This window comes from Lissotriton helveticus, chromosome 10 (assembly GCF_964261635.1).
Source record: "Lissotriton helveticus chromosome 10, aLisHel1.1, whole genome shotgun sequence".
Lineage (NCBI taxonomy): Eukaryota > Metazoa > Chordata > Amphibia > Caudata > Salamandridae > Lissotriton > Lissotriton helveticus.
This window is the reverse complement of record NC_136071.1, coordinates 492936471-493008559: the sequence shown is the minus strand read 5'-3', so window position 1 is coordinate 493008559 and position 72089 is coordinate 492936471. Positions and strand designations below refer to the sequence as shown.

The 72089-nt window shown below is 47.4% G+C and overlaps 1 protein-coding gene across 1 annotated transcript; it reads left to right on the top strand.

Moving 5' to 3' along the window:
- The first annotated feature begins 18909 nt into the window (after positions 1-18909).
- Positions 18910-53278, top strand: METRN (meteorin, glial cell differentiation regulator). The gene is made up of 4 exons (XM_078662997.1): positions 18910-19126; positions 33559-33986; positions 45954-46013; positions 48131-53278. Exons 1-4 carry the CDS (start codon positions 19038-19040, stop codon positions 48445-48447), a joined length of 894 nt encoding a protein of 297 aa, XP_078519123.1. The 5' UTR covers positions 18910-19037; the 3' UTR covers positions 48448-53278.
- Positions 53279-72089: the final 18811 nt, after the last annotated feature.

The following is a 72089-nucleotide window of genomic DNA, read 5'->3' as shown; positions in this document are numbered from 1 at the left end:
GGGCACATAGGGTCCCGGCCCGCCCACCCATGCAGGGCCGCCCTCCCAGACCAATGGTGGCCAGACTCCTGCATTTTAAAGACCGTGACTTATTGATACAAAAGGCGCGCTCAACGGGCCCTTTCCAGGTGGACAATCTCTCGGTCACGGTTTTCCCGGACTACACGCAGGAGGTCCAGAGGAATAGGGCGTCTTTCCTGGAGGTGAAAAAGGAACTGAGAGATGAGGGCATACAATACTCCCTACTCTTTCCGGCTAAACTACGAGTGATCTTAGATGGAACGACCCAATTCTTCCAGACCCCTGACGAGGCGTGGTCATGGCTTGAGTTATACCGAGCTGGTACGGATCGCCAGAACAAAGGGGGTAAGGAGAGACAATGACCAGTCCAGGTCCGTAAGTCCCAACGCATCCGCAAGCGTAATAAACTTAAAAGGGCACTGAGGGCTGACCTGATGGCGGCGGACAGGAAGGGAGCGCTGGCTGCAACGGCGATCATCACGGGGTCACAGCAGGAGAAGTTGTCGGAAGATTCAGACTCGGCGGAGGGGGATGGAAAATCTGGAGGAGAACTTTCGGAAGCTGGTAGCTCGGCGGGGCCGACGGTCACACCACAGACGGCGGATGGACTATTTAACGAATAGTATTTGGAGTGGGAGGCATAATGGCAGCTCCTTGTTGGAGCAGCTTATTCCTGATGCTTGGCGAACTAGCAGGTACTCTGAGGTGACTATTATATGGGATCATGGGCTTGGGGCAAGGGCTTTGCCTGCTCTGGGTTGGCTCTGAAGTACCCCCTCACTGCCCTTAAGGCTATCTGTGGTGGCGACTACAGAGTAGTGGACTGTGTGTGTTGTTACAGGTTTGGATGGGGGCTGAAATTGTGTTATTAGGTCCTGTCCTGGGGAGAGGGGTTGGGGTAGTTTATTGGGGTGTTTTGAAGGGGGGGAACTGCTGCAAGGATGTGGGGGGTCATCTGACACTGTCAAACTGGTGGGGTGTTGACTGCAATGGGGACGTTACCTGATTTGAAATGCCTCACATGGAATGTCCGTGGACTCAGAACTATGTCAAAGAGATACAAGGTGCACGCCTATTTGGTGAGAAGAGGCGTCCAAATCGCACTGTTGCAAGAAACTCATTTAACCAAGCCAGAGTGTAATGCATTGCAGAAGAGATGGCGTGGCCAAGTGTTTGGCACCTCGTATTCGGCGTTTGCCAGGGGGGTGCTGATATGGGTAAGGGCGGGGGTCCCGTTCCAGGCCACGAATCAGTTGGTGGACCCTGAGGGTCGGTTTGTGGCGGTGGAGGGGAGGCTTTATGGCCGTGAGGTGGTCCTGTGTAGTGTATACGCCCCCAATGTAGACCAAGCCCGATATTTTGATAGTCTCACAGGCTCACTGGCCCACTTCCTGGCGGGCCCCATTATACTGGGTGGAGACTTTAACTCAATCATTGACGTGGCGTGGGATAGATCACACCCGCCATTGGCCAACTCCCCGGTGCGTAGACTAGCATCACTCAGGAAGGATTGGCAAGTGAGGTGGGGCCTTGTAGACGTGTGGAGGGAACAGCATCCTGATGTTAGGGACTACTCCTTCTTCTCGGCACTACATGCACTACATGTCAGAATAGACTCCATCCTGTGTAGTGGCCCCCTAGCTGCCATGGTAACGCACACGGAGTACCTTGCCAGAACCATCTCAGACCACAATCCCTTACTGGTGGCAGTGCGATGGCAGAGGGCGAGGTCTGCGGTCCCGACATGGAGGCTACGGCCTGATACACTAGAGGACTCGGTGTTTAGTGACACGGTCCAACAGGGAATAGAGCATTACTTTGGAGAGAATGAGGGTTCAGCCGCCACGAGATCGATTGAATGGGATGCGATGAAGGTGGTGGTGAGAGGTATCTGTATGGGCAGCTTTTTGAATGCAAGGACGACTGTCTTGGCCGATTTGGGAAAGGCGGAATGTGTGTTGAGAGAACTCGAGCAGCGTAGGCCTGAACGACCGGACCTGCAGGGCCGGCTACTAGAGGCGAAAGAACTGGTGGCGAAGGAAACAGAGAGATTGCGATGCTATGATTACAAGCTATACCTCACTAAGGTGCATGCGGAAAGAGATAAGGTGGGCACACTACTTGCGAAACTTGCTAACCCGGAGCCTAGATTATGAGCATTAGAACGGAATCAGGGGGAATGGTCTACTCACAAGCTGCAGTATTGACGCGCTTTCAGACGTATTATACGAGCCTTTATGAGACTCAGTTGGAAGCGGAAACCTCTGCAATAGGCGACTACCTACACACTGTTCGGCTCCCAGCACTAGATGATGAAACGGCGAAGGTCCTGGGCGGCCCCATAACGTTATCGGAGATTCGGGTGGCCATTAAGCAGATGGCTAGAAACAAGACGCCAGGGGTGGATGGCCTACCAATTGAATTTTAAGTGAAGTACATTGATGTTTTAGCGCCCAAACTATTAGTGGTGTACTCCGAAGCCATGACCCTAGGGCACTTGCCCAGCTCAATGAGGGAAGCGCTAGTGGTGCCGCTGCTGAAACCTGGTAGGGATGCCTTAGATGTGATGTCGTATAGGCCCCTCTCTATGCTGACGGTGGACTACAAGATCTTGAGCCGTATTCTGGCCACTAGACTATTGCCACACATGACCACGCTGGTACACGAAGACCAGGCAGGGTTCATTCCTACTAGGAACACATCCATTAACACCCGTCGGCTGATCCGTATACTACACGGCACCTTAGGCTCGGACCATACATCAGCAGTACTATCGGTGGATATTGAGAAGGCTTTTGACAGCCTTGAGTGGCATTATCTAGATGAGGTTCTAGAGAAGTTCGGCCTGGGCGGAGGCTTTACGATGGACAAGGGTTCTCTATTCCTCTGCCACTGCCAGGGTGCGATTGGGGGTCTGTTATCTCATCCGATTACCCGGTGCGTAGAGGGACGAGGCAGGGATGCTCGCTCTCTCCCCTTCTGTTCGCTCTCGCGATGGAACCACTGGTGGCGGAGGCGAGAACAGGAGAACTGTATAATGGAGTTGGATGTGGTGGAGATACTCGTTATATCTCACTGTATGCGGATGATCTGTTGCTGTATTTGGAGGATACGGAAGTGGCTCTTAGGGGGGCCGTAGAGATGCTATCAAGCTTTGGTAAATTGTCAGGACTTAAGGTAAACTGGAATAAAACTTGTGTCTTTCCATTGCGGACGGATACACCGTATCCTCCTCTTACAGTGGACGTGGTCTGGGAAGACAAGTGCTTCACATATCTGGGAGTTCGAGTTTACCACGACGCTGCAAGCCTGCTAGAAGGTAATATAGGTCGCTGCGTAAGGGGGCTGTGGGGTTGTATGTCCTTCTGGGCCTCCCTTCCTCTATCGGTGCAGGGCCGAGTGGCATTGTTAAAAATGGTAGCTCTACCACGGCTGCTATACTATTTCCGAACTTTGCCATTATGGATCCCTCAGCGGATCTTCAAAGACTTGAGGTCGATGATTATTGGTTTCCTTTGGGGAAGTGGCAGACGCAGAGTAGCGTTACACACCATGACCAGACCCAAACTCGAGGGAGGGATGGCGGTTCCTGATTTTGAATTGTATTACCTGGCGGCCCAGCTCCAGGTTTTGACACAGAACATCGCAAGAGAATTTAGAGGCCCAGACCAGGTACGCGGGAAGGGTGTCCAGAGGCATGTCCTATCCTACATGATTATGCAACAGGAATTGGAATTGAGTGAGCTCACCCCTGAAGAGAGAACCCTCCGGTTGTGCTGGCACAGGAGCCTGAAGAGAGCACGGGCCACACGACCGTATGCGCCGGAGATCCCTCTTGGGATGTTGACGGCGCTGCCGCACGGAGGCGACTGGTCTCCGTTGCTGGAATGGGAGGAGTTGGGCCTGCAAGTGGTAGGGGATCTGTATGTGGATGGGTTGTTGACTCCATTTGGGGTGCTGCAAAACCAATTTGGTCTCCCAGACGGGGGCTACCTCATGCATGCGGCGGTCTCCGCGGCAATACAAAAACACTGGAGGATAGGACTGGCGGAGCCGGACACGACCATGGCATGCCAATATGTGATGATGGCCGCGGGCACGGTCAAGGCGGTGACTTGTCTCCACTCGAGAATGTTGAATGAGGGGTTAGAACCGCTCACTGCGCTGAAGATAAAGTGGGAGGAAAGTGTAGGCAAACCTATTCCGGATACGGTTTGGGGCCACATATTGAAACGGACGTGGAAGGGTAGTAGGAACGCCCAGTTCCAGCAGGTGCATTTTTTCATACTGCACAGAGCTTATCTGACCCCGGGGAAACTCCGACGGCACTTTCGGGTACAGGATGCGGCGTGCCCGAGGTGCTTGGCACTCGAGGTTGAGCTGGATCATATGCTCTGGGGTTGCCCAAGGCTGGGAACATACTGGCCCGAGGTGGGCAAGCTCCTGAACGCGATTACGGATAGAGAGATGGAGTTCGACATGGCGGCGTGCCTACTGCTTTGGTTCCCCCACACAGCGAAAACTAAAATTACGAGTACGTTTATTGATCTGGGACTCATGCTGGCCCAGAGAGAGATTACGCGGCGCTGGAAATCCAAGGAGGGCCCCTCAGTTGGGAGATGGACAAATGAGTTGCTGAAATGGTCTAGATGTGAGAGTGTGCTACGAATGCGGCAGGCCACCAGAATGGGTAATGAGAAGAGCCTGGAGATGGCTAGGGCTTGGTGGATGATTGTGCAGGCTTTGTGTGACTATTTGGCAGACGATGAGGAAGAGGGGCATCTAGAGAATGAGGTTCCATGAGGCTTAGAGCACCGAAGGCATAATTTCCATTGATAGCGAGCCATTCTGTCCAAAACCCACAGTCACAACCCACATCAGCAGCAGTCGGGGGGAGGGTGGGGAGCAGGGGCGTTACTAGGTCACCCGCTAGGAATAAGAGGGATGCCGGCGACGGGTTCTATAGCTGGTAATTACAGGAGAGGGGCGCAGGGCACTAAACGTGGGCTCCCGGGGTGTAGATGTTGTTAAGCACTAACAGATGGTCGACATAGGAGAGTACTAGCGGAGACCTGATAACATAGATCCTGTAGGGCCTAGCGTTTCCCGCACGGAGGGAATGATTTCACCGGGAGGTGACAGGGGGGGGGGAGTTGGGGGGGATAAAAGCAGATACTTAATTGTGTTGTTGGCCAGAAACCCCTCTGGGGCGCACATGGCGGCCTTTTGCTGGAACTTGTTGTTGCGCCGCCCGGCCTCCGGGATGTGGGCTGAAGGGCTCTGTGCTACTTTGAGAACGCATAGTGCCTCGTAAGGTGGTGGATATGTTGGCTGATTTATCCCGATGTTCTGTTAGTGATTCTGCAATAAAAACATATTTAAAAAAAAAAAAAGGACACATTCAGGCACGGGGAGATTAAGGGCCCGATGTAGGTAATCCTCATTTACCGACTCTAAAATACCGAATTTTACCGATTCGGTATTCTAGATTCTGTAAATGAGATGTAGCTAAAAATTCGGTATTTTTTACCGAATCGGTACGATTCGGTAATTACCGAATCGGTATTTACCGATTCGGTAATTGCCATTGATTCCTATGAGCCTTGAGGCCCATAGGAATCAATGTCAATTACCGAATCGGTAAATAGAGATTCGGTAAAAATACCGAATTGTCAAGGGGAACAGGGTGTCACTTTGACACCCTGTTGCACCCCTGATTTTGGCTTGTGTGCCATGTGACACACATACATGCCCTTAGGGCATGTATGTGTGCCACATGGCACAGGTGTACATGCACAGATGTGCATGCACACAGGTATTCGTTATTTACCACCAAATAGTATTTGGTGGTAAATAACGAATCGGTAATGGCCTGTGGCACTGTTTAAAGTGCCACCTACATCTGGATTTACCGATTCAGTAACTTTACCGATTTGGTATTTGGCAACCTACATCTGGCCCTAAGTGATTTACCCAGAATCACAGGATGTGGACGCGACCCCGAGGCTCGAACCTTGGTTTCCAGCACCAAAGTCGGTGATCTAGTTGTCAGACCACATCCTCTCCCCAATCTTTTTGGGGAGGCTGATATACAGCGCATTTCCCAAATCCAGCCATGACAAAATTATTGCCGCCACCACCGTTTGCATGGTTGAGAATGCAAGAATTGGAATCAGTTTCTGGAGCTGTCTCAGGAGACCTGTTCAACTCCCACACACTGTCGCCACTTGCTTGGCAATAGACAGGTTACAAGCAGCTTAATGCCAAGGCTTTTCACTGCTCCTGTGGTGCGTGGGGGGGCCTATCTGTAGGGGCCAACACTGTCCTTCCAGGGATTGCCCATTGTGGTGATTTCCAGCACGACTCTCTTTTCTGGGCTGATTTTCAGAGAGCTAGCTGTCTTCCAGTTCACAGTGAACCACAGAATACTCTCTCGTTCAACTGCGACTGTGTAGAACTTTCGACATGCAAGACCAGCAGGGTGTCATCTGCATTGTTCAACCGTTGACAGTCCAACTGTGTTAGTGCTGTAGTCAACTGCTGTATTTAGATGTTGAACAGCAATGGGGATATTGCGGATCCCTGAGGGACCCCGTAAGTTAGCGCCCTTTCCCTAAAGACTAGGCCACCCATCAACACCCTCCGTGAACGGTCATTCAAGAATGACGAGATCCACAGAAGCGTCAATATTTATCAAGGACCCCCTGAGTGCATGGAAATAGAGTTCCTAGACCAGGGAAAAGCAAATAATTTGATATGTATCAATCTAGGCAACAGAGCGTAACGAGAGGTCGAAATGAACTGAGCTAAAACATTGGTTTTTTGTAAAAAAGGGGGAGTTCAATTTTATTCACAAATTATTAAAACACATTGAAATAATAATACACATTTACAATTTACATTAAACACATGTAACTCAATGAATTGAGAATACACAACAATACTGTTAAAAAGAAGCAAATAATTCAACAAGGTAAAAGTTACATAAAATGAACACAATTTTTAAGAGAAAAATGTGGCTAAATTAATCTCTACGCGCGTTTCGGCGAACCAGCGCCTTCTTCTGGAGCAGCCACGATAGTATCTACAAAAAGGAAAATATCATATAAAGAAACATTATGTACAATATTACTCTTGTTGTGTAACATAAAAACACTTCAGAACAATCCAATGTTATTGTAGTAGTCTCAGACTTTCCATTTTGTTTTGACCAAACGTTTTTATATTATAACATTACTATTAAGGATTTCATTTCCTTGCCTTGAAGGTAATCATACATGCGTAACTGTGGTAGATCATTGAACCCATAATCTTTTATCTGCACTAGTGGTCACAGAAAGAAGACAGTGTCTTATAGTCATAGATTGACTATTCCCAATGTTGTAGGTTTAAAGGGTTTTTACATTGGATGGTTGATAAAGGGATTCTGATATTTGTATCTCTCTAGTTGAACCACTAACTAGTGTGAACGATGAAGTAGATAACACTAGAGATGGTCGCAGTTATCAGGAAGTTATTCTAGCAGGACCTAAATAATAATATGCAATGCATCTATATCATAAATAAGTTCACTTACTTTAAAAAAACGAAATATATTGCTGTAATTCGATGACGCAATCTGGTCTGTACGTCCAACGAGTACCCTTTCTTTTGTTTATGTTATGTAGATATTCTAAACCATAAAGAAACAGTAAATGAACATTTGAGCCCTTATTATTAAAGCCTAGTCTTATGATTTCTTCATGGCCAATACTTAATAGACGAACAAGATTGGTGTATTACCTATTTTAATTGGAGGTTTGCAGATGGATATTCCATAAACATTGATGTGATTCGTTGGTCTCGAATGTTGATTTAAATTTCTACATTTCCTAAAGAAATTATAGGATCTTTCAATATATTCGATCTTTAAACTTTTGATTTTTTAATTTTAACTAGACAATTAGTAAGGATATCCTTACTAATTGTCTAGTTAAAATTAAAAAATCAAAAGTTTAAAGATCGAATATATTGAAAGATCCTATAATTTCTTTAGGAAATGTAGAAATTTAAATCAACATTCGAGACCAATGAATCACATCAATGTTTATGGAATATCCATCTGCAAACCTCCAATTAAAATAGGTAATACACCAATCTTGTTCGTCTATTAAGTATTGGCCATGAAGAAATCATAAGACTAGGCTTTAATAATAAGGGCTCAAATGTTCATTTACTGTTTCTTTATGGTTTAGAATATCTACATAACATAAACAAAAGAAAGGGTACTCGTTGGACGTACAGACCAGATTGCGTCATCGAATTACAGCAATATATTTCGTTTTTTTAAAGTAAGTGAACTTATTTATGATATAGATGCATTGCATATTATTATTTAGGTCCTGCTAGAATAACTTCCTGATAACTGCGACCATCTCTAGTGTTATCTACTTCATCGTTCACACTAGTTAGTGGTTCAACTAGAGAGATACAAATATCAGAATCCCTTTATCAACCATCCAATGTAAAAACCCTTTAAACCTACAACATTGGGAATAGTCAATCTATGACTATAAGACACTGTCTTCTTTCTGTGACCACTAGTGCAGATAAAAGATTATGGGTTCAATGATCTACCACAGTTACGCATGTATGATTACCTTCAAGGCAAGGAAATGAAATCCTTAATAGTAATGTTATAATATAAAAACGTTTGGTCAAAACAAAATGGAAAGTCTGAGACTACTACAATAACATTGGATTGTTCTGAAGTGTTTTTATGTTACACAACAAGAGTAATATTGTACATAATGTTTCTTTATATGATATTTTCCTTTTTGTAGATACTATCGTGGCTGCTCCAGAAGAAGGCGCTGGTTCGCCGAAACGCGCGTAGAGATTAATTTAGCCACATTTTTCTCTTAAAAATTGTGTTCATTTTATGTAACTTTTACCTTGTTGAATTATTTGCTTCTTTTTAACAGTATTGTTGTGTATTCTCAATTCATTGAGTTACATGTGTTTAATGTAAATTGTAAATGTGTATTATTATTTCAATGTGTTTTAATAATTTGTGAATAAAATTGAACTCCCCCTTTTTTACAAAAAACCAATGTTTTAGCTCAGTTCATTTCGACCTCTCGTTACGCTCTGTTGCCTAGATTGATACATATCAAATTATGAGATCCACAGAAGTACAGACCATGTGATCCTGCGTGTCAGAAACTGATGCATGAGCAATTCATGGTCCACTGTAACAAATGCTGCCGTGAGGTCGAGCAAAATCAACGCAGAGGACCTGTTCTTATCTGCCGCCAACTTAAGTCCGTCCAGTAAAGAGAGCATCACCAACTCAGGACTATGATGGGCCCGGAAGCCTGATTGGCAAGGATGAAGCAGTTGCTTGTCATTGACAAATTTTATACAGATCTTATTTACAAGCCGTTCCAGGTTTTGTGGGTCTGCCCCCACCTTCTTAGACAGAGGGCTAACCATAGCCCTTTAAAATCTCAATGGCAGTTTACCCAATGCCAATGGGGCATTTAGGAGAGACAGAAGCTCGTCCCCCATAACTGGGAAGGCCACTTTGTACATCTCTGGTGCACAAAGGTCCTCCAGCAAGCCTGATTTAACGGCTGCCAGGAAAGAGACCAGAGTCTCCAGGTCCAATAATGGGAATGCTGATAACTGCCTGCCCCGATAAAGGGACACAACAGCCGTCCCCAATCGTATTCATAAAAAAGTCCTGCATCCTGTTACAATCCTCAGAATCTACCACTGGGGGCCTGATCTTTGGTCCGGCTTAGCTCTTGAAGCACCATAAGGATCTCCTTTTGTAGGTCACTAGCTTTAGTAATCCTTGCATCAGAAAAAGCTGTTTTAGTATCCACAAGTGCTCCTTTATAGGAATGAAACTCAACTTCATAATTACTCAAAGCATCCAGCTCATAGTGCTTACGCCACATCCTTTCACACCGATGAAGCCTCTGCTTCCCTTCTCGGAGTGAGGGAGTGTACCAGGGCGCATGCATAACTCTGTCTCTTACTCTTTCCTTAGGACAGGCTGCAGTCCCTACCTTGTCACACGAGTTGTATGGGGTCAGAGAGACTGTTGTCCCCACCCACTCTGTGAGGCGGTATCAGTGATAGACACTCGGCCCTGGGGACTTAAGAGCTTAAAATTGAAGCCCCTATGTACGAGGCTATCACTAACGTTCCCCCTCATCACAAGGGGGAGGGCCCGAGGACCTTTGCCGAGCCGAGGGGGTCACACCCATAGGAGCTGTGACATTCTCGGCCCAGGTCAGGCAGGTGCTTGCACATTTAGCACATGTCTAGCTCCTGGCTGCCTGACCTAAAAATATGGAGTGTCTGTCAGGCTGTATTTGCTCAGCCAGACAGACACTTATGGATAGCCACTGCTGCTCTATGCCCCTCCACTCTACGTCAATCTAGTACGCTCTGCACCACTCTACACTACAACACTCTACTGCACTCTATGCAACACCCTCCACACCACTCCATTTTGCTCTACACCATTCTACAACACTCCATGTCACTACACTCTGCGACAGTCTACTCTACTCTGGCACTCTACACCACTCACCTTTACTCCACTTGACGCCCTTCTACTCTGTGTCACTCTACTCTCTCCATGACATTCCACAACACTTTAGTCCATGACACTCCACTCCAGGCCACTCAACTCTACTCTACTCCAATTTACGACACTCCAATCCACACCGCTCTCCTTTACCCCACTAACTTTGCTGAACAGCAGACACGCTGGCTAAAACATATTGGCAAGCCAATAGCTCTCACATAGACGAGACTAATTGGCTTTGCCAATGCTTGTTTGAAAAAAGAAATCGTCATTTGCCTTTGAATTCACAAGAGTAATACTCAAAATTATTCATGGCTTTGTAAAAAAAAATCTTTTTATTTGAAGGTATAAAAGTTGATCCAGTAGGAAGGATCATGGGATACCGGGCTCCATGTACAAGAGTAAAGGTTGATTTAGCTGACACATGTTTCGCTCTGACTTTAAAAGCCAGATAGCTTTTTCAAGACATGCAATTTCAGTCCTAACGAGGACTCCAGTAAAAATGAATACAAAAGCAAAAGCAGTTTACACCCCAAAAGAAAACTCCACTAAACTTTCATGGAGACAGATTCATGGACCGCAACCTTGTTTAAAGTGACTTTTTTTAAACTGAATGTAATGGACCACAAGTTGACAAGTCTAGGCAGGGAGTCAAATAGATTAATTGAGGGAGTGATGCAATTGTGTTTATTTTGTACATGAATGGGGAACAGCAAGGAATGTTCACTGATGTGCTTGTTTTCTAATTTACAGCCCTGATGATGTCCAGTTTGGACGTAACACGTTGGCTGGATTGTATGGTATGATGTTTTCTGGTTGAAATAAACAACGAGTTGGAAATGTATAAAGACTACCTGTGGACTTTCTTTGAATTGGACTACTATATAACTATTATCAAGCATCTAGCTTGTACATATTGTTGATAGAGGCACTCCTTTTTACATAGGTTGTATTTTGATTATAGGTGACCCAGTGGTGGTGGGACCACTAAAAGTAGAGCATGGTTGAAGTAGAGTGATCAATTACCAGTCTTATACACCAGTGCACAGGTTTCTAAGCCCACGCCGCCTCTTGAGTTGTATGAATAAGTTGACGAGTCTGTTGAAAACACGTCTCTCTCTTTTTCCCTTTAAAATAAGGCAGCAGAGAAAAATGGCAAAGCAAAGAAAGCATAGCATACCATAACGTAGTGACAGATTGTGACCTGTAGTTAAAGTGTTACTCGTCAACAGAATAATGCTTTCAGACAAATGACACACTAGCTGCCAGCTTTACCTGGCTTTCTTCTAGTCAAGGCATCAGAGGCCCGAAGCAATACCTAAGTGGATTTTTTGTTTTTTTTTCACAAACTGACTTCGTGCTGCCCTGGCGCCTGCCTGCACCCCTGCAGCACATGAACTTTCAACCTCCACACACTTGTAAAACTCGTTTTGAAAGGAAATCAGCGCACTCCAGACGTGCAGTCTCTTAAAAAGCCCTGTCTTTAAAACCTCTTTAAATATTAACAGAGCGCTGCGAAACGCCTCATAAAAAATAAGAAGTTAAAAAAAAACACCAAAGTATTTCCACGAAGCGTTTTCCTGTTGTACACGAGCATCAAGCTATCTGTGAAAAAATTGGATGAAAACAACAGTATTCATAATTTCTGTTTATTGTAGCACTTGCTGCCTCTAAGAAGGGTCACATTAGGTGTCGCTGAGTGTGGGGTTAAAAATACAACTGTGCTTATGACAGAACAATTATTTAATTATACTGGCAGGGTGCTTTCAAGGTTGGGTAATGGCAGCCCACCTGACCCGAAAAGCACCCCCCCCCCCCCCCGGGTTGGTGTCAGAATGCCCAGGGGTCAGTCCAACTCCACAATTTGGTAACTGTGATTGTATTTGTAATTTATATAGCGCTTCCTACCTCTTCCGATTCTCTAGCGCTTTCTTATTAAGCCCTGGAGTTTCCATGGGGATTGATTGGGCTGCTCTTAGGCGCTACAATTTCTGGGAAAACACGAGAGGTCTAGGGTAACTCCCTACACGTATTGCTCTGTTTGGGTATTCAACTGGTACTGATGTGAAAACCAAACCCAGGCAGATAAGAGGGTAAACATGTCAAAACAATGAAGTAATACGAATACAAAATGTGCAGCAATGCGGCGCATAAATTCCTTTCCTTGCCGCATAGTTCAGCATACCCTGGAGAATAATTTGGTCCTCCCCGGACGCATAATTGCACTGACTCTCATTATAATCAGTGCTTAGCTTCAAATGGGAAAAATTAGTGCAGGAACTCATTAGAATAGAGGCGTGGCAAGTGGGCGGGGCTAGGCGCGGGGCAAAGAGCAATATATGATTGTACCTAATCACTTCTGTACCAGTTGCAGCACGTCAAAACACACGCACATATGTTGCATTAAAATGTAAACAAACCTCCTACAACTAAAAACTCACACTCTAATTACTAATTATCAAGTCCAACAAGTCGTGGTGAACTCCACAACATTTCTAATCTATCACGCGACTGCACACAACACGGATCCTGAAAACAGTGATCACAAGCGAACCATGATGCTGCCGCCCAGTGACAAGGACCACAGGAAAGAACATCATTTACCTGAAGCTGGTAATGATGCTCCTCGGAAGCAGAGCGAAATCTGCCCTGGAGGAGAAACCTAACCTGCGCCTGCCGTGGATCACGGTACCGGTACTCTCCCAAGGCTGTAGAGAACTGCCGGTACTCAGTACCGGTGAGTACCGGCCCATTTAAAGCACTGATTTATAATGCATTAGAAGGCCTGACCAACGTACTGGAAACAATGGGGCTTATTCACAAGCCCCTTGCGCCACAAGTGCATCACTTTTAATACGGGGAAAAAGTGACGCACTTGTGGCGCAAGGGGCTTGTAAATAAGCCCCAATGTGTTCTACCTTGTGCCAATCAACGCAGGTCTGGTTTGCCTGGTGTTTTCAAACAGTTTCCCTATACAGCGCTCTAAAACCCGATTGGGTATGGTTTCCACCTTATAAGGCGACAAAGACACCAATAACATTGGATCTTACCACCATCTCTGCCCAGTGGCGTAGCAAGGTCAGGTGGTACCGGGTGCAGAAAATGTCTTGTCAACTCCTCCCCTCATTGAAAGTATTAAAATAAGGAAAAAAAGATAGTTACATATATTTTTGCCATTTTGTCACCCCCCTCAGTGACATTTTGTCACCCCCCTCAGTGATGACCCCCGGGGCGGCCAGCACCTTCCCAACCCATTGTCTCAGCATATCACAATAAGTCTGGAAATGGGCAAGCTGTCCTGGTTGGCATGACCTTGCCCTCTGCATATGACAAGTCAAATAACCTTGCCCTATGCAGCGTGCAGGGCCAGAGTAGAGAAATATGAAGAAAAAATCCAAATTAATTTTCACAACCTCTTCCTTGAACTCTGCCAAGCAAACTATTTTTAAAAAAAAAGACCCGTGAAGACACCTGGCTGATTTTTGCACTATATGCAACATTTCATTGCAAACTTAGGTGACGCACAAAAATCAAGAATAAGGGTGTTTTTTAGTTTTATTTTCTTTCATGAGGTGCTCACAATCCTCTCTATGGCCCGGCTTGGGAGTAGACAGTAGGTGGGCAGCTGCCTATACCTGCCAAATATTGTCTTTCTCCTTATTAAAAACTTAGTCCACAGTGCTTCGAAGCAATAGCGCTCTGGAGGCTCTGCAAACAAGCATTGGAAATGCAATAGGTCTCGCAGCATTAGAGTTAGTGCTTTTAGAATTGTTTATGGGTTTTTTGTAAATCTTTAGCATTTTTGTTTCCTGTAGCCAATGCTAAAGAATTTTAAAAAAAAGCCATAAACATTTCTAAAAGCTCTAACTCAAATGCTCCGAGACCTATTGTACTGTGTGAGGGTGAGGGGTTGAGGGTGAGTGAGGGTGAGGGTGAGTGTGAGTTAGGGTGAGGGGTTGAGGGTGGGTGAGGGTGAGGGGTTGAGGGTGAGTGAGGGTGAGGGGTTGAGGGTGAGTGAGAGTGAGGGTGAGTGAGGGTAGGTGAGGGTGAGTGAGGGTGAGTGAGGGTGAGGGGTTGAGGGTGAGTGAGGGTGAGGGCGAGTGAGGTGTTGAGGGTGAGTGAGGGTGAGGGGTTGAGGGTGAGGGTAGGTGAGGGGTTGAGGGTGAGTGAGGGTGAGTGAGGGTGATGCTGAGGGGTTGAGGGTGAGTGAGGGTGAGGGATTGAGGGTGGGTGAGGGATTGAGGGTGAGTGAGGGTGAGGGGTTGAGGGTGAGTGAGGGTGAGGGATTGAGGATGAGTGAGGGTGAGGGGTTGAGGGTGAGTGAGGGTGAGGGGTTGAGGGTGAGTGAGGGTGAGGGGTTGAGGGTGAGTGAGGGTGAGGGGTTGAGGGTGAGTGAGTGAGTGAGGGTGAGTGAGGGTGAGGGGTTGAGGGTGAGTGAGGGTGAGTGAGGGTGAGGGGTTGAGGGTGAGTGAGTGAGGGTGAGTGAGGGTGAGGGGTTGAGGGTGAGTGAGGGTGAGTGAGGGTGAGGGGTTGAGGGTGAGTGAGTGAGGGTGAGTGAGGGTGAGTGAGTGAGGGTGAGGGGTTGAGGGTGAGTGAGGGTGAGGGTGAGTGTGGGTGAGGGTGAGTGAGGGTGAGGGTGAGTGAGGGTGAGGATGAGTGAGGGTGAGTGATGGTGAGGGTGAGTGAGGGTGAGGGGTTGAGGGTGAGGGTGAGTGAGGGTGAGTGAGGGTGAGTGAGGGTGAGGATGAGTGAGGGTGAGTGATGGTGAGGGTGAGTGAGGGTGAGGGTGAGTGAGGGTGGAGGGTGAGGGGGTGAGGGTGAGTGAGAGTGAGGGTGAGTGAGGGTGAGGGGTTGAGGGTGAGTGAGGGTGAGGGATTGAGGGTGAGGGATTGAGGGTGAGTGAGGGTGAGGGATTGAGGGTGAGTGTGGGTGAGGGATTGAGGGTGAGTGAGGGTGAGGGGTTGAGGGTGAGTGAGGGATTGAGGGTGAGTGAGGGTGAGTGAGGGTGAGGGATTGAGGGTGAGTGAGGGTGAGGGGTTGAGGGTGAGTGAGGGATTGAGGGTGAGTGAGGGTGAGTGAGGGTGAGTGAGGGTGAGGGGTTGAGGGTGAGTGAGGGTGAGGGGTTGAGGGTGAGGGGTTGAGGGTGAGTGAGTGAGGGTGAGTGAGGGTGGGTGAGTGAGGGTGAGGGAGGGGGTGAGGGTGAGTGAGGGTGAGTGAGGGTGAGTGAGAAAAAAATAAGAGCAGACAGTGCTGGGGCTTGACTGGCTATTAGCAGAGAGCGCCCGAGGGTCAGATACAGTGCCTGGAAGCGAGGACATCACAGCCTGCTCGACTTCAAACCCAAACGCAGCGGCAGGCTTAGCATTAGACTCCCACTGCTATATGGTGACCAAAAGAGGAAACTGTATGTTCCTGGAAGCGGATGTCCGAAGAGATGGGAAACCTGTGGAAGAGAGCGACGGTGGGGCGACAACGATTATGGCTTCGTTTGCTTTTGGTATCCGACTGGCTGCTGCGTTCCGGTTCTGAGCCGTGGAAGTTAAAGGGGTTCTCGCAGAGTCAACGAGGCAAAACGCGAAGGAAAGAACCATGGCTGAAGACGGGTAACATTATATTAAATCTACATCCGTTTGCAAGCGCTAAACGAAGCCTGACATGGGCGAGCAATAATTCAGTGCAAATACTGTAGCGGGGCAGCCAGGATTGGATATAGTATAATTGAGCACGTGTTTTTTTATCAACAATGACGCGAGATTTGCTACGTAAATTCAAGAGGCTGTAAAAGTTACAACTATTTGCGTGTGTGCGCGTGAGTGAGCTCTTCTTTGCTTTTAATCTTTTGGCGCGATATATTTAAGTTGGAACGCAAACGACGACAGCGCGTTCGCCTCTTTTAACTCTGCGCCAGTCAGACAAGGATTTTACTTCAGGAAGGTCTGGAGTTGTGTTTGAGTAAGTTTGCTCTCGTTTGCATGTACCTGACAAAGCCCCAGCATATACTTAGTTTCCAGGTAACTTCGCAAACCGTGTGAAATCCCGAATGTGAACTGTAAATCAATTGGTCAGAATAAACTGTTAAACAAACACAAGAAACAGTCGGACAGGAAGCAATCGCAGGAGCAGGCTCATGTGTGCAGCAGTTACAGAGCGCACACACAGAACTGGAGACCAGTTACAGTCAACGAACAATCGCAGGCAGGAGCAGTCACAGGCGGAGAGAAACGATGCGGTCACAGACATGGAGCAGTAACATGTAAGGGAGGGGTCGCCTGCAGGAGGCAGTCGAATTCGGAGAGCTGCTGCAGGCACGCGGTACTCACAGGCAGGGCTGGCGCAGGCAGGGGCTTCACTCGAGGAGGCTGCGGGGACCAGTGGAGGGGGGAGGAGAAATGCGACACGGCGGGAAGGGGAGGGACAACCAAAGAAGACGGAGACCCCAAAGACAGGCAGGAAGCAGGGACAGGCAGCGTGGGAACCGGGAACAGAGGAGAGAGGCAAGAGGAAGGAAGGACGAGGAGAGGAAGGCCATTGAAGGGGGCGACTGAACCTCAAGGCAGAAAATTGAGGAGCATAATTGAAAAGGAGGCCGAAGGAAAATGTTTAAATTGAGGGACAAAGGTAGAAGGTGGGGGCACTTGGGAGAAATATTGTAAAGCTCGAGGAAAAAGAATACAGGAAGGGAATACCTGAAAGGAGAGAGACAAACGGAAACAAGCCTTTCACCGTAACACGGCGGGCAGGGGAGGGGGCGGGCAGGGGAGGGGGCGGAGAGGGGAGAGGTGCGACACGGCAGGCAGGCAGGGGAGGAGAGTAGGAGGAGGAGGGGGGAGGAGAGTAGGGGAGGCACGGCCTAGCGGCAGGCAGGCAGGGGAGGAAAGGAGGAGGGGGGAGGAGAGTAGGGGAGGCACGGCCTAGCGGCCGTGCAATCAAGTAGTGAGGGGCGGAGCTGGGGGAGGCTGTGAGAGAGAGTAGGCGGCTGGGGGCATGTGCACGCGCATTTAAGCTCAATGCGCATGCGCATTGAGCTTAAATTTCTCGTGCACTGCAAGGAATCGCCACGATTCCTTGCAGTGTGGATAAAGAGCGGATAAGTGCCAATACTCTCGCCTTGCTCGATGCGCATGCGCATCGACAGGCGAGACCTAACAACTAGATAAATAAATCAGCTCTTCAGATGGGATCAGCTTCGCTGTTAAAGGAGGAGCGAGGAAGGTCCATGCCCCTCCCACTAAAGCTGCCGCCCCGCCTCCCGGACTCATGAAATATTGATGAGTAAGCAAGTTCTCTGCTCCAGGCGCCATGAAACCACCTGCAGCCACACGCAGCGCTGACCGTGCAGAACTGAACAACAACAACATCAAAAGAAATAACCGAAGGGAAGTGCATGGAAAAGAATAATAGGCGAAAGCATAAATAGATTAACTTTATATAGAATTATAGGTACATGCATAGCTGATTAGTAACAATACGTAATCGATGTAATCGTTACTGGATAAATACACGGCTCGAAAAAGGACACAAAGATAAAAGACTAAACAAATAGATACGTACAGAACAATTAAAATTGTAATATAACACTTTCAACTATTCTCTGTACGTGTGTATTTGTTTAGTCACGCACAAACGCGCACATATATATACAGTAAAATAATTGTGAACATATATAAATGATCATATATTTGTCAATGCATAAAAAATAAACAAATATATCGAAAAATACATGCAGCCAGGAGCACACATAGAACATCATACATTAACACATAAAGTAATATACCCATACATCAATCAGACGCATAAATGGATATTTACATAAATATACAGGTATATAAGAACATAATGAAATATATATGCTTGTTTATTTCTCTGCGTTCTCATCTAAATATGCGCCTACATTTATTTGTCCGTGTATATATCTGTTTTACCATGTTAGCATTCATGGACATATTTACATTTATTCCTTTACTTTTTATATGTTTAAACATCTGCATCTCTTTATATTTTAGAAGCATGGTAAATCAGTAGTCAAGAAGTCAGAGAAGTCATCCCCTCTGCCTGAGCCCTGCTCACATCTGGACAAGGATTAGCTCCGAGTCGCTCCTAAACTTCTCTCTCCCCCACCTCTTTGATGGCATTCCCCCTGCAGCCCTCCCTTTGTGCGCTGGGGGAGGGGGTTTAAAGAAGTTTATCTCCCCCTCCAGGCTCGCCGGCCTCTGATTGGTCAGAAGTTGTCCGGCCGTGTCCGATTGGCCGGCCCCTGCTCCCCTTCCCCCGTGCCCTGCCGGGAGCCGCTGGTCAGTCGGCAGCGGTCTTTGGTGGTGGATGTGTTTCCTCGAGTCTCGGCGCCTCCCTCCTGTGATCTTCGGGCACCATGCAAGCTGCCGGGGGAGGCTGATGCCCCCAGGCCGTGTGTGGCGCGCAGGGGCTCGGCGTGAAGATGCTCTGGTTGGCCGTCCTCCTGTACCTCGGGATCGCGCGCTCCGTGCGGGGCTCCTACTCCACGGACCTGTGCAGCTGGAGGGGCAGGTACGTGCGCTCTCTCGTGTGTGTTTGACCGTGTGCTCTCTCGTGTGTGTGTCACCGTGTGATCTTGGGACTGTCGGAGTTTCTTTCAGCTCACAGGTCTGGGGTAGCTCTGGTGGTTGAGACCCCCATTTTGAAAGAAGCTGCTTTAAGCCTATCGAGTTCGCTCGGCCGGATCATGTGCAAACAGTAAGGGGTCGGATGGACCGTGCCCGTCTTGGGAGGGAGCGCCCCCCTCTGGCCGATGCTGGTTGTGCTTTAAAACGTGGGCATGGAGCGCATGTCAAGGGAACTTTAGTAGCACGGGGGACTTGGGCAAACTCGCACCGGGGACATTTAAATCAAAGGTCGTGACCCGCCTTCTGACCGCCCCCCTCACCCCGGGTTCTCAGCTCTGATGCAGATGGTGTGGATCCCAAGGGGGCTGCCATGTGGGAGAGGATGGGGGGGGGGGGGGGGCTGCTCAGGGTGCTTGAGAGGGGTGCATGCTGGTTGTAGCGGTGGAGGGCTGGTTCGGTGTCCACTGGGCCGGCGCGAGGGTGGTGCGGCCGCACAGGGCGCTGACCTATGGAGGGGGCGCTGGGTTTAGCAATACCTTCTGATTGGAGAGATGAGGGACACTCTTGCCCGGTGGTAGTGAGAGAATCCGAGGAGGCGGTCATGGAGTGTGAGGGCGCATGGTTGTCACACCGGGGGCCACCAGCGCTGAAGCCGGCCCTGGGTGTCCGGGCACTGGGACTCAGGGCGGTGGAGGGGGCTGAGCTGGTGCCTGTGCCGAGGAGGCTGGGTGGGTGCTGCAGCCGCGTGCCCAGTTTGAAATGATGGTGGGCAGTCCATGCGATGGACCTTGGGTGTTTACGATAAGTGTCCAGGCTAAAGATGCTTGCCGCGAGAGCTGGGGGGTGTCCAGCTCGGGTGCTGTGAGGCGGCGGTAGGCCCATGGTACTGGAGGGATGCCCAGCTCGGGTGCTGGGAGGGGTGGTAGGCCCATGGTACTGGAGGGATGCCCAGCTCGGGTGCCGGGAGGGGGCTCGGCAGGTGAGGTGTCCAGCTCAGAGTGGTGCTGGGTGGAAGACAGTCCTGTAATAGCAGTTGGGGTGTTAGGACACGCGGGTCCTGCAGGCTGACAAGAGGGGGGGGAGGGGGGGGTATGCTTAAAGTGCTGGAGTGATTTCTGGACGCAGGGTGTGGCACAGGGGTGTACGTGGTCAGGATGCTGCGGGGCGCACACTCACGGTGATGGCTGGGGTGGAATCTACAGCCTCAGGATGCTGCGATGGATGTCACCCCACAGGCACTCACTGGCTGTTGGCGGAAGGTTTACAGGCCCAGTATCCCTTCAGTACCGCTCAGCTCGTTTCTATCCACGTTTTTACTGCCTGTCGGGCTTTGGTCTCGATCCAGAGCCCTCCTCTCGCCCCCTTTTCTCTCTTAACTCCACGCCCTCCCTGTGACACCCGTGTGATGTGGATTCCGGGCTGGAGTGGGTTCGGATTTTGCACTGGCCTCACATTGCTGCTTACCCATGACTTTGTTTTATACTTTATGTAACTTCATACATGTTTACATCTTTTCACTCTTTCTATAGTGCTGGTGTAACTTGATATTCGTTTTTAAGGCGCTGCTAATGTTGTAAGCGCTCTAACACCTTCGGGTAATGTCGGCACTATATAAAACTGCGTAAATAAATAAGCCAGTGGGAAGGGTACGTGTTTGGGGGGGGGGGGGGGGGGGGGTGCTGGCTTTTATTCAGATGCATGTTTTGTAAGGCTGTCCAGGGAGAATATGCCTGGGGAGTGGCGGGTCTCGGGCTGTTGGGGGGTGCTAGTTCGGGTGGTACACAGGTTGGGTAGGGTCAAGATTCAGGTGCTTCTGGGGCTGCCACGAGTCCAGGATGCTTGAATGATGTGCCCGGGCTAAAATTTACAGAAAGTTGTACAGACTTAGGATGCTGCAGGGAAAGAGGGGCAAATAGTCTTAGAGTTCTGTAGTGGGACAGACACTCACAGGAGGGTGCTGGTGTTGGGAAGTGTATGAGCTGAGGATGCTGGAGGGCTGGCGACGGAGGAAGGGTTCTGGAGTGGTACCCAGGCAGGCACGAAGATGCTGTCGGCGTGTCTAGACTCTGGGTGTGTCCCCGTACAGCTGCCCTGGCAGAGGATGCTGGCGGGTTGGCGACGGAGGGAGGGGGCTGGAGTGGTACCCAGGCAGGCACGAAATGCTGCCGGCGTGTCTAGACTCTGGGTGTGTCCCCTTGAAGCTTCCCTAGAGGGATGGCGACGGAGGGAGGGTGCTGGAGTGGTACCCAGGCACGAAGATGCTGCCGTTGTGTCTAGACTCTGCTGCCCTGGCGCAGGATGCTTGTGGTGTCGGAGCTAAGGATGCTGGAGGAGTGCCCAGGCTCCCGAAGCTTCTGCCTTGAACAAGCTCGGGATGCTGGAGCGATGCCCAGGCTAAGGATGGCGGAGGCCTGCGTTCAGGATAAGGACCGTAGAGGAATGTACTGATTCCAGGTGCTGTAGCGGTGCCTGGGTTTGGGTGGGCTCATGATGTATAGGATAAAGTGATAGAGGGGTGTACTGGTTCCAGGTGCTGTAGGGGTGTCTGTGGTCGTGCACCCTGCAGTCAGGGCGAGCTCAGGAGGTACAGGATGAGGTGATAGAGGGGTGTACTTGGTCCAGGCGCTGTAGGGGTGTCTGGGGTTGGGATGCTGGTCTGCCAGCTGTGGGTCCTGTTGAGGTAACTTTTCAGGTTCCGGCTGCTGGGAAGGCCATATATCTCCAGGTGCTGTGTACGGGCTCAGGATGCTGGGTGTGCAGGGACAGAATGTTCGGTGGAGGAATTTCAGGATGCTGGGTGGAGGGTGTGCAGGACGCGGGGTGGAGGGTGTGCAGGTCCAGGACGCGGGTGGAGAAGTGTGCAGGACACTGGGTGGAGGGATGCCCAGGCTACGGGCTCTGTATTTTGAGGGGGTCAGGGCTACGGATGCTGCCTGGTGTCCGGGTCGGAATGCGGTAGGGACGGCCCCACAGCTCCGGCTGCCCCCGCTCTCCCGGCTCCCTTTGTCTGCTGGAATGCGTCTATTTTTGGAATCCGCTCTCTTGGAGGGTCGCCGCAGCCTCCTTGTGTAAATACAGTTTTCACTCCCACTGTGCTGTTGTCCGAACCTGTTAATCCCACCCCGAAGTCTTGGCGCGCGTGTTTGAAAGGCCAGTGAATTTTTATAAAACAAATCCGCTGAAATAGGTGCACGTCTGCCACTTCTTGCCCAAATTCTTCCAAATCCAGCCATTGTCCTTCTTCTTTGGCTATTGCAGTGCCAAGACCCCTAAAACTGTCTGTTTCACAGCGAAGTGCGGGTCTCCGAGGAGGAACATCTGTTGCCCACCCGGGGTCCCAGTGTGACAAACAAAACCGCTGTAGGGGGAGGGGGCGTCGAAATCTGAGAGTCGGGGGCGGAGCGGCGGCCATCCGGGGCACGCACCCCACCTCCTGCCTGGGCGCCAGAGCGTCTCCGCCGAGCGCTGTGGAAGGGGGAGTTTAGATCGGACGGGAAAGTGATCGAAATCACATCTCTCGTAGAGCGGAAGCTGAGTCAACAAAAATCCAAAGAAGGGGTCATGGTTGGGCTAAAAATACTTGCTGGGCTGAGTTGTACAATGGATCCATTTAACGTGCGTATAGGATTGTTATTATAAACGAATCCGGGCTCTTCCCAGCCTGCATAAAGGCAGTGTATCGACCCATTATATATTATATTCCACAATATACATCCTGATTCAAAGATAACTCAGTGGGTTAATGCGACTACTAAAAATGTATTCCTACAGAGTACTTCCATGCGCTGTCCCGCACGCGGGGCAGTTTTAAAGGCCTCGTGTTCCTCCCCATAGCAATGCTGTGTCTTTGCACTGGGGTCATCGGGTACAATTCATGTCGATAAACCAGTTTTGGCGCCAATAATCCATTCTATAGGGCAGTTGCCCACAAGCCCAGTGAATGAATGAATACATTCTATTATTTCAGTTAATTAAAATAGTTACAAAAAGACTGGACGTGGTGTCCACAAGCGCAGTGTCTCTGTCACGGGGAAGTACAGTGTGACCACTTTTTTTCTTCTCGTGTGTTGGGGCGCCGATGTATATGTTTGCGATTGTAACTTCTGAACTGCACAGTCACAAATGGATCTCTGTGACAAACGCGGTAAGCCACCGAGCCTCAGCATAAAACACCGGTCTGTGATCTGCCTAGTGTGTGCTCTTTGCAGCAGGAATATCAACCCACTGCGCTATCTTGGATGAGTCAAAACTGCCACTAGGCAAAACGCCGATCTCTCTCCAGTAGGTACATTAATCGCCAGAGTTATCTTGACGCTTTTAATGTTGCCTGAAAACTGTCGGGGATACAAGGAACCCTCTGCAATGCTTTAACAAGCATTGGAAATGCAATAGGTCTCGCAGCATTAGAGTTAGTGCTTTTAGAATTGTTTATGGGTTTTTTTTGTAAATCTTTAGCATTTTTGTTTCCTGTAGGCAATGCTAAAGAATTACAAAGAAAAAAAGCCATAAACAAATGTAAAAGCTCTAACTCAAATGCTCCGAGACCTATTGCACTGTGTGAGGGTGAGGGGTTGAGGGTGAGTGAGGGTGAGAGTGAGGGTGAGTGAGGGTGAGTGAGTGAGGGTGAGTGAGGGGTTGAGGGTGAGTGAGGGTGAGTGAGAGTGAGGGTGAGTGAGGGTGAGGGTGAGTGTGAGTTAGGGTGAGGGGTTGAGGGTGGGTGAGGGTGAGGGTGAGTGAGGGTGAGGGGTTGAGGGTGAGTGAGAGTGAGGGTGAGGGTGAGGGTGAGTGAGGGTGAGGGGTTGAGGGTGAGTGAGGGTGGGTGAGGGTGAGTGAGGGTGAGGGGTTGAGGTGTTGAGGTGTTGAGGGTGAGGGCGAGTGAGGTGTTGAGGGTGAGTGAGGGTGAGTGGTTGAGGGTGAGGGGTTGAGGGTGAGTGAGGGTGAGGGTGAGTGAGTGTGATGCTGATGGGTTGAGGGTGAGTGAGAGTGAGGGTGAGGGTGAGTGAGGGTTTGAGGGTGAAGGGTTGAGGGTGAGTGAGGGTGAGTGTGAGTGAGGGTGAGGGGTTGAGGGTGAGTGAGGGTGAGGGGTTGAGGGTGAGTGAGGGTGAGTGTGGGTGAGGGTGAGTGAGGGTGAGGGGTTGAGGGTGAGTGAGGGTGAGTGAGGGTGTGTGAGGATGAGGGGGTGAGGATGTGAAGGCGCGTTTGGCAGTGTATGTTTTAACGCTCGGAATATCATAATGAACCCAGACATGACAGTCTCCAGCCAACAGCTGTAAATAGTTAGTCAAGTAAGCTCCAGTGGCCCTGCCAAAAGGGCGTGTTTTTTTCGTGTAAAGTTTCTTATGTTCTTGTGAGATAATCAGCCACCCTAAGTTCTAGGGCTCTGTGCAATGACAGAAGTTACAATTCTTGACCAGAGGCCCCAGTTGGCACACATGCTCAATCCGCAACACAAGACCTGTAGTGCCGATAATGGTATGATACGGATATAGTGCTTTATACTTCCGATGGCGCTGAAGCTACATTAGAAATGTCACCGTGCGTAAGGAATTAGACTTAGCCATGCTGATTAACACCCAGCTATCATGCGGTAATGAAGGTCATGCTTTTGATACAAACTACTATTCTTGTACTAGTCTGTCCTGCTGGATCTGTTCCACGAGGAATAGAGTATTGCACTTGATGCCTTCCAGGAGACACGGAAACTTGCGTTGCGACAGCCACGCTGAGCCGGTTTTGTAAGGCAGCAAAGCCTTCAATGCTGCTGCCCAATTTGTAAGTGTCCAGTGATCGGGAAAGCCCGTGCTGCTAAAATGGCGACACCCCGCAGATTGCTCTCCAGATTGCTCTCCTGAAGCTGGCTGCCTGATGGAGTGGAGAGCGGGCGGGCAGAGAGAGTGAGGGGGCGGAGCGGGGGTGTGGGAGGAGTGCGGCTGGCTGCCTGATAGAGTGGAGAGCGGGCGGGCAGACACCACAGACAGTATGCGGTCAATAGGCTTGTGTGGTACCATCATTTTTCAGGGCTATAGGGTCAGGATGTGGTCCAAAGCACCAGAGGGCGGACAATAACTTGCGGACGATATCAACTCGCTGGACAATCGCACTGAACTGCCCACGTCATCTGTTTGTTTACCCAGCCTGTTTTGCAAACCTGCAAGTGACTGTGGTTGCAATGATCCGGGAAGGCGTCAGTCAGGGGAAGCAATTAGAAAACACAAATGCATTCTCTCCAAAGAGCGTGGGGAGAAAAGATGGCATTAAAAAACAAGCTCTCGGCATTGCGTGGCGGGAGGGGGCGGGGGGAACGTCGAGTCGGAACAAAAAACAAGTGAAAGCGGGATGTAAGTAGGGGGGAGGAGAAGTCTGGGCAGGCAGGATGACTCAGGGGAGGGGGCGGAGCGGGGCAGAGCGGCATGTGGGTGTGAAGAAGCCGGGCCTTTGAAGTGAAGCTAAGCTTCACTTCAAAGGTGTCGGAGGAATGCGGGCGGCTGTGCACGCGCTTTTAAGCTCAATGCACATGCGCATTGAGCTTAAAAGTCACGGGCACTGCAAGGAATCGCCACGATTCCTTGCAAGTTAGATAAAGAGTCGATGAGCCCCTATAGTCTCGCTTGCTCGATGCGCATGCGCATCGACAGGCGAGACCTAAAAACTTGCTGCACTGCGACCCCTCCCCCCAAGAACCACAGCTCTTGTTGACCATTCAGTAACGTGACCTTTCCTCTAGAGTGCATGTAACACACACCATGCCATTTTGCACGTCGACAAACAAACCAGAACATCAGAAGAAGAAACTGCCAACAATGCACCATAACAGAACCTCGACTCCCACACACCTAAAACCTGCTATCACACAATATGCACAGCAAAAGTGGGCACGCAGCATGAGTTTGCCCACTTCCCCTCCTTGTTCTCGAGATAGCCCCAGCGAAGTGAATTCTGCATGCAGCTGTGATTTCCTTTACCCTGGAGCAGTATGCAAGCCCCGCCCCTTGGGCAAAAAGAGCACAATCTGCATTTTACTTCAGGATTTTGTTGGGATTGTGTTCAAGTCGCTGCTGGCTAAAGCCTATTGAAATTCACTCCCAGCCCCTTTCCGGTTTAATTTTGTTTTATTGATAGTTGCATGCTGCTGTTACATTTTTTCATTCTATGGCTGTAAAAAAGAAGTTAATTAAGCCTTCTCTTTATAAAGAAGACTAATTAGGTGGTATCATAAACCACCGTCAGCTAAATCATTCTAGTATTTTATGTTTGGGCAGTGCCTATTTACCCCAGCCCTTCGAGGTGAGGTTCGCTAAATCTGAGAAAAATGTGACACTGCCGCATATATAGTAAATTATTCTAAATTCAATCTTAACTCAACAACGCTGTCAAAAGTGAGCAGTAAGGTCCAGGCATACAAGGTCACCAATAAATCGTTTTTACAAATGCAAGCTGTCCCTTTGCTTTTGGCCAGGATTAAAGGTCGGGTGGATTGCGAGTTTTAAGAGGGGCAGCTTCTCCAGTGCTTATGGTCACACACTTGGGTCGTGGGGTCAAGTCAAAAGTAAACAGTGTGAAAAAGGGGCATCTTGGCTGAGCGGATATTCCCATGGGATCTGTTGTGATATGGTGTGTAGGTCCCTGAATTCATTAACACATTTCCGTCTCAAGAGTTGACGGATCTAGGGAACGTTCTAAATTTACCGTAAAGCTTTGGTAGGGTGCCTCTCACCTCTGTTAAAAGTCTGTGGTGAATAGATTACCGTAAAGCTTTGGGAGGGAACCCCAAACTTCTGTTAAGAGCCTGTGGTGTGTAGATTACTGTAAAGCTTTGCTAGTGCGCCCTCACCTCTGTTAAAAGTCTGTGGTGAATAGATTACCGCAAAGCTTTGGGAGGGAACCCCAAACTTCTGTTAAGAGCCTGTGGTGTGTAGATTGCTGTAAAGCTTTGGGAGGGAACCCCAAACCTCTGTTAAGAGCCTGTGGGGTGTAGGTTACTGTAAAGATTTAGGAGGGTGCCCCTCACCTGTGTTCAGAGCCTGTGGTGTGTAGATTATATAACTGGCAATCCGGACAGAGTCCTGGCGGCGTGGGGGTGTTTATAACTCATGTTAACGTTTTAGAGGAATTGATAACGTGTGTATGACCCTACCAAGACGAGAGTGCTCTTTATAGGGCCACAATACACTACTTTGAGTTCGGGGAATAGCGTTTGGGCAAATCTCTCGCCCTGCCTAGATGATGCTTGGGTTTTGGCGGGAGGCATAATGTAGTGGTTTTGGATCACAGTACAGTTTGGAGAACATTTGTGAAAGTGCTCATAGGAGAGTGCTTATCTGACCGTGAACCAGAGCAAGAGTGAGAGAAAGCCAGAAAAAAAGAGACCGGAGGAAGAGAAGGAACTAAAAACAATAACGACGAAAGACATCAGCGATGAAAAAGAACCTGCAAGAGTGATATAAAGCGACAGGAAATGTAGGGTAGTGGAAGAAAGAGGCATGAAGTGGAATCAAAGTTGAGCAGCTTGGTATTAAGCAACTGGCAATCAGCAGGTGGACCTCTAAGAAAAACTTTGGGTCCTTGCACTTCTTTTAGATTAAGTTCATGATGTGCCATCAGCAAACTCGCTCGTCCTATACAAAAGCTTGGTACCCATCACCAGGACACACCCATCTTCATTTTTTTATGAATCTTTTATAGGCTCCACCGCTTTCTGGCTAGGTTTGCACTATAGATGTTATATAGTTAGGCTCACATTTCATTCATACGAAATCAGTGAAACTCAGCGGTTATGGTTACCTGAGCTAACTATAACTTACGAACTCCGCAATGCGCTGCTTCGGATGTATGTCATTACAACGCATGCTTTTTCCACGCATGCCTTTACAACGCAGGTTTTAGAAGGCAAGTCGTTACAACGACTTGCGTTGGGGGGCGCTGGATAGTGAATAGTTTAATTTACTATTCCAACTCCTATCCTACAGCGCCCTCCAGCGCAAGTTATTGTAACAACTTGCGTTGTAATTCCTGCGTTGTAAAGGTACTGCGTGGAAAAAGTTTCGTTGTAAAGGATGTTTCCCTGCTGCTTCTGACCCCACATATTACATCACTCATGACATGGTCAGTAACATCCCTGATGACGGCCATTAGGTAATATAGATGAAGAGATATAGATATACACACAGACACACATTCTAGAACTGCAATTGACAACCAACTGCCTATGGCTAGCTCTCGAATCCACAAATGCAAGAATAGCTGTCTACGACCCAGCCACTGTCGCTGGGAAGTGCGCACCACACCGTTCATATGAGCAAGCACTTTCACCGAGTCACCTCACATGTGAAACAACATACATGCACAGTAAGCATAAAGTTGAGCACCTGATAACTTTTGGTTCAGAAAACCATGTACATCAGCTGCTCCAGTATTGATAATTTCCTGTAGCAAAACAGCCGTCGCTGGCCCATTCACACTTCAGAATTGTTCTTGGCCCATGCCCGGCTCCTGCAGTGCCATCCATGTGGGTCTTCCATGCAAACATGAGAACTGACTGCAAAGAATGACAGGATCTTAATTGACCTCGCTGAAGAACTGCGCTTGGTCCTGTGACGTGGCCAGTGTCCCGGGCCTTGGTGCAAAAAAGAAAATGGCTACCCTTTCTGCTGTATGAATAATAAAATACAACATACATCAGGATTTAGTGGGCCTCTCTGGTCTCAGAGCCGTGGTGCCACTGCACCTGCTGCACCAAAACAAGCCACGTCCCATGCTTGTTTTGACATTTTTCGTGGCTGGTAGTTTATGGAAGCCCACACCTGTGCGCCCAGGACTGATTCAGCCCACCAGGAAACTATCTTTTGCCACTGAGCACGGGAGGTCGTGACCTCCAAGAGCTGGCAATGGTGAGGAGAGATCTGAGCGGTTAGACAAAAGCCTAATGCCTTCATGGAAACATGACGCCGACTGTTGAGGCTCCATCAAAGTCAATGGCGATATTTTAAATGAATACATGTGATTTTATTTTTTGTTGGAGTAGTATGTGTCGAGACGGGAAGCGTTAGTCACCTCTCGGTCCTCTGCAGATTTATACGGGTGAGTTCGGAAGTGTGCAGGCAGGTAGCAAGTGAACACAGTTGTTTGGCCCAGGACATTTCTGGGACTCTTATATTACTCCTCCAGCTGTAGTGCCCGTATGAAAGAATGCGCACCAGAAAGATATTTCGAGCATTCCTCGGTGCAGTACCCAAGTGCAGCCACTGGGGGCAGAGCTCGCTGCGCCAGCTGTTGCGTGCCTTTCTGTCAGCCTTGGGCTTTCTCGGAGGCAAATATTACACCCGGGGTGACGGCCCACAAGTCGGGGTCAAGTGGGCTGCCCCAGAGGTCACCTTTCAGCTAGTGTGGCCCTCAGTCCCGGGAGTATCGTCTCTCACAGGCGTGTGAGGAAAGTGTGATGTGTGACAGGCACGTTTTACAACATAAGTGTACTGTAAACGGCGGTTAACTGTTTCTGCATCAGTGGTAAATAAAATATTCTCAATGTATTAAGTCAAGAGGGAAAATAATATAAATGCACCCCATGAGTGTTCCTTCCTGGGGGATACAAAGAATATTGCATATTTATTGCATTGTGGCGCATGTATAACGCCTACCTACAAAGAGTAGTAAGTGCACATATACTGCACATATACACTCCATACAGGCTGTAGCTTGCTATATATTTAGGGAAGCACTGCGGGCTCCACATAATGTGTGGCTGGAAGTGAGGTGGCTTGTTTTTGTGATTGCGGGGTGGCCACCGAGGTGCGGTTAAGGTGATACCACATGCAGTGCCAGGCAGTGTGACGGGTGAAGGTGTGTGAGAGATTGGCGCAGATTTTATAATTGTTTATGGAATAAGATTTAGCAGGCTACACAGAGCCAGCCTAGCCATAGGCACAGGATGAGGGCCATGTGCACCAAAAAGGGGGAAGTTGTCATCTGAGAAGGCACAGCCATCCATATGGCAGCATGTGTCCGACAGCCATGGTGCTGATGAATGAAAGGATGCAAAGGAATTAGAATGGGAATTGGTGACATAAGCAAAATCAATGGATATTTTTTTTTTATGGAAGATACTGCCTACTTCTATCTAAAAACACCCACTGAACGAGGAAGGAAGTGGGAGAGCAATCAAGGCTAGCAATCTAAGTAGAAAGGACACAATTTTTTTTTAAATGCCCTGATTCCACCAAAGTTAGCCAATATTTCCAGCAGGGGTTCACGGCTCAAAGCGCCCAAACACTCACAAAGGTAGACTAGTAGCAGTCGGGCGATCCCTACCTGGGTCCAGTGCCGAACTGGCCACCGGGTTTTTCTAAGTAAACCATGGAAAACCAAATGGTTTTAAAGTATGCTTTCAAAACAATTTGTTTTGCTTTCTTTACTTAAAAGCTCATGCAGGTCCCCATCAACAAATCCAGCCCCCACAGCAGTAAAATCGGCACCCAGCTTGGCAGCCCACCAAAACACCAGGTAGCCAGTCTGGCCATGCTTGCGTCCTGGTTTCACCCCTAGCCAGGCTGGGCAAGAAGACTTCATGCTTCTTCACCATTAGTGTGCGTCATCCACAGGGGCATAGATTGGTCAGTAAGATGGGGGGGGGTCAGATTTTCCAACAACCTCTCTGGTATATAATGTTAAATTACATTGTGCGTCAAGAAGAATGCATAAGGGGCTTCAAAGTGAGAGGCCTGTGGATGGGTAGGAATACTAAACTAGAGAAAACATAATATTTTGTAAAATAACTAACATTATTTAGGACTTTCAAAACAGAGAGAGGGAGAGTGTGTGTGCGTTTTTGTCTAAGTAAAAAATCCTGATATTGGAAAGACACCTTAGCATAAACGACCAAAAGCCCCTGCATCGAACTAATTAACAGAGAATAGATTTGTAACAAATTGTAACACTCTAAACATCCCCACTGAAGTCACGCCCCTGGTAGTTCACTACAAATGTCCAGCGCCCATCTCAGCCCCTCTACCTCTAGATGTCACCAGGGGAGGGTATGCTGTCTCTTTTCGTGCATGTCTGTAAACTCCAAGGTGGCCAGGCTAACTCATGACTGAAGCATTATAAACCTTTTAGGTAAGCCCTGAAAGGGCCACTTGCAATGGCACGGTCAACCTAAAATAATCAGATTTCAAGTCCCTCTGGTCGATTTTCAAGTACGTTTTTGGAACGTGAATTGTATTTGTTCCAGTAAGTCTGGGGCCACTGGAAAGATGCAGCAGTGTAGAACCCACCTCATTATGCGACAAGGCTAATTAAATTATGCAGCCCATTAAATGGCTGTATTATGCTCCTTTTTGTCATTCATTAGAATTGCCTGGGAACGTTTTCACCTCAGTAGAACCATTTTAACATTTGAGTGCTGCACCCTTCACCTGAAAGGTGGGCAGTTAATCATAGCAACAGGTCTGCTACTGCACAGTGTGTCGTGTTGCACTTTATTATGTAATTATTGATTCGTTTGAGCTAGAAACAACTTGTTTTCCTTTGGTTGAGATCTACAAATTATACAGTGGGTGGTGGTTTGTGTGGCAAATGTGGTAAATCCATAATTATGTGGAAGAACTGTGCACGAAAGGCTGTGGAGGAAAATCATAGATTGTGCAGTTGTTTTGTAGATTTCCGGACAGCCTTCGATAAGCCTTCGATTCTGGGAGAACTTGCTGCTTGGAACCTACCGCCATACCTTCTTGGGGCTCTTCAATCCTTGCACTCTGACAATTGGGCTCAGGTGGAGTTAGACAAGTCAGGGCGGTTGTCCCAAAGAATCTCTATCGACAACGGCCTGTGCCAGGGGTGCGTTTTAGCACCCTTACTCTTTAGTCTATTTTTGGTTGACCTCCCAACGGTTATTTCCCAATCAAAGTATTTCTCGCCTAAAATTGGGGACCAGCATATTGCTGGTCTACTTTATGCAGATGATTTGGTATTATCGGACTATACTCCAATTGGTCTGCAGAGGAAACTAAATGCCCTGGCATCTTATAGTAAGCAGAACCAGCTCTGCATTCATCTGGAAAAGACTAAAATTATGATTTTCGGGAAAAAAAGTGCAGAGTTGTTCCTGGTATTTAGATTGAGAGGTGGTGGAACAAGTAGGTCAATATAAATACCTGGGTGTCACTTTTAGGATAAATCTGAATTGGGGCGCGCATTGGGATGCCATTAAACAGAAAGCCCTATTGCAGGCAAGCTGTCTATCTGGATTCAGTGGTAGATTCGGGGGGCTATCCCATATCCCATTACTAAAGGCCTATGAAGGGAAGATTCCACCGTTAGGCCTGTGTGGGGGAGAGGTATTTTCTCTTGATCCAACCTATGAATGGGACAGACTGGAAGGGGCAGTGCTTAAAAGACTGCTATCACTCCCCCAAGGTAGCATGGTCCAGGCTATAAGGAGAGAGTGCAGTCTGGTCTCTTGGAATATGGTGGACGCTACTCGGGCTCTAAGATACTTTAACACTCTGTTGGTGGATGATGTGGTAGTTAGTCTCCAAATTGTGTTGGGAAGAGATCCAAAGTAGTGAAAGGATGTGGGCAAAGGCCATTGTAACCAGAATAACTGCAATTAAGGACCTCCATTTAAATAGTGGCACAGTCGCATCCTGGCTCACTTTTTCAGGCAAACGAGTACTGAGAGAATCTGCTGCTATGGCGTCAGAACACATTGATTTATTATATTTAAAGAAGAATTCATCTATTAGCTTCTCGTTTGCTTCATTTGGCCAGGATAGTGTCTTCCCTTTTCTATCACGGTTACCAGATCCAGGTTTGAGAAAAGAGATTTTAAGGGTTCGGTGGGATGTAATCCAATCTATTCATCCCATCCACATAGGACTGGAGTGCAGAATAATAGTGGTCTTTGTCTCTGCCCGTTGACAGTTAAATGTACTGTTACGCATATTCTTATGGATTGCGTTTTTTATCTCGCAAATCGGATCACGTTTTTAAGACCTTTGTTTTTTAAATATGACGCTCTTCATAGGAACAAAGCAGTGGAGTTATTGTCTGAGATGCAATATTTAGATGTGGCAGTTGGGATTGCCCGGTTTTTACGATCTGTTAAACAGAATTTTAAAAATGAAATGTAATGGGGGTGGGGTGGGGCAGCGAGGAGGGATGTTCATTTAAAGGTTTTAATTGTTAAGTGTGCTTTTAGAATGTTTTATGGACAATAGTCTAAATAAACTTGTTTTTGAACCCCCCCCCCCCCCCATAATGATGTGGAAAAACTGTGGCAGTGATCTTGGACAGTTGAGCGGCTGATTATTATTACTATTATTATGACGATACTCTTGTCAATTGAAGGTATATTCTCATCTCGTGCCTCTGTTTTTCCCCCAGCGGACTCTCGCAGGAGCCCAGCAGCGTGGAGCAGATCTCCCTCCACTGCGGAGAGGGGTCTCTGGAATGGCTGTACCCATCAGGCGCTCTGCATATCGCCTTCTCGCCGCGAACATCCATCGGCACATTGGCGTCGGGCTCCGGCCCCAGCCGTATCACGGTCTGCATCAAGCCCTCCAGCACCTTCCGTGGGGCGCAGGCCTACCTGGAGAGGGACGGCATCCTGGCGCTGCTGCTCTCCGAGGCGGACTTGGCGCAGCGCCCCCGGGTGCACTGCTTCAGCTGGCTGCCCCACGAGAAGGCGGCGCTCTTCTTGCAGTCCACCCCGCACCAGGACATCAGCAGGCGCATTTCCGCTTTCCGGTACGAGCTGCGCGGGGACTGGAACTCCAGGCTTCCGTTGCCGTTGAACAAATTCAGCGTGGAAGGTAAGAGGCATCACCCTGGGCGAGGTGGCAAGGCTGGGCAGAGAGACACGATTAAGGCTGGGGCTGCTACTGCCAGGGGCGGCTCTAGGCTCATGGCGGCCCTGGGCAGGGAGCGTAGGTAGGGGTCCCCGGAAGAGGGGGTCCGGGCGGGGCAGAGCACGGAGGCCAGTGAAGAGGGGGCGGGGTCAGGGTGTTTGGAAGTGGAACAGAGCCGGAGGCCGCCAAATCCCTGCCAGGGGCTGCCACGCAAATATGTATCCATCCTCAGAGGATTATTATATTAAGGATATATATTGGCGTGGTGGCCCCTGGGGTTTGGTGGCCCTGTGCAGGTGCACAACTTGCACATGCCTAGGGCCGCCCCTGCTACAGCCAGTACAGTGAAATGCTAGGGTTGCACTGAAAAGTAAATAGTTTATCAAGACTTTACGTTGGTTTGCGTAACTTTTAGTGGCTTTGGTCTGCCTAAGTCTTGATTCCACCTCAAGTTTTTTTTCTTCCACCACTCTCAATTTCTTTCTCTTTGTATCACTTCTAAAAGTTCCTTTTTATCCCTTCGGAACAGTGTACCCATTTTTCTCTTCATTCCTGCTCAATTTCTGCTTTTCTCTCGGTGAAAGCCTAATGATGAAAAAAGTCCCTGTCTCCAAAAATGAAAGGTAGAGCCCAGTGCCTACAACTGCTGGCACAAATTAAGCGCTGGGGATTGCTGTGCGTGCTGTAGGAGCTATGGTGCCACCTCTCTGCAGGTTATTATGGACACTGCCTCCAGTCTTGAACGTCTAATCTACAAATCATTGCATTCAAGTGTGTTATTTGAATTGGTTCAATTGACCTAAAACAAGACTACAACATCTAGAATCGACTAGGCTATATCACACGAAGGTCAGTGATTGCTTATACTGTCCATAATGACCTGAAGGGAAGTGGTTTCCCTCTTTAGGAGCACGGAAGTCTGAACGTGATCGAGCAGCACCTCCAGCGCAGGGCAAGAACTTCTATCTCTATTAACGTAGATGCCAGTTTCCCAGCTTCTGTCAGGAGGAGCCTACCTAGTCCATGGTTTTGCTGTGCAACTGTAGTCCAAATCCTCCAAATGCAAAATCAAGACATGCACCAGAATTCAAAGAAATACAGTTGACTGGATAAACTACACCTCCATGGATCTGGTTAACTTGAGAGCTTTGATAAAAGTGTTTAATCGCCCATGCAGGTCACAAACAGACCTCATGGGTTGAAAAGTTTGCATTCCCTGGAGACTACTGCTCCCTTTGATCTTCGTATGATTTGCCATAAAAAAAAATAGATAACCAGCATTATGTAACGTTTGAACATGCTTGCACGTTAAGAGTTTACACAAATTTGTGTCAACAAAGTGATATACTTCTGTACATTTATAAAAGAGAACTAGGTGGAGGCAACAAGAAGCACGATGGATTGCTTAGGTAAACTTATTGTGCAGCTGCTAGCCAATGGTGTCTTGGCGCTGGTATAAGGGCTTCAGGGGAGAGAATTCCAGAAGGGGGTGGGCTTAGATTAGAGAACGTCATACCACCTTTTGATATGACGTTGACCCTAAGTGCTGTAAGCAGGAATGTAGTGTTCTTCCTCACCTGGTAATCCTCTGGGATAAGGAGCCACGACCCAGATGCATTTTTAGAGGAGAGCGACGTTCTTTTCGGTTAAGAAAGGAAGGCGTTTCTGTAGAACACAGTGTAACAATTTCCCCGTACACTCTTGTATTTGCCTGGTTTCCCATGCCTTCTAAACTGATTTTCTCACGACCTCCTAAATGTTCCGCATTCAGGGTCTTATGCGATTTTCACACTCCAGATGATCCCTCGGCTGTGGGGCCATTTGTACAGCTCAATCTTTCATGAGTTTTCTCACATGTCCACTGTGAGCTTCCGGGGCGTGACCCGGACGCACTCCTCATGGGCGCGAGCACCAGGGGCTCGAGCCATCCAACCTGGCGCGTGAGGACGTCACCCAGACAGGGCTTCTCCCTGCATTCTGGCGAGGAGCGAAAACCACGGGCAGGCAGCATTGAACTGGTTGAGCCACGTACATATAATCTCTGCGGCCACACTTCATGGTGATGTGGTGTTGTAAAGAGGCTAAACCAATGCTTTCTGTAGTGGGAAGAATTTCGGATACGGTACACCAGAAAGATGTCGGAAGGGTGGCGGACAAGTGCTTGGATGGCTGAGTAGTCAACATTTTTTTTTTTTTAAAGTGTGCCAAGTCATTGATCTTTAGTGTCGATATGATGATCACTAATTACACACAGGATACCTCCAGTAAATGAGATTGGTAAATTGGGGTAACTTAAAATGATGGGGCCCCCCCTGCAGAATGTGATGAGGGAACCAGCGACTCCCAAGGTGCACGGATACTCATTCGCCTTGGGCTCAGTGGGTGGACCCCCTGAAGAATTGGGGACCCCTTATGGTGCTGAGGCCTCTATTACGGCCCTGCCATAGACACTAGGGGTACGTTTTGTCGGGTCTCTGTCTGCTAGGAATATTTATTTATTAAATGTGTCGCTTTTATGTTTTTTTCTGCTTGGGGAAGAAGAGTGGCTTTCCGAGTGATCATGTTTCTTATTCCATGCCATCGCATACATTTTGCCAGGCATGTGTTGGCATGGCTTGAAGGTTGAGGGTGGCCCCCTCCACCCAAGGGGCCTCGTTATGCCCCTGGATTGGTACACAATGGAGTCACAGCTTGGGCTTGATGGTGCACATGCTGGATACGAAGTCAGAATCTCGATGGGGGCTGAATGTAGAGGACAAATATGGAAAAAAGATGTGTCTGCATTTTCTATACCTGACTCGCCAACCGACCCCTGCCCCCACCACATCTTCAACAAAGCCGACCCCATCATCGCACCCCATCTCCGTGATGTCATCAACTGCTCGTTCAACTCTGCCACCTTCCCAGAAAGCTGGAAACATGCCGAACTCAGCGCCCTTCTGAAGAAACCCACAGCAGACCTCTCTGAACTTAAAAACTACTGACCCATATCCCTCCTCCCTTTCCCGGCCAAAGTCATTGAGAAAGCCGTCAACAGCCAGCTCGCCACCTTCCTTGAATCCAACAACTCCCTCAACCCCTCTCAGTCCGGATTTCGGGCCAAACACAGCACCGAAACCGCCCTCATTGCAGCAACAGACGACATCCGAAATCTACTGGGCAACGGAGATACAGTGGCCCTCATTCTACTCGACCTCTCAGCCGCTTTCGACACAGTCTGCCACAGCACCCTCATACAACGCATCAGCAACATCGGCATTCAAGGAAAAGCCTTGGACTGGATCACCTCGTTCCTAGCTGGGAGAACTCAGAGAGTCCGACTTCCCCCATTCAACTCAGAGGCCACTGAAGTCATCTGTGGAGTCCCACAAGGATCCTCACTCAGCCCCACCCTCTTCAACGTCTACATGAGCCCACTCGCATCCATCGCGCGTCAACATAACCTTAACATCATCGCCTACGCTGACGACACCCAGCTGATCCTATCCCTCACCAAAGACCCCAACACCGCCAAAACCAATCTGCACGAAGGCATGAAAGAAGTAGCCGAATGGATGAAACACAGCCGCCTAAAACTCAACTCAGACAAAACGGAGGTGCTCATCCTAGGATCCTCCCCATCTGCCTGGGACGACTCCTGGTGGCCTTCCGCCCTGGGCACAGCACCCACTCCCACAGACCACGCACGTAACCTTGGCTTCATCCTAGACTCCTCTCTCTCGATGTCCAGACAAGTCAACGCAGTCTCATCCTCCTGCTTCAACGTACTTCGCATTCTCAAAAAGATCTTCCGCTGGATCCCCCTCGAGACAAGAAAGACCGTCACCCACGCACTGGTCACAAGTCGACTGGATTTTGGTAACACATTATACGCAGGAATCACAGCAAAATTACAGAAAAAACTCCAACGCATCCAAAACGCATCAGCGAGACTCATATTAGACGTCCCTCGCCAAGATCACATCACCGGACACCTAAAAGACCTCCACTGGCTTCCCGTCAACAAAAGAATTACGTTCCGTCTTCTCACCCACGCACACAAGTCCCTCTACAATCTAGGACCCGAATGCCTCCGCACTCGACTGTCCTTCTACAAACCCACCCGCCACCTAAGATCGTCCAATCAAGCCCTCGCCACAGTCCCGCGCATCCGAAAATCCACCATGGGTGGCAGATCCTTCTCCTTCCTGGCTGCCAAGACCTGGAACTCACTCCCTACTCACCTCCGCCTCACTCAAAACCACACCTCCTTCAGAAAAGAACTTAAAACCTGGCTATTCGACAAATAATGAACCCCTTCCCCAAGCGCCTTGAGACCCTCTGGGTGAGTAGCGCGCTATACAAATGCCCGAACTTGAACTTGATGGTGCACATGCTGGATACGAAGTCAGAATCTCGATGGGGCTGAATGTAGAGGACAAATATGGAAAAAAGATGTGTCTGCATTTTCTATACCTGACTCCACATATATGCGCTTGTGTGGAATATATATCGTCAATTGCGTACATGTGAATTTAGGAATAGTAAATCCATATTTCCTTTTGCACTTACCTTTTAATATTTTGTTCTTCGATTTCTGTCCTCTGTATTTTTATCTGTTGATATTCTTCCTGTCGATTTTCGGTAGTACAATCGGTTTTGATGTAAGCGTAAGATTTTCAGCACTCCAAGCAAAATAGAAATGTGCTTACCATTCAGATATAAAGGCCATTTCTTATGAATGTTCCGTGGATGAATGGCTGTGTCAAAGGACTTTTCTGTTGTCATTGAACTACATAGTCGGGCCTCCAGTGCTCGACACACGTAGACGTTTTTCCAAACAGCGTCATGTTCCCTTACATTTTCCCGACTAGGGTGGCTGCAGGCTAAGCAAGAGGGATTATGTTTCCCTGTAAACGCTTTAGTGGCTACTGTTGTCCTGTCTGGGAGAATGAAGCGGCAGCTGTTGTTTTGGGAGAGCTGCCCTGGCTCTTGGGGTGTTTATAGGTGGAAGTTACCTAAACAGGCAGCTGCAGGATCATAGGACACGGACCACATCAGAGAACAATTGTTGTGTCTAGAGTTGCATTGCTGCACTTTATTTACACTGTGTCAGTTGTATGAGACACTCACGCATGCCTAAACCATGCAAGCCATAACTATGGTCTTTACACCGACCGTGTCTTTAGCACCCATGCCTTTACCGTGCATGCCGTTATAATGGATTTCGTTGTAAATGCATGATTGGTAAAGGTATATGTGGGGTAAAGATCCTACCCCCGTCCTGAGCCCTAAAATTCAACCCTCCTGCTCTGTAATCTACCCACCCCAGCCCTATTAACTAGCCCAAAAAAACTACCCCCATGAGCCCTGAAAACTGCTCTTCCTCCCCTGAGCCCTAAAACTCGGCCCCTGCCCTAAAAACGACCCCAACCCAAGGCCCCTTGCCCTGAGCCCTGCTGTAATCTTCTATTTTCATTATGGAGTGTGGAGCACTGTTCCTAGTGCGTTTCACATTCCAGTTAAGTATCTGTAGTTCTAGACTCTGGCAGTTGCTGACTGACTGGCCAGAAGCCACGCATTTTCTACTTAGGATAATCTTATTTCAATAAATAGCTTATTTACCTTATAATAATTCCGTCTCCTGACAATACTATAACTTACTACAAGCCCTAAAACCAGCCCCACCCCAAAACCTTCTCCCCCCCTCCCCCCCTCCCCCCAACTTAGCCATGCCGTGTCCCAGTCCTTCCTGCAGTGATCTTTTCGGTTCCTCACCGCCCAGCTGCTCAGAGAGCTAGAACGCCAACTGCCTACATTAAGGCATATGCGTGGTTAAGACAATCGGTGTCCAGCGGGGAAACGGCAGGCGTGCTTAAGGCCGGTTGTAGAGGCCATTTCACCACTGTCTCTACTCGAGAAGTCCTAATATTACCCTATCCTCCAAAAATAATGTACAGATTTTTGGGGCATGTACTTCTCCTGGGGTGGGGTGGTTTCCAGATTTAGAGTTTTGGGGGATTGCGCAAAACGTAAGTGAATTGTTGTTTCTGAACTGATTACGGCATGTTTTCACCAGAAGATGTCGGGTACTTTTAGCTTGATGGGGCCGGAATGAACAGACTTAGTCTCTATTGCATCTTTGATAGACAAAGGCCATGAGTTTCAACGGCTAAACCTGGTTTAGGGGGAGGGGCAGAGTTTCCCCGAGAGATCAGGTCATATTGAGGATTATAAAATGTCAACTTCTTTACTGCTTTTCTGGTAGCAGAGACACACCTACACATTCTTCTTTCCCGCATACTTCACCTTGCTCACCGGTTGACTTGCACACTGCACTTGTCCTAGGACTGCCAGTCTGTGCATACACTGGGGATTACTGCACCAACACCTGTTACTTATGCATGCTGGGCTTGCATTCAGCTTTGTGAAGCCGTACAGGTTTTCCCTGTCTGACGCGTTTTGGCACCATTTTTCAAGGGACATATATGCTTATGGTATTTCTATGGCTCAAACCTAGTTAAAGGGCAGCAGAGCACTGTCTATAGTCAAAGGCAAAAATACAGTCAACAAGTGATTGGAGGGGTAGCGGTGTCCTGGGAGCAGAAGTGCACGGTTACTGCATTGTGATCAGGGCTGCTGGAATTAGATGTCAGCAGAAGTCCAAACTGTGCAGCAGAGTTGACTAAATTATGCAGCACGAAAAGGCACATTGTGCGTCATAATGCCGCACATTTTGTGATACTATGATTATTGCACAGGTTAAACACATCTGGTCAAAAGTTTCACCTCAGTACGAATTTAACTCCTAGATGCAACCATGTGCAGCCGAAAGGGGACCAGTGAACCTATGCCTAGGGCCTCCCACTGTGCAGCAATATGTGTCACTGTCTTTTGAGTAACTTTTGATCCATTTGAACTAGTGTTTGTTAAAAACTAGATTATGCAGCAGATGATGGTTATGTAACAAATGCGTCAAATCCATAATTATGCTGAAACCGCCACGGCGCAATGTGCATAATTTCAGTGGGCCTGGTTGTGATGCAGTGCTCTGTAAAGAGGTGCATCTTTTCTAAACTGGAGCGGTCCTGATTGAAACGGGGATGTTGTTCACAATCGGGGTGCATAGCAGGTTTTCTTTTTATAGTCCTTTCCTTCCTTTCTGGTGATATCCTGGCTGCAAGTGTGCTGAGAGCCACAGGAAATTGTATGGGTGTCAGACTGATGCATGGGGGTGGTGGTAGTGATGGGATTATAAATGACATTCTTGAGTAACCCATGTTCCAGATTGGATTTACAACGTGGCTTGTGGAAGGTGTCACCTTTACGTCAGAAGGGAGAGACCCAACCTATCCATCTTCTAGACCCTCACGTGGGGTGATTAGGTTTTTACTTGGAGACAATGTGGGGCCGCTTTAAGACGGTGTTCACAGTGACACAAAATGTGAGCTACGCCACGTAATTATTTCTGTTAAACTCCGAATGCCAGTTAAATGTTGCTATTACGGTTTAGAAGTGCTGACTGTGTGATTTGTCCTTGCGGGCAAACAGCCCCTGAAATGGCTGCCACCTTTCTTTCAAACTCCCTCCCCCATCCAGACCCCTATCCCCAAGCAGCAGAGTAAACAAAAGTTTGGAGTGTCCTGCTGGCCTAATCTCCGTTCACCCCCAGGCCAGATAAGGCCGCCTCGTTGCCATGGAGACCCAGGGCTCTCCGTCACAGGCTCTGGACCTTTCACTGGTTCCAGCGGCCGGATAAGGCGCACTCCTGGTTACCATGGCACTTTAACTAGGGCTTTGGGCCCGTCTCTGCGGCAGTATTCGTATTGTTGGGTTTCTAGATGTTTCAGGACGGAGGCGTTTTTATTGGGGAAGGGAAAACGCATGGTCACGCTTGGGCCAGCAGCACCATGGACAAAGTTGGAAGCAGTTACAGCAAATCGAGTCTGCCGCTTCCAGGAAATTCCTTTGTGTAGAGCATGGGTGCTCTCAAATATTTTCTCAGGGGCCACAAAGTATGGTCTGTGGTGTGCCCGAGGGCCGCACTGATGCCAGCAGGGATATGGGGAAGTGAAGCATGTGTATATATAGTGGCTGAATTGCACAGAAAACCTCTGATAAATCCCGGCTTCTCCACTTTACCAAACTATGTGATCCTTGGCAATTTTATTTATTTATTTTTTACTTTGACACAGTTTCCTTCTCAAGTGTTTAATTTAATAAACTATGATGTTGTTTATGAATAATAGCAGCCCAGACCACCCAGAGGTGCACAAGACAACTGACTTGCCTCTTAGTTCACTATTAACATTAGCGTCGTCGTCGGTGGAAGCATGAATATTTCTAAATTCATGCTTTAAAACTATCCTATAAAAAAATCTTTCTCAAAGCTGTGACATCAGATATACTAAGTAGAAAATGTTCAATATGTTAATGAAATACATGTTTTTTTAATTTTGAAGAAACTTTAGCGTATTTTTACACATTTGCTGTAAGATGACTTAAAAAAATTAAGGTGTTTAAAAAATTAAGTGGTGCAGGACGTCTTAGTTACTTCCATTTTGAATGTTAGTGCTGAGTCAAGTAAACAGCAGACTAGTGCCGCTGTTCACCAAGGGGCTGTACTTTGAGTATCACTGGTGTACAGTAACATCCCCTCCAGAACAGGTCACAATTGTGCACAGTAGCAGCCATAGCCGCATAACGCACTGTGCTTCACTAGAAGCGTGTGAGAACTGGTCATATTAACTTTCTCTATTTCTTATGTAAATTGCCTTTTTAGTGAAGCAAGGGCTCTTGCGCATTTCTGATCCTAAATGTTCTTTTACCGACCTGTTCGCTTCTTAGGAGCTGTGAGGGCGTTTGCTGATTCCACTGTCCCATCCCCCAAAGATCACAAAGCCAGAGCCTACTGTCCTCTGTTTTAGCCTGACTCCAGTGGCATATTCTTCCCACTTAGGGTGACAAATAAAAAAAAATAACATTTGATGGACAGAATGCTGAAGCATTCAACCATTCACCCCAGTACAGATATCTGGGCCTACATCCATTGGCATCTTTAAAAAAAAATGTTTTTGCATTCTGTCCATCATATGTGTGTCGGTATGCCGGGACATGGGTCCCGGGCTCACTGTGCTACTGGATTCAAGCTAGCCTGGCTGATGAGGGGTGATACCCCGAAATGGGTCCCAGAATGCTTTTTTCTGGCCTAGGGAGGACCTGGCTTGGCAGTTCGGGCTGGACTTTTCCCAGGAATAGCCTCCATACATATTTACGTATGGTTGGGTATAAACTGGGGTGGCATGGTGAGCAAAAGAACGATGGATTTAGCCCAGATCTCTTGACTGGGGGTGAATTTTTAATTTGCATTCCGTCCATGATTTGTGTGTCTTTAACTTACAAATGAATGCCAGAGTGTCAGGAGGGGGCGGGACCTTGGAGGGGCGAGGCCTCATGCCTAAAGCTACCCTTCACCATGCCCCTCCCCCCTGAAAAATAAAAACAAAGTGTCTTTGAGGCTGTCACAGATGTCCTGGAGTGTTTTCACACCTCTTAATGGACATCAGCTTCTTACAGCCTCCCGAGAACGAGCTGAAAATCCACTGTTTACAGTGGTATTAAGCTCGATTTTCCTGCCACTGTGTGATTTCAGCTCCTCACTGTGTGACGTGTGATGGGAGCCGAAATCGAGACACACGGTGGCACTATGTGAGTTGGCAAGTATGCTACTCGGTCTTGCCCTCTGCAACCCTTCCAGAAGTTCTTAGACGCACTGTTCCCAATCATATCTTGACTCGCTCGTCTTTTTTTTCTCATGTTTGTTTCATACCACCCTTTCTCTTCGTTCTTTCTCTGTTTCATAGGTGTCCTGAACCCAATGCTCCTTTTGTTCTCTCCATAATAGTTCATCGTGGGCCAAATGTGCTTATCCTGACCGCTGTAGGGAATAGGTGGAAACTGAAAAATATCAGCCAACCACTGTCCCCGCTCAACCGTAACACCCCTCTACCCTGCACTACACCTTCACTACTACTGGTCGAATGTCAACATATCTAAATTTAAAGGAACAACCCTACCAAAATCAAAGCATGGCTCGATTAACCCAAACCTTAGTGCGGAATAAAATAGAGAAATTAGGGAGAGAAAGCACTGGCATCTGATTTCCTCTCGTTTAAAGTAGGAAAATCTCTGTTTATTAAAATGACTGGATGGAGACCATGTATTTTACAAGCATCAAACTTCTGAGGAGCACATGTGGCGGGTGCAAACTAATTGTTTTAATTCAGAAGCACTTGGCTAATTGTAGTATTTCCAAGAGAACTCCCATAGCAAGGACAGTTTACCATGGACACATTGATTGACAACTACAGCTTAAAAGTAGGCATGCTTAAGGGAATTACTTTTCAGTATGAACCCATTCTACATTCTTATGTTGGGCATTCCACCACCTAATGGTTTTGTCTGGAAATGTCCTCATGATGAATAGTTTCATCATTTGGTGTCTGCTATAGTTGCCGGTAGTGGGTAGGCGTAGCCATGAAATTCTGCTCCACTAGTGGAGTTTGCAGAGTTTTTCCAGCTCCGTGTAGCATGTGAAGTTCTGGAAAACTCCAAGGAGTGGAGTTATTTCCTCGCTCACGATTGCCACGTTAAGTGGATGAGCAAGGAAAATCTTACTCCAGACCACCTCCTAGTTGAGATTTCTCATAATGGGCGGTCGCGGCTGGTCCCTACCGATCGCGTTGAGAAACCTTCAGTTTGCTTTGAGGAAGCTACCCCTTGAGTAGAACATCTACTCGAGTGACGGAAAGAAGCAGTGCCCTCTTGCGCTGAGCATGATGCTGTTCGCACTGATTTACAATTCGGAACAAACACCCAGTGCTTAAAAATCAGCTAGAACTGCGCGGCATAACGCACTCCGCTGCTAGCGGAACTTCGAGTAGGGCAGAGGGTTTTTTTCAGTCACTTCCGGAGTTCCGGAATGAGGAACTCCGCCCATGCCCAGCAGTGAGACTTATCACGGTGTCTACTATAAGCCCACAATGCCCCAGTTATTGTTCTCTGACGAATAGTACCTCAGCGATATGTTCTGTTGAAATAACTGATTATCTACATTGCGTTTTTGTGTATTTGCATTTATGTAGTGTTTGCATTGTAGTATGTAGTATTTGCATTTATGTAGTGTATATATTGATGGTTATTTAGATGTTCTCATGATCAAACAGCATGTAGGCAAAATCTAATACGTCAATCATTGGTAAGTGAACTTCACTTACCTAGGTACAATGGGACGAGATCGGGAATGGAGAACAATCTGGGGTCCTGGCAAAGATTTTTCAAATACAAAATATTATTTAATCTAAATATCATGGAATGTCCATTTGTTTCTATTGATTTCTTAGTTGCACCATACCATGCCACTCAAACTAAATATGCCTTAAAAAAACATATAGGACAGCCTCGCTACTGTGAGAAGGCATTGCTTACTTCATCACAGACTCCATGTTACAATTGCTCACTTTGCAAAGGAAAACAACATGGCTGAAGTTTGCAACACCTATTTCATATTTGTATTAGTAGCCGTACAGCTACTAAACAGCTTTATAAACCCTTGGAGGGATCCAGCACTTATGAGACTTTAACTCCCTGAAAGGACTTTCCCTCTGTTGTTCTGGTTATATTAGTTTGTTAATAAATTGTACTCCTTGGAAAGAACAACATGGCAGATCTGACTTTGGAAATATGGTATTTATTGTCTGGTTGGGTGGGGGCATCATAACCACTAGAGACTAAGCCACATGCGTGTGATAATTGCACTAGTGTGTATGAGGGTGAACCTTTTTAGCCATCCACCCAGTGCTGCATCAGAAGTACCGCTTGCTCGTTGGGTTGCAGAATTGTCTCTTAAGGTTGTGTTGTGCAGCAGGTTTGAACTGTTCTCTTGTCCCACAGGGGTCTGCCGGCCGTGCAACGACACTGAGATCCTGATGGCGGTCTGCACAAGTGACTTCGGTGAGTAAACCGGCTGTGCGGCCATTTACAATCCCGTCCAGTTGTTACCTTTCCTTTAAAGTTTAAAAGTAAATTTAATTTTGTAAATATGCAAAACGCAATTCAGTAAGGCACAGAATAGTCAGTAAGCATATAATGAGCATGTTAAAATATAAGAGCAAAACTGAAAAGGAAGGAAAGAGAAAGGGAGGGGGAAGTTGTTCCCTTTCTTACCCCGAATGTTATAACTAACACAACTCTAGAACCAGGATGGACTTCATGCTTTTGACTCTGTTGGAGAATTCTTGTCTAGTGAGAACAGCAGGGCTGTGCAATAGGGGCCCCTGCAGTTTATATATACCCAGTTTGTTTGAGTTCTTGGAGAGGCACAGTGGCATTGGTGGGGGTTGTATATTTCAATATTAATGACCAATATTTCGACCTATCAAAATACCGTGACCAAAATATCCACTTCCGTCATATCCTTCGGCAAGCATAGGGTAGTAGATTGACTGCTCCTAATTCACATCTATACACTTTGAGGTTGTATATGAAATGGCTAACACTAATTGATGTGATCCTGGGGTGTTGTAGGGACAGACCAATGCTCTAAGTGGCAACAGTTGCATCAGTGTTTTCGGCCTTCACTTGATCATGTCTGTATCTTCTTTCGGCTACTTTCTCCGAGGAGATTTAGGGGTTTTATTTTTTGAGGCTACTGCCCATTACAGTTTACTCTGGCCAGTTTTTCCTTAAAGGCTAGTTTCCTCCGTGGCCTGAGGGGTCAAAGCTCCCGCCACTGCGGGTTTGTGGTTGCCATGGAGATGAGGCGTCTGTGTGGATGAACTGGGCCTGTGGGCTAAATCCTGTCTTTCTTGACTAACTGGGTAACCTTAGACAGCTGAAGCTCGGGTTAAACGCATTCTTCAAGGGCTCTGCAGTGCTGAAAGCCACCTGGACTCTCCGAAGATACCCCACCCACCAATCCGTCACACGCTCCAATCGGCCGCCATGACGGGGCTGGGCTGGTATGGAAAGCATGTTTGCTCTCGGACTGGAGGGGGTCACATGACGAACTGGAATGAAATCTGGGCAGGTTGCCCAGGGCCACGCAGGGGTCAGTGCTGCCTTTTAAGACGTCATCGACTTTAAAGCTTTTCTTTTCCACAAGAACCAGTTTCTGGTCGCATGTACCGTGACAGCGGGGTTAAGGGGTTTCCATGACGTATCTGCCAGCCTTTTGTCAGCCTTTTGATTGGTCAGCTTCTCACATGCCATGTAAGGGGACTATGGTGACATACGTGGGTTCTAGGCCTCGAATGAGCCAACCAAAATGTATTACATAGGATAAATGTTGTCTAATCCTTAAAAACCCTTCCTAGAACGAAAATATCGTTCTCCCCGGCCAGTCTACTTGTTACACCTGCTTAGCATCTGTCCAGCCTGGGCTAAATTCAAAACACTGATCTACTCGTGCTTTTCAAATGGTGTTCAGGACAAATGTTGAAATTCGAGAAACCCACTGTATTTACCCTGCATTCTTTTGTGTACCTGATGTTCGCCTCCCCCAACTCTCTTCACTCCACACAGTGGCAGGCTTTGTCGTGGTGTCTCTAGCAGCATGTGTGGTAGTGTTGCTGCCAGGCATGAGGGACACTCCACGTTTCTTATTTGTACTCCAGTTAAAAAGAAGTACACAACATTGGTTAGCAAGGGAGGTGGGATGGGTGCGAGAGCGGGCAGGGGAGAAACAGGCATAAGGTGGAGGCAGAGAGCAGGTATTTTTCTCCGTTGGTGAATCAGGGCTCGATAACCATGATGGCCTCATATGCTGAGGCCCAGGGATTCCTGATCCTAAGAAGTGTTATGTTTTCGCATGTTGTGATGGCATGGATTCGGAGTGGCCGCTCCGCTTGCCAGTGGTCTTGGGTGAGCTGGGACAGTTTTCAAGTTGCGTTTCATGATGTGGGGTGGAAGGATATTCTTTGTCTTCTGAGCAGAGGTTCTAGTCTGGAAATGTGGTGAGCGCCCCCCTGGTATTTGGATGTTTTTTGCCTTGTGTGCAGTGATTTGATAGAGCCTATGTAGGTAGCGGTGACTTGTGACACTAACTTCTCCTCTTCCTTTGCCTTCCATAGTTATCCGTGGAAATATCCGGACAGTGTCCAACGACGCAGACTTGCAAGAATCCGTGATCAGCGTCAGTGCTACCAAGATCCATCGACAGAAGTTCACCTTGTTCCAGCCTGTTGGAAACTCTTTACGCTCAACAGGTAGCATCCGGACACTCTTGCGCTGTGGCGTGAAGCCGGGGCCCGGCAACTTCCTCTTCATGGGCTGGGTGCACTTTGGAGAGGCCTGGCTCGGCTGTGCCCCCCGCCACAAGGACTTCCGGCGGGTGTACGAGGCCGCCCAGCAGGCCCATCAGAACCCTTGTGAGGTGGTACTGGACTGATGCAAGCATGGACTTCATTTTGTGGATTTCTTGTCCCGGCTCTGCCAGGTCCCATCTCTCTGGAGGATGTTCTCTCTAGAGAATGCGGTGTGACAACATTGCCCAGATTTGACAACCCCAAGTTGGACTTTATTCATAGGCTGAGCATGGAACTGCACCCGCCGCTCCTGCTGCTGTAACTGGAAAGTCTTCACCGAAAGATGGTTTGCATTCCCAGGACCAATGGTTTCTGGAGAAAGGATTGGACACTGGCTCTACCACTTTCGTGACCATGCGTTATCAGAGATAATTGGGTTGGCCTGGATTTCCAAGGAGGACCACAGTTTATCATTCATGTGTACAGAGACTGCACAGAGAGACACTAGATCAGTGCCTCGTAGGGTGATTGGTTGCAAGGTCTCACTCTTGAGTGCTAGACTGCAGTGTTGAGTACATTTAAGGCAAGCATTGCATGTTACATCAGCTAATTGCCTTTGTTGGTGTCCAGGATTCTTTCATTGCGTATTTTAGGGTATGAGCGATGACCAATGGGGAGGAAGGGCCAGTGTTGTGAATGGAAGAGGTGTTAGAGGTTCTGCATCAATGCAATAATAATTATATGAATTCTGTGTTTTACAGAACTGGAACATTTTTCTAAAGTGGAAGTCAAATATAGGGGCGTTTGGGCTTACGCGCGACATCATAGTGAGTCATAATTACTTCAACCTAGCCAATGCCCAAATGCAAAATATAAAGAACACAAACACTTCTGCACCCATCCACTAGATGGCCCAATAATGCACATCTTTTGAATCTAGAAAAGATACAAAGCAAAAAAAAAACATTTACAGATGACTAGCTAGTTTCACAAAGGTTCACATATACTTATTACTATTTTTTGACATTGATTCCAACCAGGGAACATTGTTCAGGAGAGCGGCTGTGGGGTTTGCAACTCTAACGTTTCTTCAGCTCTAACCCTTCTCTGCACGCTGGGGTGTTCCCTGCCACTTGCTGTTTGGCCCAATTCTTCGCTGCTTCTGTGTGTCCATTCCCACTACCATTCGAGAATGTCTGCAGTCTGCTCTATTTCCATGGTCCCCATCCTATAAACATGGTAGATTTAATGGTCTCCCTCTAATGTTGAGAGATAGCGGTGATGCAGATTCCAAATGGCACGTGAAATTGAAGACCAGAACCTCACTGGATTGACCACCACCTCGAATGACCTCCGAGAAAGAATATCTTGTGTAGTGAAGGTGTAGCACAATTTAAAAACATGCTCAACAAGCAGCTATTTCCCATTACTAGCTTTTTCCCTGCTCTCACGCGGATGCAGTGTCCTCAACTTTCTAAATTAGGTCATTGTGAACTCGCCTAGCAAAATCCATGAAAACTAAGGTATTCTGTTTGTGTGTATTTTTATATGAAACTCTAGGAAATTGTGCAATTTAGCTATTGGGAGATCCTCATGCTAGCAGTTGGACATCTTTGGGACCTGACTGGGGGGTGGGGTGGGGAGGCATCAGGGACTTGGGTATCACACAGCAGATGAGTGGTTCAAAGCTGAGAATGAAATATATATTATGGGATCGGGAATGGATGGATGAAAGATAGGTGACTGTGCAGAGGATGTAATGGGAGGGCCAGAAGAGGCGTTAAAAGGACTGGCAAAGAGCGCAAATGCTAGAAAGGATGTCCAGCATGACAGATTCTAGGAAATGGAATCTGTATGCCTGAAAGTGAGATAAAAGGTTCAAGCAAGTGTAGTTCTGTATACTGTAATCAAGAGTGGGTTGAACGGTGTGGCGTAATACTATGTGGCAAAATTGAGGTTGTTCTGGGAATCGTAGTTCTGCACATCTAATACAGTGCTAGTACATCTATGTCCTGTGGTGTGATGAAAAGGTTCTGAAAAAAGTAGTCCTTAGTAACCCGTGAGGAAAGAGCTACTTATTGGGAAGTGCAGCTGCTCTGTACCCTATGACAGCACAGACTGTGTGTTAGTGAATTCCTAAGAGGTCAACGACCACAATGACTGGGAAATTCAGTACTTCAGCGACTTCCATGCCAAGGTATACTGGAGGGTGTAATTCTTTCTACATCGAGGTGATGCAAAAAAGTCTCTAGGTCAATCTGCTCTGAGAATGCGTTTTTAAATCAAGAAGGCTTGGCTGCTCCTCAGATGCCACACATTCGGTGTCTGTGATAACCTACATATAGCCTTAAGTTTCCCTCCTTAGTGCAGCAGTGAATTCAGACGTGTGGTCAAATAACAGGAAACTCAGTTTCTTCAAAGTTGCTTCTTAAAAAAGTCACACCTTTTTTTTCCTGCTGTTCACTTGCCCACCTTTCTCCCCAGTGGCCTAACTTCCCCTCCCAACCTGCCTCCGAAAAGGTAGACGGGTCATTTGGGCATTAATTTCCCAGAAAGATCCATAATAAGTAGCAGAGCCCTGCTTTCTTTTCGAATGAGCTAAATATGTTTGCTGAAATCTTGTTATATTGAATACTATGAGATACTGAAATGATTTACCGCTGCTTTTGCACATGTCACTATTGTTTTTTCCCGACCGTACCATTTTCCTCTTTTATAAGGCATGTCTCCTGATAGAAGAAGTTAACTACGTACAGGTTAGGCTTCCAGTTATCGTCTCCTCAGAGCAATGTGACAACCTCTACAGATTACAACAGTGGTTGTATCCTGCAACCAGTTGCTCTTGTGGCTTTTTGCAAGCACAAACATGATTTTCTGACTGCCTTGTAGGACACAAGATTTGCCTGGTCTCCCGTATGTCCAAAGTCTCAGCCCTGACCTCCAGTGTTGCCAAGCTTAGTTCCGCAAGTTCTGTATAGGACATGGCTTGTGCTGATCTCCTGTGTGCTCAAGACATGCCGGTTTGTGGCTCTACACTCTACATTGGATTTCATGCATGCCACAAGACATTTGCATTCTTTATGTATGGGTTAAAGATTTAGATCCTGTCTCCTGTATGATCATCGCAACTCTGCCTTTTATGATTGTTCAATCCTCGTTCTGGTCTACTGGCCAAGGTTAGCAAAGCAGTTTTCTTTCCTCTTAATAGGCCAGACCCACAGATTTCTCATGTGTTAGCAAAGTGTTATGGAGTTGTTCTCTGTGGCAAAACACTCAATCCAAGCCTCCAATATGTTATGAGGCTGCGCTGGGCTTCCTGGGTTGTCCAAATTTTCAGTCTGGGTCTTCGGTCAAGCTAAAACTCTTCTGTGGTACCAAACTCCGCTTCGAAAGCAAAAACGAGTCCAGGATTTTTTCCAAGAGGTTCTGGGGGAACAAGGGCTTCCATTAGTTCTTTGCTTTGAGTAAGCTTTATACAAACTATATTCTGTCCCCCACAACCATGTGCCTCCCCCGAAGATAGAAGAGGATGAAGAAGATCTCTCGGACAGATCCCTTAGCATTGCTGAGTCCGTTTACTTGTAAGCCTACCTACTCAGCCTAGCTATGGCTTCAGTGCTTTCTGTCCATTATAAGTTTTCCACTATGTGCACTAAAGTTCTACCCATACCAAACTTTTTTGTTTTTAAAGATACTGAAATTGCAATATTTTATTAAATTCATGTTTTTTATGAACTTGTATATATTATATATTTTATGTAACATATTTCTAAACTTGAGGGAAAACACGCATCGGAACAGAGTTAAAGAAAAGCCTGTTCTATAAAATAGATTGCTATCTTTTCTCCTGTGACAATATCCAGTCAGCTTTAGTCTCCTGAAATGTGGACCAGGAAGTAAGAAAAGAAAATGTGTGACTTCATTTCATAAGGTATTATATTTTGCTTAATTTTTCTTAAACAAGGTACAGATGTACCGTTACCTCATTCCTCTGAAATACACTTAAGGGTTTTGATTGATGCTGCTCTTGCTAAGGTGTGATTGTTGGAGGATCAAAAATGGAGTCACTCAAAGAGATTTTGCTGATAAAGACACAGTCCCCTTTGTTCTGTGCTAATTTTTCCAATTTTGTTTTGCTCCATTTTTGCTTGTTTTTAGGCCTTACTGGCATTGCTGCTGCCTGCTAGACCTTTTCTCGTTATGTTTTTTACATTTTACACGAGAGTGGGCTGTGGCCATGTCTAGAGGAAGTATTTCACTATCCCCATACTCTTGAGTCTTCATATATCATTCCGCTCCACAGGAAATGCGTCCTTTGGAATTCACGAGGGTCTGTTTTACATCTGAAAAGGACACTCCAATATGAATCCTTTCTCAAGTTCAATTCTTTATCTCAAATAAGCATAATATGTGAAAATCTTTTATTTGTGTGCTAATTTATGACAATGCGAATAGGTCTTGTTTTAATATGGTGAATACCATTTCCACATGCAACTCATGCAAACTGCATTTGTTTTTGCCGTTGTCCTACTTCAGCACATTAAAGTCTGAGTTGTTGGCTTTGCCAATGATTGTTTTACATTCCGGCTACCTGGTCCACAATTGCAAGACTAAGGCTAGGATGGAGGGGTGCTAGAGCTTTTGCGGTCCTGTCCTCCCTGGACTCATTGGCTCTGCCACTACTTTCCATAATGACTGCTATGGTCAGTCAGGGTTTCTTTATAAATATGACCTTTATTGTAATGCTGGAACACTGCCAGGCCTCAGAGGCTCTATGTTTTTGTTGTGTTTGTGCCATTGTGTAGATTTTGTACATATCCATGTCGACAATGTCATTAAGAGAAGCAATGTTAGTGTTTATTTTTCTGTATGATAGTTGGAATATTGAGTATTGACAGCATTTCTACTTGTTTTTATTTTATTTTGTTCATGTTGCAAAATGTTTTTTAATTAAAAATTGTATTTTTAGCTGTCCTCTGCCTGTGGTTTTCATTTGATCTTAGAAGGAGTGAAAAGTGGTCTTTTAAGCACTACTCCCTTCAGTTCTGACACCGAACCTCAATCTTGTTAACAGTAGCCCCTCTTTTACATAACACAAGTGTCTCTTCAGAAAGTGCTTGGAAAAAGGCACTGGCGCTTGGTTGGACCTGCATGGTATGCACAAATATCAACAGCAAAGTTCACTAACCATCTGAGCTTTTGTGCCCTTTAGTCCAGTGATGTCACCCTCCACTGTTTTAGTCTCGCCTTAGCAGCGCATGCGCTGTCTCTAAGAGACATGCTGTGTCTAGGATATGGGCTTAAAAAAAATCTATCTTTTTCTTTGTTCCCTTTTGCTGTCCTTTAGAAATGTTGACTTTTCACTGGTGAATACACTCAATAGTACCTCATTTTTCAATTTTGTATTCTCCCATGAGGACTGCCCATGTTTCATGTGTTCTTACTTTTCAGATTATTTATACTTTGAGAGAACTCTTTTTAGGTCTCGGCTGGCTAGGCACGCGCATGTGCTGCTCTCAGCATTCAAGAGGAAATCAATACAGTTGAGGGAGGAGACTTGAATCCCCACGCCCTCTTCCCATTGACTAGGGTCATATTTCAGGCTAAACGCTAGCTTTCTATTGGTCCATCCTAGTTACCACCCTGTCAACTTTTGGGCCCGCCCACCAGGACTGGATCATTTACTGGCGGAGTTACACATCCCCCTTCATAACTCAGTAAGCACTATTTTATTTTCATTTTCAGCGAGGTACTGATGACAGTGCACCACGCTCTGTTTGTGTTTGTTTTTGTTTTTATTTTTATTTAACTTTGAAACTGAGCGCGGTGCCCCTTATCGGACTCCGCGCTTGGATTATTTATATATTTCTTAACTTTAACAATGAGCGCAGTGCCCGCTTCAAGGACACCACACTCAGTGTTAAAGTTAAGACATATATAAAGAAACCAAGCGCGGTGTCCGTGAAGTTGCGCCGCACTCATCTTTAAACTTAAGCATTTGCAATGCAATCGGACCTATTGCATTGCAAATGCTTGTTTTTAGTCCTTCCTCTCTTTCAAGTTATTGGGGTGTGATTTGTTTTCAGTGCGGACCGCTACAGCAGCGCTGGCGCTCCTGACAGGAGTGTACACATCACTTCGGTTTTTTAGCATTAGCACGCAGCTAGCTATCTGACTGGACATAAACAGGAACAATATATTTTAGCCGTTGGGAGATCGTGAACATTTCTTGGCCTAGTCTCTCACGTTTTTATGGGCAACATGGCATTTTGTATCTTCCTGTTAGGACTTGAGCAACACCTCCCTCCATGTACTGCTTTGCTCCAGTGGGCTGTGCCTGATAACTCCGCGTGCACCAGACATAGATAAACGTGTCTGCGAACACCCATGCGATGGCCTTTGGCGGAGGTAGAGGGTGGATTATGAGCAGGGTAAGAATCCTTGAGTTCAGAGTAGGCAGCATCGAGATAGATTGGCTCCACAGGAGGCGCTGCAGGGGAGTAGTGAGTAAGATGGCGGCAAGAGTCCAGGGCCCTGAGTGATAGCCTGAGGGGGGGCCTGTAGGTGAGTCACATTGGGTACGAGAGGGGGGCGGGAAAGAAAATCGGAGAGGATTGCATATCCCTGGGGTGTTAGAGTCTGAGTACTGGAAACAGTACATAATAAACTAGACGTGTTGTGTTTGGGTTTATGCTTTTTAGGGTGGCGCGGGCAGGGGGGGATCAGTCTGTCTGGTTCCGTTGTATGTTTGTGTCTATTTGTCAAAGGTGGTCGTATCTATATTTCATGGGGTGCTGTCAGAAGTAGTATATGTGTTCATTGTTTTGCTGATGGAGGGGATCATCTCCTAATACCATTGCATACTACTGGCTGAGATTGAGCCTAAAGGTCTTGATTAGCTGTATACTAATATGCAGGTGGGAGATGGGGGGGGGTGATGTGTGAATATCAGATGACTCAGTGCTTCTTGCTAGAACGGCGAACGGTATAAGTTATTACTCAGTAACTTTGTGGAATTCATGAAGGGTCTTGACTTAAAAACAAATTACTTCCAAACATTTGTTATGGTGTGCAGTCCCCAAAACACCAAAACTAGTACCCCATTCGATTGAACGAAAACAATTAGACAGGGTATCCTCTTTACCTATCTTGGCCTAGATTTCGATGATGCTTGCAGATTGGTCATGTGTCTTAAATGTAGACTAACTCGATTTTCTCGTGCAGTCGGTACCATTTCTTCTCTTGCTGCTTGCAGTGGTAGAAAGCCACTGGCCCCATTAATAGAAATTTATAAAAGGAATTGCCTTCCAAGCCTTACGTATGGCAGGGGGGTATGGGGATACAGGGATGTTGCTGCCATTCAAGTCGAGGGAAATAGATTTTGCCATCACCTGTTAAGGGTTCTCCCTCGACACCCCATTTCCCCCATCACCAAGAATTAGGCCTTGAGTACGTTCAGGACCTTATTGGTGCTACCCCTTTGGTGTTCCATTTAGTCAAATAAGGAAGCTGAGCTCAACAGTGCAGTTAGAGATTGCCTCGCTTGTGACCATGGATTGAATATTCCATGTCTAAAGTATATGAGATACCACTGCAATCCTTTTGGCCACCAGCTGCTCCCACCCCCGTTATAAAAAATCAGGTAGTGAAAAACTTGGGCTTTAAATTTGACAATCAGCTGCTATTCCACACCCAAGTAAATTCAGTAGTGGGCACCTGTTTTGCCGTCCTGCGGTTTCTTTGGAAATTTTTGTTTCTGCTGTCTGAGGCTGCCAGATAACAGGTGAATCTGAAAGAAACACGTTAGTGATAGATTCCTTACCTTCGAATTGCCCCCAGGCGTCAGACTGGATCCGGAAAGTTTTCGTCAGCAGTTCCCCTGCGCGTCGGTAGGCGTTGCCGTGCGGCTTTACGTACATTGTTGGTGTCGTAGTCGCAGAAATGACATCACTGGAGCTACTTAGATGCACCCATGTGCGCTGATCTCAGTTCTTTCTTTTTCCGCGCCAGCGAGCTCAGTTCTGGAGTCAATTTTTGAATGAGTTATTTTTGGGACTTTTGTCCCTTTTTTTAAAATTCTTTGACTCCTGGTGTATAGGGATGCCCGCTTTTAAGTCTTGACTGGCTTGTCCCTGCACAATTTCGGCGATGGACCTGCACCATGAGTGTCTCTACTGCCTGGGGCGCAACCACGACTCTGAGTCGTGCCCCGAATGCCGGGCCATGGCTCTGAAAACTTTGCAGGAGCGGCCCCGAAAGTTGCTGGAGGCCCAGGAGTCTGTTCCACGCCGTTCAACGTCCCGTGGGAGGTCGAGGGACCGGTCGCGGAGCCACCACCATCGTTCGATGAAGTCTTCGCACTCGGTGTCAGGTATGGCAAAGCACAAGAAGTCGAAGAAGCTTATTCGCTCTTCGCCTAGCCTGTCACGCGACATAGCTGAGGGTGGAGTTGGTGCCACCCCCGCGGGTCCGGCGGAGCCTGAGCAGTTGCTGACGGCCTACCCACACTTCCCGGGTGTGTCGACGACTCCAGCCCTGCTACAGGACTTTCTGTCAGCCATGGCCCACCTTTTTGGCCCATCGGGCCCTGCCGGCACACCTTCGGGCCTGTGGGTCCGACTGGGGGTCCTCGCTCCTCTTCGTCTCCGGCTCCGGCCCTGACGTCATCGATGACTCCGGTCTCGGCGCCGCGAGACCCCCATGGATCCATGCATGGATCCCAGCTGATGTCTGGTGGCCTCGTACGACCTCCATCGACGTCTACGGCAAACCACCGGCGTCGGGTGGTTCCATGGCGGACGCCGCCCCGGCTTCCACCCCGACGTGGAGGCGGCGCTGGACCGGTGTCGATTGACACCAATGAGGAATTTCTATCCCTTTCTCCATTCGCCTCCCTCTTTTCCGCCTGCCCAGCAGGTTGGGGAGGACTGGGAGGGATCTGAGTACCTCTTAAAGCAGAGTGTGAGTTAGACCAGGACTGGGAAGAGGATTTGGAGGATGCAAGAGACCTGGATTTTACTCCAGAACCTGGCACACTGTCTCCTACTGTGGCTACGGAGGAAGGTGGTACATATTCTGTGGTGTTGTGTAGAGCAGCCGAGGCTCTCCATCTCGAGCTCCCTACGGTGGCCGTCAGGACTAACATCCTGACAAAAGTGCTTCGGCTGGCGTCTTTCTCTATGGAGCCGCAGCTGCCCTTTAATGACGCACTTTCGGACGTTCTTTTGTGCACCTGGTCCAGGCCCAACACAGGGGCTCCTCTGGATAAGAACGTGGCCCAATGCCATCGCCCGGCCTTGGACGACCCCATTTTCTTCTCCTAACACCCTACCCCTGAGAGCTTGGTTGTCCAGGTCTCTGCTTCCCCAAGCACATTCCCTTCCGCACCACCGGACAGGGATTCCAAGAAACTGGAACAGTTTGGGAAGAAAATGTTTACTTCCACCAGTTCAGGGCTCTGCGGTCTGTGAGCACTGCATGCCTCTTTGGCCGTTAGTCCCATTCTGTGTGGGACACGGTTGCGCAGGTGCTGCCTCAGTGTCCGGAGAAGGCCCGGACGGTGCTCTCCCAAGCTATTGCTGAGGGGAGAGACGCAGCCAAGTTCACAATTTGTTGTGGCCTTGACACCGCCGACTCGCTGGGCAGAGCGATTTCCACGATAGTGGCACTACGCCGCCACGCTTGCTGAGGACTGGCTTTTCCGGGGATGTCCAGAACACTCTGATGGACATGCCCTTTGATGGCACTCGCCTTTTTGGCTACAAGGCAGTTAGTGTGTTGGAGCGTTTTAAGGACTCACGGGCTATGGCCAAGTCCTTAGGCCTTTCGGCCACGCGCACTCCTTCTGCTTTTCGCTCCTTTTGTGGCCAAAAAAGGGGCGCCCCTACACGTTCATTTCAGAGCCACAGGCCTGCGCAGCAACAGTCTCAGTACAGCCACGGACGTGGGACCTGCAGAGGTGGGTCATGGGGCCAGCGGGCGAGTCAGTCCACCACCTCCCCTGCTGCCACTGCCTCCAAACCTTCTTAGTCCGGTGTTTCAGGCCCACCAAATGCCTGTGGGGGGCAGGACACGCTATCACCGCCCCCTCTGGCGTACCATCACCTCAGACAGGTGGGTTTTGCAGATAGTCTGAAGGGGCTACTCCCTCCCCTTCAAGACTACCCCTCCAGCCATGCCACCACAGTGCCACCACTTGTCAGAGGATCACTTGACACTTCTCCAGCAGGATGTTACGGCCCTCTTGGCCAAGGGGGCCATCAAGCGCGTTCCGATGCCAGAAGTAGGTCGTGGTTGTTACTCCCACTACTTCTTGGTTCCAAAGAAGGACAAACTGTACAACAAAACAGAAATGCCAATACTGATACTTTAATTAGTATATTATTTTTTCAACCATAAGAAGTCACTTGATCAAAAAATAGGAAATGCTATTTAATAGCTGTTTTATTATACAAACATGGAATTTAAAGAATACATTAATTTTGACTTTCAATCTGTACTGTCAGGGGACAGAACATTTTCTATACAAAATGAAAAGGAGAAAAAAGTAGTTGGACACAAACAAGGGCAATAAAATCAACCGTACATTCATCAGTCAATCATATCACAGTCATCCCACAAACATACATACATTCAAACTAACAATACTGAACCTAGATGGGATAAAGAATAAACCAATAGGTTAAGTATTCGGTCTGCTGACTGAATGAAAATGTAAGTAATTTACAATTATTTACACAGTACATTAATTTGTATTAGAATCCATTGAATTATAGTAACTAAACATGGATCGATGTGTAAATCGCAAAACCCAGTGTAGCCACAAATCAACACTGAGGCAATGGACAGATGGGAGCAGACGCTGGAAAAGAAGAAAGCCTACGCGTTTCAAATCCCTAGGGTTTTGAAGGGATTCTCATCAGGGCCAGATTACTCAACAAGGAGCATATATCCAAAAGGAGCAGATCGAAAGGTGGAAGAGCGTTAATCACCTGTGAGATGATTGATCTTGTGTCCTTGATTGTAAATTGTAATGGGGGGTGGCTGTCCGATTAGAAATGGGGCACTCTGGAGCGGGTTCGTTTCGTTTGCGCCATCAGTGTTGAGGAGATTTCCTGGAATCAGGCGGAGTCCGCAGTCCGTTACTGCTTGACACAATCCTACGGCGTTTCAAGGGGCGCTGCTTACTCGCGCATGCGCGACAAAGGCATGCGTCCCATCTTAGACCTTCGGAACGTCAATGGCTTCCTCTGGAAGCAGAAGTTCAAGATGCTCACACTTGCTCAGGTCTTGTCTGCCCTAGACCCGCAAGACTGGATGGTGGCGTTGGACTTGCAGGACGCTTATTTTCATATCCCCGTCCTGCCGGCCCACCAGCGTTAACAAAAGTTCACGTTAGGCCACGAGCACTTTCAGTTCACTGTGCTCCCCTTTGGCCTTACCAGCGCCCCTCGGGTGTTCATGGAAGTGATGGCTGTGGTCGCAGCTCATCTGCGCAGATCAAGGGTTTCAGTCTTTCCCTATCTTGACAACTGGTTGTTGAAGGCGGGCTCAACCCATGCAGTCGTCTCCCACCTCCAGAGCACGGCCGACCTGCATTTGCTGAGGTTCTCCATCAATGTGCCGAAGTCGCACCTGATTCCCTCTCAGAGGCTCCTCTTTATCAGAGCGGTTCTGTACACAACGCAGTTTCGTGTTTATCCTCCCGAACAATGAGTCCGGGACATTCGGGGTATGATTTCGATATTTCGGCCCTTGTCCTGGGTTTCGGTCAGGATGACCTTGAGGCAGCTGGGCCTCATGGCCTCCTGCATCATGCTGACCAATCATGCCAGATGGCATATGTGGGCTCTTCAGTGGGACCTCAAGTTCCAGTGGACACAGCATCAAGGAGACCTTTCCGAGTCTGTCCAGATTTCGGTGGGCACTGCGCAGCAGTTGCAGTGGTGTCTCACGAACCAGCATTGGGTCAGTGGCAGATCACTCTCCCTTCCCCAACCGGAGCACAAAGTGGTGACGGATGCGTCCCTCCTGGGATGGGGCGGCCACATGGGAGAGGCAGAGATCTGAGGCCTCTGGTCTACGGTGTAGTCCAGGTTCCATATCAACCTTCTGGAGCTCCTGGCGATCCTACTTGCACTAAAAGCATTCCTTCCTTCTGTCAAGGGGAGAGTAGTGCAGGTCTTCATGGACAACACCACCGCCATGTGGTATTGCAACAAGCAGGGCAGGGTGGGGTCGTGGACCCTATGTCAGAAGGCTCTGCGTCTCTGAACATGGCTGGAACGTCAAGGCATTTCATTGATGGTTCAACACTTGGCAGGTTCTTTGAGTGCCAGGGCGGACAAACTCAGCCGCAAGTGCATGATGGATCACGAATGGAGTCTTCACTCGGAGGTGGTGCAAGGTCATTTTCAACAGTGGGGAGAGCCTTGGTTGGATCTATTCGCCACCGAAGAGAACGCGCAGTGTCATCACTTCTTACGTTTTCCACCTATACCACTTCTACCCAGAGTGCTGAAGAAGATCAGGCGCGACCGGCCCACGTCATTCTTGTGGCCCTGGACTGGGCTCAATGAGTTTGGTATCCCGAGCTACTCAGTATGAGCATGGATCCTCCGATCCGACTGCTTCTTCGGGAGGATCTTCTGTCGCAGTAGCAGGGGACGGTCCTCCACCCAAACCTGCCCAGCCTCCACCTACATGCGTGGAGATTGCTCCAATCGGGAATCCTTATTACAACTACAACAACACCATTCCCTAATTTTGCCAAAACCAGGCATCTTTAGCACGCTAGTCTTGCTTCAAACTTCAAGGGGTTATCAAAAATGATACACTCGTAAATATACAAGCCCATAGACTTCGACTATTGCAATGGCCGAATCAAAACCAAGAAACAAAATAAAGTTGTGGGAGCGACCCACTTATACTTAACCAAAATTTTTGTCACGCCACCAGAAGAACGTCTAACGTTTCGCCTTACAAATCATCACAAGAGGGTCCAAGACAGGGCGACAGTCAGGGCAGCAGTCCTTTGCAGCCGTCGGAAAGGGGAAGCCTCGCAGAAAAAACCTTCGGTCCACGTCGACATGCAGGGGTCATTGAAGTGGCGGCCGTCCTCTAGAATTTCCTCACGGGGCTCCTCACAATCTTCGGGCTTGGACCAGTACCGCTGAAGTTGCCCCACTTGGGCGCCAGTTGAAGGACCGGGGTTTAACCCAGCGGCGTCAGGGGCACGCCGAAGATCTTCGAGTTCACCTGTCTTGGTATTCAAAGACACGGAATACTTCTGGATGGCGTCAGAGACCAAGTTTATTAGCTGCAGCTAGTAACAGTAATCCTAGAAATACATCACGGTGTAAATTCTCAGGAGACTGCTCATTTTACTAAGGCGAGACGTCTCCTTTTATACCCCATATTCACATTATAAATGTACACCCACTGCACAACATTCTAGCCAATAAGATACATTTTCAAAGAAAGCATCACATAGCAAAAACTCAATTTACGGTTTCCCAACCCAAAAGTTAATTATTAGGAATTTCCCAAATTCAATCTCCACAAGCCGGACAAACCTATAATTGAAAGCATAACCCATGTAATGAAGAAACATAAAAAAAGAAACAGTAACAGATACTGAACAAGATAAGCACGTGCAAGGAAACTAAAAAGTTAACGATGTTCTGAACATTGATTGGCAATCTCAGATAAAAGATCAATCAGGGAAATTGGCTTTGCGAGGTCAGTTTCAGGTGAAGAGGTCAGTTTCTTACAGTTCATTTCAGAGTCAAAGAGAAACCTAGTTTATGTATACATGAACTAAGAAGGCCAGGCCACTTCGTTCGCCAGGTTACCTTTACAGGCCTATGTGAGGGCAACACAATATGGTGGCACAGAACAAAATGGAGTCAGACTCGAGAATTACAGAACCTCAGACCCTCCTTTTGCCATTATGTAGGCAATAACCTAAGACTCATGTTAATCTGAATCTTAGGTCTATATCAATATTCATTAGGTCATCAAAGTGTTGCTGTAGCATCATTTTATTATTCTCTACTTCTCTCGGAACAGATCTCCCAACACACATAGTAGCACAAAGACTACAAATGGCGGGACCACAAGACAACAAGAGAAAAGGATGGCTAAAACCATACCAAGGAATGTCAGAATCTTCCATCCCCACTTAGACAGCAGTCCCCAAAACCATCCCGTCAATGACCAGTCTCCTTCGTCTACATGAATAGACTCAGATATCTTATGCAACCTAGAGATGGCTTAGTATACTGTAGGGGCATTATCTGGTATGTAAACAACTGGATCCAATCAATTTACATACTCCTCCTCGATCTGCAAGTATGATGTCTAATACCATATGATTCTGCAAAGTCATAAGGCGGTCCGCTTGAAGCTCAGCTGTAACCTTACTAAGAGCACCTGCTGTCTCATTAATAGTAGCTTCAACAACGCGGGCAAGCTGTCGAATATGCCTACTATTGATCATAGGACCCCAAAAGGGCAGGAAGCCCTTGAAGAAATCTCCTACTTCATGTGTTGCAGTATCTTCCTGATTGAAGACACCTCTACCATATCTCGTTCTATGATAGTCTGAAGCAGTAGTGTATGTAGGGGGAAGCAAAAACGCCACATAACATGTTCCTGAAAAATCAGGTGGCAACCATGTGTAGGCTCTGTCATGACAAACAAAATATGTGCCTTTAGCTGGCACAAACGGTGGAAAAGTCCGGGATGAATAGACATAGGTTTGAGCACACACACTCTTACCTAGCTGAGCTTTCGGATTCCGACGAGTACCTTGCAAACAAAAATGGCATCGGTGGGATACAATCCAAATAGGGGGAGACCTTTTTCGTCTCTCCTCTGTCAAGCTGGTTCTATATCCAGTCACGTTCCAACCAACATAAGCCTGCACCTCATCCTCAGGGATAGCATTATATGCATCAATATCTCGGATCATATCTACTATTCCCCTTATCAAGGCATTATTGCTGGAGTTATCTTTAAGGGAACGTAAGGGGCGTACCTCATTTGCATAAATAAACATGTTCTGTAAAGCCCACACAGACCCATTAAAAGAAAAAGGCAAAACCAAATATGGCATACCTTTATCTGTCGTATGAGGCATACGACCACAAACCCAACAATTAGTGGTATTTACTACTAACTGATGCTGAAGCAACAACTGTATGAACGAGTTGTTGACAAATTCTGTTCTCCTTGTTTGCTCATGTTCAGGCAACGTATAAAACTGATGCAAAGAAACAGTAGTGAAAGAAAGCATAGGTTGGGAGGTGGGTGCAGAGGTCTGTTGTGTAACATAGACAATCTAACCCACACAAGCTAATGTGATACTTAAAAACATCAAAAATCACAATATTATAAAACATTTGCTACATATCAATTTACAAAATCTTGTCTTAAGATCTATTCTCTTAACATCTCTTTCAGTTACAACAGACTCCATCCTCTAACGTGCTGCTCGTGGCAATTTTCCTTCTTCACTCAAGTGTGCGTCCAGGCGTCCTAGACGTCCCTAGAACCGCAGACCTTTCGTCAATACGCAGGCCACCCCTTAAGTCTTATACCGCGACCCTGCAGCTGAACCCGGATGGTGGCTCAAAAAAGAAAAAGAAAAATAGTCTCTTGTCTGAAAGAGTGTAATTCACAAAAAAAATCAAATTTTATTTGTCCTTTTTAGACCTTAAGTTGTATTGTTCTTTACCAGGTACAGTTTGATCCTGAAAGAGTGTCTCTGGATGCGTAGTATCAAGTCTCAAACACGGCGGCACAGCTTCTTGCAAGACTTCATTATCCGCACGTTCTGACTGAGTCCATTCCAGATGTGCATCGCTAAAAGGTGCAAATCTTGGAACCCTTTCACTCTCGGAATCGGCAACACCTTCCCGGACCCACTTATCGTACGGTAAGGGCAAAGGTATCTTCTTGCAATGGGTACCATGTACCCAGTTTTTCTTGCTGAACACCTTAATAGCAGTCCGAGTTGATAACAGGACTTGGTATGGACCGGTCCATCTTGGTTCCAAGTTCTTTGACCTCTGAAAATTCCTGGTTAGAATCCAGTCGCCAGGTTGAATTGTGTGGCCTGCGTCTACAGAAGCTGAAGGCAAAGTGTCGTGGACCTGTTGGTGAAGAACACGCAATTTAGCAGTCAAATCATGTAAGTAGTCAACCAACATAGGGTACTCGATATCACTGTACTTCTTAGGCCTCGGCACACCCCAGACATTCGCCGGGCGTCCAAAAACAATCTCGTATGGGCTAAGTCCCACGCGAGAATGTACTGTCGTTCTCATGGACAAAAGTGCCAATGGTAAGGCATCGGGCCATGTAAGACCAGAGCTCGCTTGCACCTTGGCCAACTTCAGCTTCAGAGTGCCATTATAGCACTCGCCCAGGCCTGCTGATTGGGGGTGATTTGCAGCGTGAAATTTCTGTTTAATACCCAGACCCGCACATACTTTCTTCATAATCTGACCCACAAATTCACTTCCATTATCACTCCATACCATCCTCGGCAAGCCATATCTGGGAAAAAATTCTTTGAGCAAAACCTTGGCTGTAGACATGGCAGTATTATCCTTTAGGGGGTAGGCCTCTATCCATCTGGAAAAGGCACAAACAACCACAAGAACATACTTCAAGTTATTGCATCTTTCCATATGAATGTAGTCTATCTGCAGCACCTCGAACGGATACGTTGGAGGAGCAAAATGACCCGCTGGAGTTGGGGTTCCCTTTCCAGGATTATGCATCAAGCAAATCATGCAGTGTTTAACCAAATTCTCGGCACACTTAGGAATTCCACCATTCTGCTATACCGGAGCCAACAACTTGCATATCCCTTTTGAACTAATGTGAGCCAGTCCATGAGCCATAGTAACCACCGGGAGCACATATGCATCTGGCAACAACCATCGCCGGTGCTCTGACAACTCAACCCAACAGCCTGTTGAATCCAACATTCCCGTACTCTCTCCCCACATACTCAATTCTTTCTCAGTAGCTTCTGCCTGAATCATCTTCACACTTTCTGTTGTATCTTCACACATTCCTCCTTCAACAACCCATCTGGCAGGATCTGCAACATACATCCGACTCGTCACATCTTTCGCTGTTTCTCTCGCTACTTCATCTGCAAACGCATTCCCTCGACCCACATCATCCGTAACCTTCTTATGCGCCCTACACTTTACTATCGCAATTTGGGTCAGCAAAGTAAGTGATTCAAGAAGTTCACTCACTAATTGTCCATGCTGAATTTTCGTCCCATGGGAAGTAAGAAATCCTCTCTTTCTACAAACTACCAAAACTGTGAGCCACGCTTAATGCATATTGGCTATCAGTAAAAACATTCACTCTCTTTCCTTTTGACAACACACCCGCTCTAGTCAATGCTATCAACTCCGCTGCCTGTGCTGAATTCTGTGCAATACGTTTCAACAATCGTATACAAAGTTGTGACAGCATATGCTGCAGTTGTCTCTCCATTCGGAAGCTTAAAGCATGAACCATCTACCTATAGGGTACCATCAGGATTCGAAAGAGGAGTATCTTTCAGATCAACTCTACCCTTCGTTTCCTCGTCTGTCCAGAGAAAACAGTCATGCTGTTCCTGAGCATCTGTCTCTTCAAAAATTGGCAACAATGTAGCTGGATTCAATGTGTTGCACCTCTTGATATGCACATGACTAGCCAAAAGCGTCAACTCATAACCTGACAAACGTGCACTGGTAAGATGTTGAGTCTTTGTTCTGTTCAATAGGGTATCCACTGCATGTGGAACCATCACAATCAATGTATTATCCAATACCAAACCAGCAGACTGTCGAATAGAAACAGCCGCTGCCGCTGTAGCTCTTAGACAACTAGGCAATGCCCTAGCTACCGGATTTAAAGTGGCTGAAAAATACGCACATGGGCGCTGCTTGTCTCCAAATTGTTGCGTCAACACTGACAACGCACAACCTTCTCTCTCGTGTACATAAAGTGTAAAAGGTTTACTATAGTCGGGGGTACCCAACACCGGAGCAGAACACAATGCATCACGCAATTCAGAAAAACTCTTCTGACATTCTTCAGACCAAGGAAGAGGGTGTGGTGTGTCCTTAAGAGTAAGTGCCAACAAAGGTTTTGCTAACAAAGAAAAATTCGGAATCCACTGTCTACAATACGAGGTGATACCTAAGAAGGCATGCACCTCTCTGTGTGCATGGCACAGTCATTTGGGCAATCGCTTGAATACGCTCTGGGGTCAATCGTCTTCCCTCCTTCGACAAGAGATGACCTAAGTAGGTCACTTCTTGTCGGCAAAACTGCAACTTCGAAGGTGACACTTTATGATGAAGGTAGGACAGGTGTCGCAACAAAGAAAGAGTAACCTCTTTAAAAATCTCTTCATCATCAGCAGCAACCAACAGATCATCAACATACTGGATAAGAGTAGCACCAGAAGACAATGCAAAAGTATCAAGCTGAGTTTTCAAAGCCTGACTATAAATGGAGGGACTCTCACAATAACCTTGAGGAGCGCGTTTAAACCGGAAACTGCGACCTCCTAAAGAGAAGCCAAAAATATCCCTGCTTTCCTCAGCAATCGGAATACTGAAGAAAGCGTTCTTCAGATCAATAACAGAAAACCAAGCAGCTGAGGCAGGGATCTTAGTCAATAAAGCAGTAATGTCTGGGACAACAGGAACTGTGGCACAACAATCTTATTGACCTCTCGAAGGTCAATCACAAACCGATACACAGGTGGCTGAGAAGAGTCAGTATGCTTAAGGACAGGCAGAACAGGACTATTAGACACATTGCCTCTCGTTTCTTCAACCACACCTTTCTCAACCAAATCATAGATGATCGCTAAAAGAGCTCTTTCGCCATCACTGGAAATTTTGTACTGAGGAATGCGAGGTAATTAAGCATTCGACTTAAGGGTAACAACGTAAGGTGGAATCCGCAAGAGACCAACATCATTTGGACCTGTAGCCCAAAGTGTATCAGGGAGAGAACGCAGTTCCAGTGGAAGGTGATCCTTAGACAGATACACCGGGGAAATCACTTTCTTACCCATTGTAAGATGTACTCCCAAAGGAGAACAATGTAATATCTCATGCAACCTTTTCAATAAGTCCAAACCCAACAAATTCTCGCCACAGCCAGTTGTTAGAATAAGGGGAGCCTCCAACTCACAAGGACCAATAGAAAGGGGCAAAGGACAAGAAACCGGGTTACGAACTGGGGCGCCAGAAAATCCTACCGAAACATTAGTCAAGCCAGACAAGGGTGCGCCAGGGAGTTTAGAGTGCATGATAGAACTCTTTGCTGCACCAGTATCCCAAAGAAAAGGTTCTGCCACACCTGATGTAATCACTTCAACATAAGGTCCACTCTGGTCTACTGGATCTGACACTACTCCCACCCTTTGTCCATGGCTGTCCTAACTATCATTAAAACCAGCACTCTCACTTCCAACATAATAATCATCTGTATAGTACTGAGCGGACTGATCGGTCGGAACATTCTGTTGGTCAGAATAATTTATAGAATTCTGAGGGGAAAAGGAACGTTCATTCTGGGGAAACGTACCACGTCCCCTACCCCTAGGTACTTGTTGGTAACCACCACGACCTCTCGGACCAGACATACCATTCGCATGCTGTAGCAAGATCGGGCAACTATTCTTGAAGTGACCTTCCTCTTTACAATAAGCACACTGATTAGGGCCTAGCGGGAGTCGCGAAGCAAAAGACTCCGGCTTCTGCAACAGTTTCTGAAACTGTGGGGGTTGCTGAAACTGACGCTGATTAGGGCGAGGCGAATAAGCCTGCTGCAAAAGAACTTTCGTTTTTAATTCTCTAGTCTTCTTCTCTACTTTATCCTTCTCATCTTTATCTCTATTCTCATAGTATTGTGCAATAGCCAATATCTGGGCTGAAGAAGAAACAGCACATGAACTCTGAGAGTCCTTTAACTTATTAGAAAGTTCAGGAAGTAAATTAAAGACAAACTTATCTACAAACAACCTCTGACCACCTTCTGTACTCATGTCCTGACCACTATGATCAATGAATGTTTCCTCAAACCTAGTGAAGAAATCAGACAAACTCTCATCTTTCTTTTGTTTGCATGCTGCTAACTTGTCCCAATTCACCCGCAAAGGAGGCATCATAGTTTTCATTAAATTAATAATCCTACCAGGTAGTTCTGCAACTAAGGGTTCAGGTTTGGCACCTCCTACCTGCCGACCATCTGCAGCAATAATATTAACCCATGTATCTCCTAACTCTGGCGCGTGGTCCTCATGACGGATCTTTGCCCACAAGGGTTGAGGAACTACATTACCCGTCAACATATCTATGTCAGCTAAATTCATAACACATGCATCAACTGTCTGAGACAACTCCTTGTAATAACCAGCAGGATTTTTACGGGGGTCAGGCAAGGTCTGCTTAAGAGCCAGAACCTCAGCTCTCTTCCAAGGGACATGCACCCACACTCGCTGAAAATGAGCCGGTGCAGCCGCAATACCATGAGCGGCATCAGCCAAAACTTCTTCTCTCCATAAAGGGGGAACCTCTCTCATAGGATACTGCTTCACTTTTCTCCTAACAGAAGGGTCAGGTTCGAACAATAACTGAGGTGGAAGTCTAGACCTAAAAGTGAATAGTGTCTCTACTGCTTCCTCAACATCGGAACCCACTATCGTTCCTTTAGCAAATTCAGACTGAACATTAATCAATTCCAATGGAATTGAACCCAACTCATTATCTTCCCATTCCTGACGAAGGAAGGTACACAAGACATCAAAAACATACCTTTGTTTTGGTGCCTCCCACTGTAGGAAGATATCCATAACCACTTGTGGACCGTACTTGGAGGCATTCGAAACCCATCTACGAGCAAGGAGATCTAACACTGCCCGCTCTTCGGGACCAGGAAGCTGACTACGTCTCTGCTTACGTTCAGAAACAGGGGTCATATTTAGTGACCCAAAGAGAGGAGACAAAAGACTAGTGACAGTCTCAGTCATTCGTTGCCGAGCAGAAGGAGAAGAAGTGGACATGAGGACAGGAGACAAAGTGTTTTGAGGCAAGAGAGACGTAGGGACAGAAATAAGAGAAGTCGAAGATAAAGGAGTGTAAGGCAAAGGAGTTTGAGGCAAGGCTGGTGACAAAGCTGGCGGCCCTGGAGGGGGCTGCGCCGCGGAAGGAAGAACCACCTGTGAAGCAACAGGTGGCGGAACAACAACAGGGGGTTGAACGACAACAAGGGGTGCAACAACTGGCGGTAACGGAGGTGCAGTAGCACCCTGCACATAAGGGGGTGGTAATCTCAGTAAATGTGACATCAAAGGATCCTTTTCAGGATCTTCAGTCACATTTGAAAGGGGAGGTGGCAAAGCCGGGTAACATTTGTCAATGGCCATGCAATGTTGTCTATCTGACACTTCAATCGCATGATCTTCTTCATCTTCCTTAAACTGCCTAGCAGCTTGCATTACCGACATATTCCTTTCCTTCCTATCTCTCTTAGCTTGCTTAATTTCTCGCTGTTTGGCTTCCTTACGCCAAAGGCGGAAAGAGTCAAACATCGCCGGCCGGGCTTTCTTCTTAAATAGCGCACCTTCTAGGTTATCTAAAACATCTGATTCAAAACTACCATGTTGGGGCCATCGTAAAACACCATCTTTCCTTGTATAACGGACCCATACTTCATTATAGGTAATGGGACCCACACCATGCTTTGAATAGAGCTCATAGGTTGGAGTTCCAACCGGAGGTATCGGACACAAGTCCTCCAATCGGGAATCCTTATTACAACTACAACAAAACCATTTCCTAATTTTGCCAAAACCAGGCATCTTTAGCTTGCTAGTCTTGCTTCAAACTTCAAGGGGTTATCAAAAATGATACACTCGTAAATATACGAGCCCCTCGGCTTTGACTATTGCAATGGCTGAATCAAAACCAAGAAACAAAACAAAGTCGTGGGAGCGACCCACTTATACTTAACCAAAATGTCTGTCACGCCACCAGAAGACCGTCTGTCTCGCCTTACAAATCATCACAAGAGGGTCCAAGACAGGGCGACAATCAGGGCAGCAGTCCTTCGCAGCCGTCGGAAAGGGGAAGCCTCGCAGAAAAAACCTTCGGTCCACGTTGACAAGCAGGGGTCATTGAAGTGGCGGCCGTCCTCCAGAATTTCCTCACGGACCAGTACCACTGAAGTCGCCCCACGTTAGGTGCCAGTTGAAGAACCGGGGTTTAACCCAGCGGCATCAGGGGCATGCCTAAGATCTTCGAGTTCGCCTGTCTTGGTATTCAAAGACACGGAATACTTCTGGATGGCGTCAGAGACCAAGTTTATTAGCTGCAGCTAGTAACAGTAATCCTAGAAATACATCACAGTGTAAATTCTCAGGAGACTGCTCATTTTACTAAGGCGAGACGTCTCCTTTTATACCCAATATTCACATTATAAATGTACACCCACTGCACAAAATTCTAGCCAATAAGATACATTTTCAAACAAAGTATCACATAGCAAAAACTCAATTTACAGTTTCCCAACCCAAAAGTTAATTATTAGGAATGTCCCAAATTCAATCTCCACAAGCCGGACAAACCTATAATTGAAAGCATAACCCATGTAATGAAGAAAAATAAAAAAAGAAACAGTAACAGATACTGAACAAGACAAGCACGTGCAAGGAAACTAAAAAGTTAACGATGTCCTGAACATTGATTGGCAATCTCAGATAAAAGATCGATCAGGGAAATTGGCTTTGCGAGGTCAGTTTCAGGTGAAGTGGTCAGTTTCTTACAGTTCATTTCAGAGTCAAAGAGAAACCTAGTTAATGTATACATGAACTAAGAAGGCCAGGCCGCTTCGTTCGCCAGGTTACCTATACAGGCCTACGTGAGGGCAACACAAAATGGTGGCACAGAACAAAATGGAGTCAGACTCGAGAATTACAGAACCTCAGGGTCAGTGGCAGATCACTCTCCCTTCCCCAACCGGAGCACACAGTGGTGACGGATGCGTCCCTCCTGGGATGGGGCTGCCACAAGGGAGAGGCAGAGATCAGAGGCCTCTGGTCTACGGCGGAGTCCAGGCTCCATATCAACCTTCTGGAACTCCGGGCGATCCTACTTGCACTAAAAGCATTCCTTCCTTCTGTCAAGGGGAGAGTAGTGCAGGTCTTCATGGACAACAGCACCGCCATGTGGTATTGCAACAAGCAGGGCAGGGTGGGGTTGTGGACCCTATGTCAGAAGGCTCTGCGTCTCTGAACATGGCTGGAACGTCAAGGCATTTCATTGATGGTTCAACACTTGGCAGGTTCTTTGAAAGCCAGGGCGGACAAACTCAGCCGCAAGTGCGTGAAGGATCACGAATGGAGTCTTCACTCGGAGGTGGTGCAAGGTCTTTTTCAACAGTGGGGAGAGCCTTGGTTGGATCTATTCGCCACTGAAGAGAACGCGCAATGTCATCACTTCTTATGTTTTCCGCCTATACCACTTCTACCCAGAGTGCTGAAGAAGATCAGGCGTGACCGGCCCACTTCATTCTTGTGGCCCTGAACTGGGCTCAATGAGTTTGGTATCCCGAGCTACTCAGTATGAGCATGGATCCTCCGATCCGACTGCTTCTTCGGGAGGATCTTCTGTCGCAGTAGCAGGGGACGGTCCTCCACCCGAACCTGCCCAGCCTCCACCTACATGCATGGAGATTGAGGGGCAACAGT

Bases quoted from the DNA above. Each gene is read 5' to 3' on its own strand.
- METRN (XM_078662997.1), top strand. From the start codon at position 19,038: ATGCTCTGGTTGGCCGTCCTCCTGTACCTCGGGATCGCGCGCTCCGTG. The intron at 19,127-33,558 runs GTACGTGCGCTC...TTTTTCCCCCAG, and splicing joins CTGTGCAGCTGGAGGGGCAG to CGGACTCTCGCAGGAGCCCA. The intron at 46,014-48,130 runs GTGAGTAAACCG...TGCCTTCCATAG, and splicing joins GGTCTGCACAAGTGACTTCG to TTATCCGTGGAAATATCCGG.